The sequence below is a fragment of the Schistocerca nitens genome, chromosome 1 (assembly GCF_023898315.1).
Source record: "Schistocerca nitens isolate TAMUIC-IGC-003100 chromosome 1, iqSchNite1.1, whole genome shotgun sequence".
NCBI classification, from domain to species: Eukaryota; Metazoa; Arthropoda; class Insecta; order Orthoptera; family Acrididae; genus Schistocerca; species Schistocerca nitens.
This window is the reverse complement of record NC_064614.1, coordinates 584,287,678-584,359,766: the sequence shown is the minus strand read 5'-3', so window position 1 is coordinate 584,359,766 and position 72,089 is coordinate 584,287,678. Positions and strand designations below refer to the sequence as shown.

Below are 72,089 nucleotides of genomic sequence, written 5' to 3'. Positions count from 1 at the left end.
TAGCCACTGGGTTCCTACTTCTCCTGCTGCTCGTATCATATCCACTGTTACTTCGTCCCAACCCGGTGCCTTGCCCCCTTTCATCCTCTTTATGGCTTCTTCCACTTCATTCCAAGTTAGATCATCAATTTCCCCACTATTATAATCGTCTGCTGCCTTAGGCTCTCCATTGCTGTTAGTTACCCGCTTGGCGGCATTCAACAGATCTTCAAAGTACTCCTTCCAAATCTTTTTGAGCTCATGCATTTCCTTCACAACTCTTCCATTATTATCCATGATCCTCAGGCACTCGCTTCTGTCGTTCCTCTTATTTCTTACCATGGTGTAAAGTACTGGTAAGAAATAAGAGGAACGACAGAAGCGAGTGCCTGAGGATCATGGATAATAATGGAAGAGTTGTGGAGGAAATGCATGAGCTCAAAAAGATTTGGAAGGATTTTCATAAACTCAAAAACAGCTGTCAGCATTGCTCTCACCTTTTTGAAAGATTAGTGTCTTACCAACTTAGTTACCTACATTATATTTGTCGAGACAGCTGAGGTTGTTTTCCCTTACCGCTGAGGACGCTTAAAGGGAATTGTTGTTGTTGTTGTGGTCTTCAGTCCTGAGACTTGTTTGATGCAGCTCTCCATGCTACTCTATCCTGTGCAAGCTTCTTCATCTCCCAGTACCTACTGCAACCTACATCCTTCTGAATCTGTTTAGTGTATTCATCTCTTGGTCTCCTTCTACGATTTTTACCCTTCACGCTGCCCTCCAATACTAAATTGGTGATCCCTTGATGCCTCAGAACATGTCCTACCAACCGATCCCTTCTACTTGTCAAGTTGTGCCACAAACTTCTCTTCTCCCTAATCCTATACAATACCTCCTCATTAGTTATATAATCTACCCATCTAATCTTCAGCATTCTACCCATTCTTCTTCTACTGTATTTCTTTCCCCCATTCCTGTCAATTTTTCCCTTTTGCTCTCCCTGAAACTCTGTACAACCTCTTGTTTAGTCATGAGTTGTAAATTATGTTTGTAACTAGGCAGAGTCCATCATTTACCCTGAAATAAAAACGCTGAAATTACATAAATTAGGGTAACAGATACAAATAAAATTTATAATAAAATTGCAAATTTCACCGTAGAAATCTTTTCAAATGTTAAACTATGCAAACAGCACTTATATGGACGGTAACGAGTTTTCGCAAGTTTTCTGTGTATCATCTATGTTACTCGGGTCCTGTTGCTTGTAGCCGTTTAAAGCTCATGCTCCTCAGTACTTCACTGTTTCTTCTAGCGCCATGGAAGATGATGTTTCGGTAATTATGTAACAAGATAATCACGACTGTTTAAAATGTCCCAGCCTACAGGTTTCGATCGCGCCCTTCCGTCTACACACATGCGTCGCTATCTGTCTTCCTATAAGACCGAAGAACTCTTCTGCTGTCACTGAGGCAATCTATTTGTTACGGAGACTCTTAATCTGTCACGCGTCACACCACTACACAGAGCTGTAACAGTCAACAAAACAGCTACTGGAGGCGCCGGGTATCGATCCCGGTACCTCTTACATGCTAAGCGAGCGCTCTACCATCTGAGCTACGCCCCCAGACATGAGAGTTTGTGCTTCGACGTCTTACACCCGCTTCCAGGTCAGCGCCCTGGGTGCCAGCCCGACCACGCCCACCTCTCTCCCCACCCAGTCGGCCACTGCCTCCATGCGTGCCAGCGAAACCTCGGCCACGCACACAGACTTTGTGTTACCAGGAAATCTCAAGCAGCTGGGGGCGTAGCTCAGATGGTTGAGCGCTCGCTTAGCATGTGAGAGGTACCGGGATCGATACCCGGCGCCTCCAGATACGATTTTGGAAAAACGTGTTCCCGAAAGTTCATTACCTTTCATTAATTATTTTTTGCGTTGCGACTTTTTTCGTAACCGTATAAAAAACTGATCCTCTCTCTATTGATGTGTAATGGCATGAGGTTAGGCCCTCCATACCGCATCCAATGACGCCATTGCGGTCGGCCAGTACCGTTGTGCCTACAAGGACCTGTAGACGGAATTTACCTTTACATTATAAAGACGCTTTCCTAAGAGGTCAATGAACAGTAAAACTTTTAACAATGGAAATTCTGTTATTCAGAAAATGGCCGACAAACACTGTCTTAGGTGCACTGGGTTAAATTCTGGAGACGATGATACACACTGCGTAAAGAGGTAGGGCATCTGAGAATGAAGTCATTATATCTCTTCAAGCCAGGCACCTTATAAAAACTTGTGCCCTCGAAGTAATTCAACTGCATCTGCCCCAATGAAGATGCAGCAGTTGAAGTGAGGAATAAATAGGAAAGTTCTGCAGCGGACTGATAAGCAATGACCTTTGCAGAGGGATGGGGAGCCGCTATTCTAGTTGTCAGGGTGGTGTTCGCCTCTCGCATCTGTGCGTTGTGTGTTCGATGGATTGAGGATTACTACAAATGGTTCAAATGGCTCTGAGCACTATGGGACTCAACTGCTGAGGTCATTAGTCCCCTAGAACTTAGAACTAGTTAAACCTAACTAACCTAAGGACATCACAAACATCCATGCCCGAGGCGGGATTCGAACCTGCGACTGTAGCGGTCTTGCGGTTCCAGACTGCAGCGCCTTTAACCGCACGGCCACTTCGGCCGGCTGAGGATTACTACAGCAGACACTCGTAGAAGGTGGCTGCAGAAGACAGACACTTGATTGTTCCAACAAGCTGGAATACACTCATGCTCTTAAATTAAGGATAATGCTGATACATGGTAATACTATTATATTCTTGCGTTCAAGCAAGAGACGTCTCGCAAGCGAACGGTGTGCATGACTGAAATATATAGCAGGGGAAAAGTTTAACTTGCGCATCGAAACTAATAGTTTACCTTGGTGGCAGTTCCAGTTTTGGTGGTTACCGATATGGGTCTTCCTGGCGCTTATACAACCGTTCATCGCCAAGTGTATGTCGAATCGAGATTACGATAGCAAAAGACATTTTGTGTTCTCCATTCAGTTACAACTGTGCGACGTGTTTTCTGCCGGGAGTGCGGCGCTGCTACTGCCGCAGTTTCGACACACTCGTTGTTTACGTTAGTTTCGTTCATGAAGTAGAGCGTATACAACAGAATTTTCCACCTAGTCCACAGAATTCCACTCACCATGCCAGCCGAGAGTTAGGCACAGTTCATGTGTCTGGTGCGTTTCGTGGCGATGCTCGTATTTCGTACGAAACAAGCTAAAGTTGATGTAGTTTCTTCATCAGTTTAACAGCAAGGTGTGGTGTTAGGAAGATAATTTCATTTCACGTTAGTGTTCAGTGATGAGAATACGTTCCATTCAAATGGAAAAGAGAATCCACATAACGTAAGAAAATGGGGAACATGGCACCCACATACTATAGTTGACCGTGAGAATGAGTCTCCAAAATGTTCGTAGTATTTTGTGTCTTTTCCTGAGAGGAGATTTTCGAGAGAAGGATGGTTACAGTAACGACGCCCCTGGAACTGCTGGATATCATGCAATTGTGAGAACATGCAATTTCATTTTTCAATCGCACCACCGCAATGACAGCTGCAAGAAGGCGCGTTTGTTAGAATGAGATGTCTGAAGTAAGGATCTCGCGTTGCGGCATTGGCGTCCAAGGTCTCCTGAACTCACAATGTGTGATTGTTTTGTGAGGGTTTGTGAAAGATTCAGTATATGCCTCTCCTTCCAGGAACTTTGAGTGAACTGAGAATTTGCATATCAAAGCAGTGGATGCGTAACTACAGACACCATAGGACGAGTTTCACTATCGTCTACATGTTACTGAATATTTGTGAAACGTAAATACTAAACGTAATTGCAAAAAGTACGCCAATGTTGCACGTGTATGCATGTGAAAGTTAAACCCTTGTAAAATGTCGTGGTTGTGTTGAAAATAAAAAGTTTGTTGTCCTCTGTTCAAATGGTTCCACGCACTATTGGACTTAACATCAGAGGTCATCAATCCCCTAGACTTAGAACTACTTAAACCTAACTGACCTAAGGACATCACACACATCCATGCCCGAGGCAGGATTCGAACCTGCGACCGTAGCAGTTGCACGGTTCCGGACTGCGCGCCTAGAACCGCGAGACCACCGCGGCCGGCTCTAACTAAAGGGCCTAGAACCGCTTGTTGTCCTCTGTGCAAGTTAAAATTCGCTCCAGGTTTTCGTCTTCACCACTCATATTGAAAATTAGCTGTTACCGGCAGCTGTGCTCGCATATCAATAGTTTGCTTACGATAAGTGATGGTGAGTAAGCTGTTGTAGGTGCAATAATGTCAGCTACGCTCACATGTCTGCCTGTTCAGGTAAGCACAGGTCGGAATGTGCGCCGGCCTTCCCTCCCCTCACCTTCCCACCACTTCAATGTTCCAATACACGACACGACGCGGTGATATACGAGCGTCACTATGCCGAGCACCGTGCTACTGAAGTAACTATACAGCCTACAAAATGGACACTGTGCAAAAAATTTAATATTTTTTAAAATAATTTAGGTTCATAATGTTCCATGCCCTACTTCACACTCTTAGGGGTAGATTATCTTCTTCTTCTTCGTCTTCTTCTTCTTCTCTCTCTCTCTCACTCTCTCTCTCTCTCTCTCTCTCTCTCTCTCTCTCTCTCTCTCTCTCTTTATTTTAAGAAGCCTATGTTCTTCCGAAGGATTTAATCATCTCCATACCAAATTTCATCGAAATTGGTTCAGCAGTTCAGTCGTGAAAACGCAAGAGGCAGTTACTCTCGCTTTTTATAATATTAATACTGGAGCGTGGCTTAACCCTTTCGTGGGCAAAATTATTGAGCAGTTTTTTTAATGAATGGAGAGCAGATAGTAGTTAACAGATAGGTATATTTATCATACAGAATACCAGATTTGCTCCAACTGTGAAAGTGAGGTCACACAACAAGGTGGGAAGTATTCTTCCCACTGCCCTTCCTTGGAGTTAAATGACAAAAACAACTTTTTCAATATACACTCCTGGAAATTGAAATAAGAACACCGTGAATTCATTGTACCAGGAAGGGGAAACTTTATTGACACATTCCTGGGGTCAGATACATCACATGATCACACTGACAGAACCACAGGCACATAGACACAGGCAACAGAGCATGCACAATGTCGGCACTAGTACAGTGTATATCCACCTTTCGCAGCAATGCAGGCTGCTATTCTCCCATGGAGACGATCGTAGAGATGCTGGATGTAGTCCTGTGGAACGGCTTGCCATGCCATTCCCACCTGGCGCCTCAGTTGGACCAGCGTTCGTGCTGGACGTGCAGACCGCGTGAGACGACGCTTCATCCAGTCCCAAACATGCTCAATGGGGGACAGATCCAGAGATCTTGCTGGCCAGGGTAGTTGACTTACACCTTCTAGAGCACATTGGGTGGCACGGGATACATGCGGACGTGCATTGTCCTGTTGGAACAGCAAGTTCCCTTGCCGGTCTAGGAATGGTAGAACGATGGGTTCGATGACGGTTTGGATGTACCGTGCACTATTCAGTGTCCCCTCGACGATCACCAGTGGTGTACGGCCAGTGTAGGAGATCACTCCCCACACCATGATGCCGGGTGTTGGCCCTGTGTGCCTCGGTCGTATGCAGTCCTGATTGTGGCGCTCACCTGCACGGCGCCAAACACGCATACGACCATCATTGGCACCAAGGCAGAAGCGACTCTCATCGCTGAAGACGACACGTCTCCATTCGTCCCTCCATTCACGCCTGTCGCGACACCACTGGAGGCGGGCTGCACGATGTTGGGGCGTGAGCAGAAGACGGCCTAACGGTGTGCGGGACCGTAGCCCAGCTTCATGGAGACGGTTGCGAATGGTCCTCGCCGATACCCCAGGAGCAACAGTGTCCCTAATTTGCTGGGAAGTGGCGGTCCGGTCCCCTAAGGCACTGCGTAGGATCCTACGGTCTTGGCGTGCATCCGTGCGTCGCTGCGGTCCGGTCCCAGGTCGACGGGCACGTGCACCTTCCGCCGACCACTGGCGACAACATCGATGTACTGTGGAGACCTCACGCCCCACGTGTTGAGCAATTCGGCGGTACGTCCACCCGGCCTCCCGCATGCCCACTATACGCCCTCGCTCAAAGTCCGTCAACTGCACATACGGTTCACGTCCACGCTGTCGCGGCATGCTACCAGTGTTAAAGACTGCGATGGAGCTCCGTATGCCACGGCAAACTGGCTGACACTGACGGCGGCGGTGCACAAATGCTGCGCAGCTAGCGCCATTCGACGGCCAACACCGCGGTTCCTGGTGTGTCCGCTGTGCCGTGCGTGTGATCATTGCTTGTACAGCCCTCTCGCAGTGTCCGGAGCAAGTATGGTGGGTCTGACACACCGGTGTCAATGTGTTCTTTTTTCCATTTCCAGGAGTGTATGTCATATTTATTTGATAAATTTACTTCTCTTGTTACAATGATTGTTCACAATTGCTTGCCATGAAATTTTCTTAAACATGGGTCTATGCGAAGTGGTATTTCACAATATGTACAAACACAGCGAGTGCTCTTTTCCGCAGCATTGGTACTACAATGACGGCACGTCCAGTAGGTTTCTCCTAAAATGGGTTAATGCTCCCCTACAGCCACATGACGAAAATCTTCAGCTACTTTACACCTTTTTGCCAGAAAGACAGGTTTTTGTCCACGCCTTTTTTGGGATGAGAAGCCAGCGATCAATTTTCTGGCTAGATGGATCCTCTATGTGAGCTGATCATGCTGTCCACTTTCTCTTTTACTTATTTTCCACAGGATGAAACTGTTCACTGCAGCAGCTTCCACCAGGAAATAAAATATTCTGTGCCACCATTTTACAGAACGTCTGCCAATAGAATACCTTTCTCGTAATTGATCAAACTTATCGACACCACCCATTATTTTGTTGTATTCTGCCACAACTTCAGGACAAGAAATCTCTGTGCTAGTACCATCCTTGTTTTTCCTATTCACTGTTGCTGTTTCTCATGGGTCATGAATTGAGGACAGGAAAGTGACTGGACGGTTATCCATTCATTTTGCTGCAGAAATGGCTCCTTTTGTTTCAAACTGGAACTCTCCTCGTTCCAATTGTACGTTTTCCTTAATAAATTTGGGTAAATCAAAAGTATTTACCTTATACTATAGCTTTGAGGAAAAAAATCACAAAATGTCACGCAAACAGCACTGAAAGGTTCCTCTACAGAGCAACACTCAGCTATACAATGCCTCTGCGCGAAGGTACAGCAAAAACGGCGGGAACTTCCGACTGGAAGCAGTACCCTATACAGTTCACCAGGTGGTAGCATCGTACAGAGGTGGGAACTGTGAATCCCACGGGATTAGGAGCGAGTTCATTGTAGTGGGAAGCATGTTTCCCACGGCTCACGAAAGGGTTAAACACGTTGAGGATTGCATAAGCATTGTCTTCATTACGTTGAATCGTAATATGTAGAACATATCAGTCAATAAACGCATTTTCATAAATACGATACAGTTCAAACGTCAAAGAGTAAACAGCTTTTTCAAATTGTAAATATCCTTCCCTATGTCACGTTATAAGACTTGAAATCTACATTTGTATCATACTCCGCAATCCACCTAACGGTGAGTGGCGGGCGGTACTTCGAGAACTGCCACCTGATACCGATCCACTCGCGAATGGGGCGTGGGAGAATGATTGTCGGTAAGCTTCTGTATTAGCTTTGATTATTCAATTTCTCTCGCCGTGCTCATTACCGAGATGTATGTGGCAGGAAATAATACGGTGACCGACTCTTCTGCGAAAGTGCTCTCTCGAATTTCAATAGTAAACCTCTCCGTGATTCACTACGCTTCTATTGTAAAGTCTGCCACTGGAGTGTGTTGAACATCTCTGTAACGCTCTCGCGCCCACTAAACGAACCCTTGACGAAACGCGCCGCTCTTCGCTGGATCGTCTCTATCTCTTGTATCAGTTCTACTGGGCAAGGATTCCAGATAGATGAAAGATACTCAAGAATCTGTCCAATAAACCACTTGCTTCGTGGATGACTTACCTTTCCTTAAGATTCTTCCTATGTATCTGTCTGGCATCTATTAGTTATACGTGGTAATTTCACTTAAGGTCTGTCCGGGTAGTTACTCCTAGATTACACGGTGGATACTATTTGCAGCATTTTGCCATCCATATTGTAGTTATACGGCTGAGAATTTATTTTCCTGTGTATGCGCAATACGTTATATTTATTTACGATCAGGGTCAACTGCCAGAGCGTGCACCATTCATCAATCCCCGGGCGTTGCTACTTTCTTATAGACAACCACATCTTCGGCAAATAGTTTTAAACGGCTTCCAATGCTTTCTGCTAGATCATTAATATACGTTTTAAACAGTAGCGGTCTTATCACTCTTCCTTGGGGTACCCCGAAAATTACCTTTACATCTGTCGATTTTCTTCCGTTAAGAGCAGCGTGTTGAGTTCTATCTGCAAGGAAGTCTCCTAACCAGTCGCAAATCGGGTGCGATACTCGGTAAGCTCGTAAACTTTCAGTAATTTTATTTTTTCACTAAAATCACTATAAATTTTTTTCCGTTATCAGATTGTGATGAAATAAAGCCTACATATTGTCTCAAGCTCCACTCAAGTTATCTGTGGAAACCCCATGAAAATTCGTTCAGTACTTTTGGAGATTAGCGTGTTGAAATAGACACGTCGGTTTTACGGTTTTATTATTAGTACAGATATAAACACGTGAACGCAGATACATATTTTTGAAACACCATTTATGTTTAGCAAAACATTTGTTTAAGAGAAAAATAGGGCATATACAAAACCCTGAAAGCAATTTCTCCTCGGTTATCTAATAATGGAATTGGAGGACGTCTAATGAAACTGGTGCGGGAAGTCATATCCCACACAACGTCGGATAGCATGAGTCATGGAGACATTTCTAATGATAAGTCACGCTTCCACCACATTTGGCGCTTGCATATAAACATGTGAGTGGAATAATCCAATTATGCAGTCCGTGACTTACAAGGGAACATTCCAAAGGGCCTATAAACGATCTTGATGAGATTTGGCGGGTGTGTATAAGGGAAAAGTAGTGCAATACTTATTTTTTGTTTTTGCCCAATTTCACTTGTAAGAGGCAAAAAATAGCCCGAAATGTAATTTGGCAATTTAGGTTTAGAGGAAATATCTTCGATACGATGATGATATATAAAAATATTTTTCGTATAAAAGTTAATAAGTAATCAATGTTATTCAAAACTGTATAATTAGCTTTTGTAATTGATTTGAAATTTTACAAAATATCCCAGCACCATTAATTAATGTTGAAAAGTGAAACGTTCTGTTACAACATAAATTAAAGACGCTTTCAAGCCACGTACACTGCTATGTAATAAAGTCGGTTTCTGAAATACCATTTTTGGAAAATAAGCTGCACACAGTGTGCTGTCAGAGTATTTTTAACATGTTGTTGTGGTCTTCAGTCCTGAGACTGGTTTGATGCAGCTCTCCATGCTACTCTATCCTGTGCAAGCTTCATCTCCCAGTACCTACTGCAACCTACATCCTTCTGAATCTGTTTAGTGTATTCATCTCTTGGTCTCCCTCTACGGTTTTTACCCTCCACGCTGCCCTCCAATACTAAATTGGTGATCTCTTGATGCCTCAGAATATGCCCTACCAACCGATCCCTTCTTCTAGTCAAGCTGTGCCCCAAATTTCTCTTCTCCCTAGTTCTATTCAATGCCTCCTCATTAGTTATGTGATCTACGCATCTAATCTTCAGCATTCTTCTGTAGCACCACATTTCGAAAGCTTCTATTCTCTTCTTGTCCAAACTATTTATCGTCCATGTTTCGCTTCCATACATGGCTACACTCCATACAAATACTTTCAGAAACGACTTCCTGACACAAATGTCAGATTTTTATTTTACGTGTTACATTCATGGTTTTTTTTTTTTTTTTTTATATATATCGTTTCACGTATATACGAGGGGCGTTCAGAAAGTAAGCTCCGATCGGTCGCGAAATGGAAACGACTATGAAAATCCGATAAAGCTTTGCACAGATGTGTTGGGTAGTGTCTCTAGTATAACCCCAGTTAGCATCACGTCGCTCTTCTCATTTCTGAGCTCGCAGTGAGTGCGTAAAGATGTCTAGAAAATAGTGTCTGCCGCCAAGTACGTGGGCCTGGTGAGAAATTTCGCCTGAAGCTATGCAGCTAACATTACATAACTGTCGTGCTGTTTCTTCTTCAAGACAATTCTCAGCCGCATTCTGCAGGGGCAATGAAGATGCTCCTGCATCGTTTTCAAATGAAAATGTGAGATTACCCTCAATACAGTCCGCAATTGTCTCCCCCTGAGTTTCATCTCTGGTCACATGAACCGCTGTCTTTGAAAACAACATTTTGACACAGACAACGAGGTGTAGGCCAGCGTGGAGAATTGGCGGAAAGCACTGGCGGCTGCCTTCTATGATGAGGCTATTGAAAAGTTGGTACAACGCTATGACAAAAGTCTAAGTCAGAACGGCGACTACGTAGAGAAGTAGCTGAAAGGTGTAGCTAATTGTTACAAGTAAAACATTTCTGATGTTCACTGTGGTTTCAATTTGGCAATCAATCGGAGCTTACTTTCTGAACAGGCCTCGTATATTATGTTAATTGAAAACCATGAGGGTTGCCCATGAAAGTAATGCATCGCATTTTTTTCTCAGCCGAAAACAACGCTATGAATGCGGAATGTTAGGCATGTATTATTTTAAGTCTAATAAGTGAGCGCGCCAAGTTTCCATCACTTCCGACAGATAACGTAGTTGCAGGACAGTTTCAAAATGGCGTCTATAGGTGATGTACGTTAGAAGCAACGTGCCGTCATTGAATTTCTCAGCGCAGAGAAAGAAACTTTGGGGAATATTCAGAAACGCTCGAGCAAAGTCCATGGAGCATCTGCTGTCGAGAAAAGTACAGTTAATCGCTGGGCACGGAGGGTGAGATCATCAGAAGGCGGTTCGGCGGAGCTTCACGATTTGCAGCGGTCGGGGGAGAGCGTCCACGGCTGTCACACCTGACATGTTGCTGCGAGCTGATGAGGTCATTCGCGAGGACAGATGCATTACGACTCGGCAGTTGGCGCTGCATCTGTCAATGAGCAAGGGAAGTGTGGATGCAATTATCTGCACTCTTGGATATCCGAAAGTCTGTATACCGACCGACAGGGCATACACGTCCTTGTTTCGTGCTGAAGGAAGGCCGTAGAACGGGATGGAGATTACGTGGAAAAATAGGGTTTGTAGATAAAACACCATTCTTTGGTGTGTGTAATTCCCATTCTATTCAGTAAAGAATTGATGAAGAAAAAAATGCAGGACATTACTTTCTGGGCAACCCCTGTATAAGTAACTCATTTTATGATAGAAAATAATTACAATAATGACAATAATCTTTAAGGAAATGCTCAATACATAACGTTTCTTACAACATGCACATAAAAGGAAAGAAATTTCTTCAGGTAATACACACGACGGAGAAGACAATATAAAACAATATATGGGAGGATTTCAAATTGTCACGCCGCGCGGGATAGCCGCCTGGTCATGGGTACCTTTCCACGGTTCGTGCGGCTCTGCTTGTCGGGAGTTCGAGTCCTCCCTCGGTCACGGGTAGGTGTGTTGTCCTTAGCGTAAGTTAGATTAAGTAGTGTGTAAGTCTAGGGACCGATGACCTCAGCAGTATAGTCCCCTAGGAACTTACCACAAATTTTCAATTTGTCACGAGTGAACTTCTAAGAATCTCATTTGTATCAGGCATATTTCAGTACATAGGTAAGCCTTGTCGAAGAGAATTGTTTGTGTACTAGCGACTGTAGTTTGACTAGATTGTTTCTCAAGTGGAGACTGACATCATAATCGTTCAACAGAACTGTATCTGAAAACGTTCTCACGAAGTTCTTTCAACATCGACAACCGCATACATTCCGCGACTGTACGTGTGCGATCGACCCCTTTGGGATCACCAGCTGAAGAAGTTCCTTATCCTCGGGATCGATGCTTTAAACAGTTCTTTCAGACTGATCAGAAACAAAAGAATACTTGTTGGACTATTTTGTCCCCTCCATACATCAAGATCGTTTATTGACACTTGGTAATGCTCCCTTCTTAGTGAGAACGGATATAAATCGGCTGCTGTATCACATTTTGTAATGCCAAAGGACAGCCACAAAAAACAGATATGTACGCAGTGACAAAAAAAGAAGCATAACGTGACTAACGCACCGTCAGCCCAGACACAAAGCGAGATGTCAGCTGTACGTGAGGGAGGCCGCCAATTCGGAGAGAATTTTTCTGGAGGAAAACACATCAGAGGCAGGCAGTTTGGGGGAAGGCAGCGCCGCGCCGCCGGTATGCGGCCGACCTGTAAATAAAATTCAAAGCGTTCCTGGCGGGCCTTTGATGCCGGCCCGCATCCCCGGGCCGTCTTTTTGTAGCAGAGCCGTCCCGTCCTGTGCGGCGCGGAACGGTGCGCTTCTTCCGCGGAACAGAAGAGTAGCGCAGCGGCGAGTGCGCACGACAAACGGCCGCTTCTGCACGCGACGTGCGAGGGCACTCGTTTCGGAAGGCGGAGCTGCGGCGGCCGGCGGGCAGCGCGCGGTATGAGGGCAGCGCTGGCTAGCGGCGTTCAACCCATCGCCTTATACTGCCGGCTCACAGCCGGTCGCAAGTTTCAAGTCCGATGTTATGTTTCCGTCTGTGAGAGAGGCCGAGCGGTTGTAGCTTCTTCTTCCCTGTTAATAGATACCATTGGAAAGCTGTGAAATCGGTATGTGGCCGGCCGGTGTGGCCGTGCGGTTCTAGGCGCTTCAGTCTGGAACCGCGTGACTGCTACGGTCGCAGGTTCGAATCCTGCCTCGGGCATGGATGTGTGTGATGTCCTTAGGTTAGTTAGGTTTAAGTAGTTCTAAGTTCTAGGGGACTGATGACCACAGCAGTTAAGTCCCATAGTGCTCAGAGCCATTTGAACCATTTTTTCAAATCCATCTGTTTGGTGTTGTATAACACACTCGATTTCTCACAGTGTTTTGCGAACTATAAGCAATTGTTTTCAGGTTGAGTTAGGTTTATCCCCCCCTCCCCCCCCCCCCTCCCCTCCAAACCTCTCAAGAACACAGCTTCCAGACATTGTGTAGTGTGCATAACAAGGAAGAAGAAAACTATGAGTGTAAGAATAGTGTAGTGGCGTTGCATTTTTTCGAGTATGCCACACCAAAAAAAACTTTTAAAGCAGTATTATCTTCACTCTTTATCACTTCAATAAATATTAAAGATAGTTTAGTAAAGAATACCGATCAAAAAACTATGTCATTTTGAGAAAAGTGTGTAAGACACAATATGATGATTTTCATAAATTTAAACAGTGCATATACGGTCGACTGTAGCTTCCGGCACGGTAGCTCAGCGTGTTCGGTCAGAGGGTTTAGCTACCCTCCGTAATAAAAAAAACCTGAGTGAACGGATCAACGAACAACCTGAATGAGTGTCAACAGACGTCCGGCAGGAAAAAGTCAACGAACAATACAGAACAAAATGGGAATAAAAAACCTATGGGGAAAAATGTTAGTAACTCAATGAGTTATGGGAGGGAGGGGGGAGGGGAAATTGACCGAAAACATCAATTTTCAGTTTATTTTTTATCTATTAGGAGAACTCGTGGACAATAATTTCCCAGAGTTTCAGTGATGAAATCGCATCCGCAGCGCCTGAGAAGTAATTAAATACGTGACTCGAGATATATGACAAAGGGGAATGGCCCGATGACTTTCTTGCAACGGTAGTGATACCAACTGAGAAAAAGAGAAATACCTAAAAATGTGAAGAGCATAGGACTATCAGCCTAATTTCTCATGCTGCTAAAGTACTGCTGAGAGTGATGAACAGACTGTATCGCAAATAGGATAGATGGATTGGGGAGGCACAGTTTGGATTTAGAAGAGGAAAAGGAACAAGAGATGCTACTGGTCTGTTCAAAAATGTTCAAATATGTGTGAAATCTTATGGGACTTAACTGCTAAGGTCATCAGTCTCTAAGCTTACACACTACTTAACCTAAATTATCCTAAGGACAAACACACACACACCCATGCCCGAGGGAGGACTCGAACCTCCGCCGGGTCCAGCCGCACAGTCGATCACTGCAGCGCCTTAAACTGCTCGGCTAAACCCTCGCGGCTACTGGTCTGTTAAGAATAATAGGAGAAAGATACATGGAGAAAAGTAGCCATTTTTGCTGTGTTAATTAGTATAAGAAAAGCTTTCGACAGAGTACGACGGACCAAGCTGATGAATATTTTGAAGAGGCATGGAGTACACTGGAAGGAGAGACGACTGGTACAGAATGTTTATTTACGACAGAAAATAAGAATGACTGGAAATGAAATGTGTGAAGGAAGCAGCATTGGAAGCGATATTGCCTCTCTCCTTTATTGTTAAATTTATATCTGGAAGAGATTATTGTGAAAGGCTTGTATGGAAAAAGAGGAGTGTGGATTGGCGGAAGGACTTGCTGATGACGTGGTATTAGTGGCAGGAAGTGAACGAACTGTAAATAAAGTGCTAAAAAATCTGAATGATGCTTGTGTGGGATATGGGATAAGAATCAATACAGCAAAAACAGACGATGGTGATCGTCAAAGTAAGGAGTGCATGTATAAAGATCGGACAAGTTGTTAATAGCCAAGTAAGAGCATTTAACTACCTTGGAGGTACTATTACTGAGGACCTGAGATGCCACCAGGAGGTGAAAACTCGCACTGCTTCAGTCAACGAGACGTTCAATACAAAGAGGAGATTATGTGGCAAACTAGATAAAGTTTGAGGAAAAGACCTAGCAAGTGTTTGTCTCAACTGTGGCACTCTATGGGGCAGAAACATGGACACTGAGACGAGAGGATCAGAAAGGCTACAAGAGTTTGAGATGTGGATGTGGAGGAGAATGGAGAGGATAAGCTGCATGGAAAGAGTCAGTAACGAAAGAGTTTTGGAAATTGTTGGTGAGGGAAGAATGCAGCTGCAGATTATAAGAGAAAGGGAGAAGTACTGGACGAGACATGCAATGAGATGGGAGTGCCTGTTAACAGACGCTTTGGAAGATCTACTTCGTGCGAGGAGATTGAGAGGAAGAAGTAGAAATAAGACTATAGTCGACATAAAGGGAAGTGGAAATTACGCGAATCGGAAGAGGATGGCAGAACGCAAGAGACCATGGAGAGTTACCTAGTGAAGACCTACCTTTGGGCAGAACACTGGTGACAGAAGACGACGACGATGACGACGACGATGACGACGACGATGACGACGACGATGACGACGACGATGACGACGACGATGACGACGACGATGACGACGACGATGACGACGACGATGACGACGACGATGACGACGACGATGACGACGACGATGACGACGACGACGACGATGACGATGACGACGACGATGACGATGATGACGATGATGATGATGATGATGATGATGATGATGATGATGATGATGATGATGATGATGATGATGATGATGACGATGATGATGATGATAATAACTTTCCTGTTAAGCCCACTTTTTGAAGCAATACTTCAGTACCAGCTCGGTGAACAAAGGTTCCGTGAATTACTTTCAAGCAAACTTGCATGGGATATATCTAAGCGGCTGTGGTATGTACTCTTTTGTTTCATAGATCATCTGTGAATCGGATTCGTAGTGTTCACGGCAAAACACAGAATTCAGATGAGCCTCCCAATTCATTCATATGGAAACAGTGCCTCATTTTTATCTGCTGCAGTTGTCAGCACTGCAACTTATGATGCAGTTCTTATATTTAATGATGGGAGGACGAAGGTATTTGAAACAACGGGCTTTAAGATAAGAAATTTAGCTCTAGACACCTTGAGAAAGATAGATTTACAATGCCTCTGTGCAGCTGAAAGGTCAGTTGAAGACCTGGCAGAGTAAAAGTAGTCAGAAAACAAGAAACCAGAAGAGAAGTCTTAAAGGGAAACAGGATGCTGAGTACAAATCTAGGACCTTCAGAAGAGGTGACGTAAGAAAAACCATTAGGTTGAACTTGAAATTGCATTTCCTAAAGTTTATGTATCTTTTTCTCAGAATTTATGAAGACTAGAGTTATGAAATTTTTTACACTTATTTCTATAAATCCTATAAACGTAGTCTTAGGAGCAAATTTCTAAATTGCTGGGATATGGGACAAAATGCTTGGAATTCTGCATTTTTTACAATCGTATTGACTAACAGGATCACGTTAACAACTTCAGTTCCTCTTCTTCCTTTCTTGTTGTTTCCTATTTTTCCAGTATTCCCTCATTTTCTCCCCATGAAGTTCTTTCCTTTCCTCTGTCCATGTTGTTCCCCATATTTTATTTCTTCTGCTTTGAAAGCCTTCCAAATTTAGTATTTTACTTTTAAAACGGTTTCTTTCTGCTATTTCTGATTCTTTGATGTTGTTTCTGTCTAGATCTTTCCTTACTTCTGTAATCCATGCTGTTGTCGATTTCTTCTTCCAGAAATATAGGAGTATTTGTTTTGTTAGTCTATATCCGTCCATTCGGTAGATGTGTCCAAAAAGGTTAATCTTCGTTTGGCCATTACTTCAGATATTTTCTCTATATTTTTGTAGATCTCCTCATGACTTCTTATTTTCCAACCTACTGAAGTTTTTATTGCACCCATTATTTTTCCAATAATCCTTCTTTCCAGTACCTCTAATTTGTCCATCTTATAGTTCGTCGTTAGGAATTCAAATACAAACATTCTGGTCGTACCCCTGTGGTGTAGTGTTTTAGTTTTGTTTTTCTAGATATATATTTCTTATTGTAAATGTTTTTGGTTAAACCATATGCTCTTTCCATTTTGTTAATTCTTACATCTATTGCAGATTTTTCTAGTCCATTCTGTTATATAGTTTCTACAAGATATTTAACTTTATTTACTCGCTCTACTTTACCTATTTGAGTTTTTATGAATTTGGCGCATTTTTTATATTTGTCATGAATTTTGTTTTTTCAGCTGAAATTTTGAGACCAGTTCCGTTTGCTATTTTTTCCAGGTTTATTTGAGTAACTGCTTCTGTCAGGTTTTCTGGAAGTATTGCAAAACTATCCGAAAAAGCCAATCAGTTTACCTGAATTCCATTTGTTTTCCTTCCCAGAGTTATTGGTTCAATTTTTTAATTTTTTAGCTCTGAATTCCAGATCCTTACAATTTTTTCTAGAACACAAACAGTAAAGATAATAAGCCATCACCTTGTCTAACACCAGTTTTTATTTCAAATGGCTGAGATACTTCTCCCATAAATTTGACTTTACATATTGTACCTGTTAGTGTTTCATGAATTATATTTGGTAATTCTGATTTAACACCAAATTCCATAATTAACTTATCTATCGTTTCTCTGTCTATACAATCAAATGCTTTCTTGAAATCAATAAATGACACTATTATTGGTTTGCTGGTTAACATTCTGTGGCGAATTATTGACTTGAAATTAAAAATTTGTTCTGCACGGGATCTTCCTTTTCGAAAACCGCCCTCATATGCTCCCAGGTATTTGTCTAATGTATTTACCACTCTTTTCAGGAAAGTATTTTGTATGCCACTGGCAGAAGTACCACTCCTCTGTAATAATTGGCGTTTTATTTGTCTCCATTTTTATGTAGCAGGTGGATTAATGCTGTTTTCCATTCAACTGGAATCTTTTCAGTTTTCCAAATGTTCTCAAAAAGCAGCTGTAGATACTTTGATTTTTGGTTCTGACCACTTCAATACTTCTGCTGTTTTCACCACTTGCCTTATTGTTTTTGAGTGTTTTCATGGCTTCATGAATTTCTAACTCTGTTGGTGGGAAGTCTTCCTCTAGGTTTTGAGGTGTCACTGGAAATTCTAATTAATCTGTTGGAAATGGACAGTTTAACAAGCTTTTCAAAACATTTTGCTAAAATTTCACAGTTTTCTTTGTTATTTAATCCCATTTTGCCATTTTCGTCTTTGAAACAAATACTTGGTGCCTGGTGTCCATTAAGTATGTGCTTAAAGGTTTGGTAAAAATTTCTAGTATTATTTTTGGTGAAATTTTCTTCTATTTCAATAAGCTGGGAATTTTTAAAGTGTCTTGTGATTTTCCTGATTATTTTTGATGTTTCTTTTCTTTGTTGTCCGAATTGTTCAAAGTCTTCCTCGTTTTTCGAACATCTCCATTTTCTCCATTTTTGAGCTCTTTGTATCACTGCTTCTTCACACTCCTCATTCCACCATGTCTTCTTTTTATTCTTGGCCAATCCTCAAGTTTTCTCTGCTGCTTGAGTTATTTCATCTGAAGATCACCCTCTTTACTTGTCTCAATTTCTTCTCAAATTTTTTCTGTTTTCTATATTAGCTGTAGTGGTGTCGTATCTGATCACTTTCTTAGTCGCCTTTTTTGTTTTAGATGGGAAAATTTTTATTTTAATCTTAGAGAGATAATGATCTGAATCGAATTCCCCATTTCTAACTGTTTTAACATTGGTAATTTCCGTGATATACCTTTTAGGTATGGCTACGTGATCCAGTTGAAATTCTCCTAGGTTTGGATTTGCATGTCTCCAAGTTTTGGCTTTTCTTGGTAGTTTGCGGAAATGTGTGGGCATGAGTTTTAACTGGAATATTTTACACATATTGATCAGTCTTTCACCATCTCTGTTTGTTCTTGAGTGTGCTGGATTTTCACCTACAATAGTCCTAAATTTCTTTGCCCTCCCAATTTGCGCATTTTACCTTATATTTACAGAACTATTATTAAAAATTATTAAAATTATCCTGTTCGATATATTCAAAAAGATCATGGAGAAGCTTACTCTGCGAAGGAGATTAAATGAGGCTAATTTTGGAGAAATCTCTTGAATAGTTTTGAAGGAAAAGGTAGATATATTACTTTTTAAAAGTAAAAATTTTAATACCCTAAAAAAAGTTAAATATGTGTAATCCAAGGGACTTAACAGTGAAGGTGTTAATTTCCTCTAAAGCATGGTACAAAATTTCATTGTCATATCTTCAAAATTGTTGATATGGTGCATTTTTAAAATTGTGTGTTTCTCATGAACATCCCCCATTAAGCAGAACGCTCCTGACAAACAGTTCTGCCACCAGTATACGTTGTGGAAACTTCTAATTCCGGGGTGGGGAAACTTCTTATAGTACCGTGTACATCATTGCCAGAATCTCTACTTCTTATCTTCACCGCATCTTTCCATATTAATGTACTGCTGGGCATAGCAGGCAGGATAGCAAATTTTATTTATTGTGCATATAATACACTGCCTGACAAAAGTGATGCAGTGGTTGGATGTCACTTTAATTTCGTACATGTACACTCCATTGGCGGGTATGTAAATAATTAGAGCTGCAATTCTCTGTGACTGGTAGAACGGACACCAGGGTGCATTAGTGTCGTTTGTGTTTAGTGTAGTTGCCAGGTCTATTAGGGTATATAAGGGGCGTGAACACCGTCAGTATTTAGTGATCACTGTGAAGGATACGGGGCTGCCACGCACTGGTGTGAGACAGCATTATCAGCACCAGACAGACATTGAAAGGCGTGTCATTGTGCATCTGTGTTTGGCCAACTGGTCCAATCGTGCAATATCCAAATTTGTGGGACATTCGGAATTGACAGTGGACCCATGTTGGACTTCATGAAAAGCGCGCGAAGGCATTATCTTCGTTAAAGTTCCGGTCAACCACTTCCCACCACCACAATGGTGGATCGCCATGTGGTGTACCACGCACATCCTAAACCGTTCATAACTGTACCTGTCATCCGAAAACAATTAATGGACTACCTGCAACAAGCTACGTCTTACCACACTACTCGTGGACTGGCAGCAGCCGGAGTAGGGAATTAGCACTGCAGGCATAGGCTGCCATTAACATAACAACACAATCGATTGCGTCTGGAGTGACGCCATGCCTGGTAAACATGGACCACTGATGAAAAGCGTAGCATTCTGTTCAGTAAGGAATCATGGTCCTGCACTAACGTGATTTGAATGTATACAGGGTGCAATATTTAGACCCTTCTTTGCTACCACGAGATAGCTACTTTGTGTACTAATCGGGCTGAGCGAAGTGTCGAAATGAGCTTGCATATCAGGTACGGGTACGTCGTTCCGTACCGCTTCAGCTGTGTACAAGGGTTCATCAATCGTAGTGACTGGCGAGTGTTGGCGTTCCAGGTTCTCAGCCATGTATGACCATATGTTTCGAATTGGTCGAACACACACTGAATCGGAGTAGGTAAGGAGAGCACTGGGAACATTCGGTTTTTCTGTTAACTTGCTGAAAGATAGTGTCAGAGTCCGCAAAAATAGCGCACAGACTTCAGCTGGAAAACGTCAGAAATGTAACAACTGCTATCCAATTATCTGCTTTGCGAATCAGAGGTGGTATTGTACCCATAGCCTGACGCCAAGTCCTGCGCCTGTGTGTCGATGATGAATGCAGTCCGGCAGCGTTCGTTCTCTTCGGTGCCACCACATAGCGATACATCCATCATGATTCCTCTGAAAAGACGATGTCCTGCCACTCCTGCATCCTGCATGTTCTTGCGTGCAGCACTGCATGTTGCCACTTTATTGAAAGCAACACCGGTGGTATCTGTGCTGACAATTCATGGCTCTCCAGACGTTGTCGTACTGTCTGTGTGAAACTTAACGTGCTGCAAACAAGACCATTTCGCCGGCCACGGTGGCCGGGCGGTTCTAGGCGCTACAGTCTGGAACCGCGCGACCGCTACGGTTGCAGGTTCGAATCCTGCCTCGGGCATGGATGTGTGTGACGTCCTTAGGTTAGTTAGGTTTAAGTAGTTCTAAGTTCTAGGGGACTGATGACCTCAGAAGTTAAGTCCCATAGTGCTCAGAGCCATTTGAACCAAGACCAAGACCATTTCCTAACTTGAGGTGCGTTACATGGCCCTGATATCGTACACAGTTCAGTGAACGATACACCTGTCCTCTCCAGTGTTAGTTGCGTAGGGCCATAGAGATACTTCATGGTCTTAAGTGATCCTAGAAGAATTCTGTTCGTGAGTTAGGGAGAGTTTAAAGTAGACTTGGACGGCAGTGAGAATTTGGAACGAAGTGGTCAGGTTAATCCGTGCAGTTGTGTGAACCGCTGTGCAAAGGTGGCTTACTGGCTTACGCGCCTGCCTAGTAAGCGGGAGACCTGAGTTCCATTCCGGGCCTTGGTACAAATTTTCACTTGCTACTTCTGTCTTTATACACTCTGTGATCAAAAGTATCCCGACACTTGGCAGAAAAGGACTTACAAGTTCGTGTGGCGCCCTCCATCGATAATGTTGGAATTAAATATGGTGTTGGCCCACCCTTAGGCTTGATGACAGCTTCCACTCTCGCAGACATACGTTCAATCAGGTGCTGGAAGGTTTCTTGGGGAATGACAGCCATTATTCACGGAGTGCTGCACTGAGGAGAGGTATCGATGTCGGTCGGTGAGGCCTGGCACGAAGTCGGCGTTCCAAAACATCCCAAAGGTGTTCTGTAGGATTCAGGTCAGGACTCTGTGCAGGCCAGTCCATACCCACACCCTGCCATCGGATCGCCACATTGTGTACCGTGATTCGTCACTCCACACAACGTTTTTCCACTGTTCAATCGTCTAATGTTTACGCTCCTTATACCAATCGAGGCATCGTTTGGCATTTACCGGCGTTATGTGTGGCTTATGAGCAGCCGCTCGATTATGAAGTCCAAGTTTTTCTCACCTCCCACCTAACTGTCATAGTACTTGCAGTGGATCCTGACGCAGTTTGGGATTCCTGTGAGATGGCATGGATTTATGTCTGCCTATTACACATCACGACCCTGTTCAACTGTCGACGGTCTCTGTCAGTCAACAGACGAGATCGGCCTGTACGCTTTTGTGCTGTACGTGTACCTTCACTATCACATCGGAAACAGTAGGCCTAGGAATGTTTAGGAGTTTAGAAATCTCGCGTACAAACGTATGACACAAGTGACACCCAATCACCAGACCACGTAAGAAGCCCGTGAGTTGAGCGGAGCACCCCATTCTGCTCTCTCTCGCGATGTCTTATGACTACTGAGGTCGCTGATATGGAGTACCTAGTAGTAGGTGGCAGCACGATGCACCTAATATGAAAAATGTATGTTTTTGGGGGTGTCCGGATACTTTTGATCACATAGTGTGCGTGAAAAGATATGGAATGTAGTGATTCCACCTACGTATATCTTGCGTAAAGCCCATAAAGATAAAATGGGAGGGATTCGGGCTTATTGGAAATCGTTCTTCCCGCGAACCATTCGCGAGTGGAACAGGAAAGGGGGAAAGTGATAGTTTTACACAAAATACTCTCCACACCACACAGCATTGTGGCTTGCGGAGTATAGGTGTAGAATACTACGGAGGGGTATCTCAGTAGAATTTCTTTGTTCTTAGATAACGGTGATCCAAATGACACATTTACTGCACTTGTCACCAACAAGCGACATTCTCTGTTGTCCCAGCGCCGCCTGGAGTTCAGCTCCACCAAAGTTATACCGTTCCCTCAAAATGACTGAACGTCTGCCTCCCCTACCGCGTCCACCTGCCCTGACCCACCTGAATCCTGTATGTCTCTCTCGTCTCCTACGTTCAACTCAACAGATTTGCTACGCTTCACGTAAACTTGATACCAACAATACTTCCTTCATGACTACCAACTCTCGTAATCTTTTGGGCCTACATCATTACAGTCTCCTCTCCGATTCCTTCCCTAGACATTTCTCCATATCCCGTCCCAACGAAACTTTAACCACCTCGCCCTGTCTGACCAAGAAATCAGATCAGAGCTCTACCAACCTCCTAACTTTAAACGACATACTCCTTTTTCTCTACGTGGTACGGTTCCTTTACACCCTCCAGTTCCAACAGTTAGGTTCGAGGCCCTCAATCCCCTCTACCTATCCTACATTCTTGCAAAACAGTCTCCCGAAAAACATCATCACACACAATATTACTCAGTTCCTAATCATAAAAAATAGACTTTTATCTTTTTAAGAAATCCCCAAGAGAACCATCGCTATTTTAGATTACCCTTTGATTGGTCTTTATTCGTGATCGGTCACCTGTATTTCAAGTAGAGAAAACACGCTCTTACAAACTGGTCCTGAAGTGCGATTGACTTACTAAAGTCATAAGTTTTGTAATGCACAGAAGCAAGTGTTCACAAAAATATAAGCTGGAGGCGCCGGGTATCGATCCCGGTACCTCTCACATGCTAAGCGAGCGCTCTACCATCTGAGCTACGCCCCCAGATACATAAGAACGACCTCACATTTAGCTGAACTTGTACGTGCCAGACTTTCTCCGCTGCGTGTTGGCCGTGTCGGTGGGGAGGCGGAGCAACTGGAAGGCAGAACGCAGGACGGGACAGCAGCAGAAGCCGTCCACTCACGTCGCTCTGTAGATTACGTCAGGGCCGCAGTGGTTTCTGTTCCACACATCCGTAGTGATGACGTCTTCAAGTATGTGGATCGTGTCATAAAAGGAGAATACATACTACTTGTAAGGGTACAGATATCGGTACAGTACTTGACTGAACGAATCTAATCTCAAGCTACTTTGCTAGAGCACAGCCCCATAGTTCTAGGAGGGCAGATTGGTGCCTAGAGATGGTTTGGCGCGAAGGACTGAGTCAGTCGCACCAGAGCCATCACGCTAGTAGGACGCGTACATGAGTGAGAGAAGCGATCGTGGTCAAAGTAATAATTTTGAAGCAAAGGATTAATATGTAATTAAAAAGCGATCGTACAGTGAGAAATCGGCTATGGTAACGTGCTAGATGAGTGGCAGTAATTGTAGTGCGCTATCAGACGAAGTAGGGACGCAATTTTTGAATTTAAAATGAAGTAAATTGTGTCGTACAAAAGTGTTCACTTCCTTATTATTGTTAGAGTTTTTTTTTGAACGGAATGAGTCATAGAACGGTGTGGTAGAGTAGATAGAGCAAGTGTCGTAGGCTCACGGTCAGAATTTAATTATTGGCACATGTACCTTGGGAGTAAGTTCACACTGCAAAGGTGGCTACATATGAATGTTCGACGCCTAATTTTCCAAACCAGTCAGACTGCAGCAAATAATACTGAAGTGCCGGCCGCTGTGGCCGAGAGGTTCTCGGCGCTTCAGTCTGGAACCGCGCGACCGCTACGGTCGCAGGTTCTAATCCTGCCTAGGGCATGGATATGTGTGCTGTCCTTAGGTTAGTTAAGTTCAAGTAGTTCTACGTTCTCGCGGACTGATGACCTCAGATGCAAGGTCCCATAGTGCTCAGAGCCATTTGAACCATTTGAATACTGAAGTGTAAGTCAAAAAATAGTATCGACTGGCGGCTTACAAACTAACAAAATTAAAAAATAAAAAGCAGTTGGGTAATGATCTTCATTGTTGTAGAATAAATTGAAAACCTTAATCATATTTTCGTTTAGGAGGTAATAACAAACCCGACACAAAAAACCTAAATGTATCATGCACTCAGGTTGCGGCGGGGCGGGGTCGTTTGGTGGTTCTTCTTGTCTCCATTACTCTCTCTCTGTCACTTTCATCGAACAGTTCACCTACCTCTATATTTCTTCCTTCCGACGTATCTTCACTCTGCAGTAATAGATACACGCTAGACAGTGGAAAGCAGCGTTGATGAAACCACTACCTAATACCTACCACACAGAGGCCGCGTAACTCAAGTTGCAAATCAGTTACTGTAAGTTCATTTTCACAAATTTCGAGCTGTAGGAGAATGCAGTTTAATTGCAGTAAGCATTTGAAAATTCTATTTACGTATTTTTATTCATAAGGAAGCACATGAAATGGCTATCAAGTCCGTATTTAATAAGGCAAATACTCTGTTGTTCCAAGTTCACTGTCTATACAACATATTTCACACGGAAAAGCAGCCAGAATTCCTGCGAGTCCGACCCGATTCATTTTGCGATCTAACAGTCACTGATCCACCACTATTGGCGAGTTGGCCGGCCGTAGTGGCCGTGCGGTTAAAGGCGCTGCAGTCTGGAACCGCGAGACCGCTACGGACGCAGGTTCGAATCCTGCCTCGGGCATGGATGTTTGTGATGTCCTTAGGTTAGTTAGGTTTAACTAGTTCTAAGTTCTAGGGGACTAATGACCTCAGCAGTTGAGTCCCATTGTGCTCAGAGCCATTTATTGGCGAGTTGAACATTCGGTCGTTTCAGTGGTCTTCTATGTCAGAAGTGCTCGCCAAAGTATTCATCTACATCTACATCTACATTTATACTCCGCAAGCCACCCAACGGTGTGTGGCGGAGGGCACTTTACGTGCCACTGTCATTACCTCCCTTTCCTGTTCCAGTCGCGTATGGTTCGCGGGAAGAACGACTGTCTGAAAGCCTCCGTGCGCGCTCTAATCTCTCTAATTTTACATTCGTGATCTCCTCAGGAGGTATAAGTAGGGGGAAGCAATATATTCGATACCTCATCCAGAAACGCACCCTCTCGAAACCTGGCGAGCAAGCTACACCACCATGCAGAGCACCTCTCTTGCAGAGACTGCCACTTAAGTTTATTAAACATCTCCGTAACGCTATCACGGTTACCAAATAACCCTGTGACGAAACGCGCAGCTCTTCTTTGGATCTTCTCTATCTCCTCCGTCAACCCGATCTGGTACGGATCCCACACTGATGAGCAATACTCAAGTATAGGTCGAACGAGTGTTTTGTAAGCCACCTCCTTTGTTGATGGACTACATTTTCTAAGCACTCTCCCAATGAATCTCAACCTGGTACCCGCCTTACCAACAATTAATTTTATATGATCATTCCACTTCAAATCGTTCCGCACGCATACTCCCAGATATTTTACAGAAGTAACTGCTACCAGTGTTTGTTCCGCTATCATATAATCATGCAATAAAGGATCCTTCTTTGTATGTATTCGCAATACATTACATTTGAGCCGGCCGGAGTGGCCGTGCGGTTCTAGGCGCTACAGTCTGGAACCGAGCGACCGCTACGGTCGCAGGTTCGAATCCTGCCTCGGGTATGGATGTGTGTGATGTCCTTAGGTTAGTTAGGTTTAATTAGTTCTAAGTTCTAGGCGACTGATGACCTCAGAAGTTAAGTCGCATAGTGCTCAGAGCCATTTGAACCATTACATTTGTCTATGTTACGGGACAGTTGCCACTCCCTGCACCAAGTGCCTATCCGCTGCAGATCTTCCTGCATTTCGCTACAATTTTCTAACGCTGCAACTTCTCTGTATACTACAGCATCATCCGCGAAAAGCCGCATGGAACTTCCGACACTATCTACTACGTCATTTATATATATTGTGAAAAGCAATGGTCCCATAACACTCCCCTGTGGCACGCCAGAGGTTACTTTAACGTCTGTAGACGTCTCTCCTTTGATAACAACGTGCTGTGTTCTGTTTGCTAAAAACTCTTCAATCCAGCCACACAGCTGGTCTGATATTCCGTAGGCTCTTACTTTGTTTATCAGGCGACAGTGCGGAACTGTATCGAACGCCTTCCGGAAGTCAAGAAAAATAGCATCTACATGGGAGCCTGTATCTAATATTTTCTGGTTCTCATGAACAAATAAAGCGAGTTGGGTCTCACACGATCGCTGTTTCCGGAATCCATGTTGATTCCTACATAGTAGATTCTGGGTTTCCAAAAACGACATGATACTCGAGCAAAAAACATGTTCTAAAATTCTACAACAGATCGACGTCAGAGATATAGGTCTATAGTTTTGCGCATCTGCTCGACGACCCTTCTTGAAGACTGGGACTACCTGTGCTCTTTTCCAATCATTTGGACTATGCCATGCGGAATTGTCACTATGATCGAAAATTTCACACAGTCATAAAACTTCAACTAATTAATTCAGAAATATCACCCTTTCATCAAAATGTTCGTAACTTAATCCGTTTAAGTCACGACACCTTCTAAACGCAATGCACTCACTAGTTCTTCATTTTACATGTTATTTTCACGGAGACATCTAACATGGTGTTATTCGGAAGCAGGTCAGCAAGCGACTCTCTCGATGATCCTCTCCTCTCTGCCTATCTATCTATCTTTACGTGGGAACCACTTAATTATGATTGGGTATTGATCTGAATGACCAATCAGAACGATTCTTCCAGATCATTCTCGCGGCAAAACTTGCCTTAGCCAACCACTAATCAGATAGTCATTGATGTCATTAGAATTTCAGTTTTTAATGTATTGTTTAATAAAATAGAACGAAATGTAAAATATTATTTAAATTAATTTAGAAACTTATTCTGGCTGCTCTCTTACAAAAGCAAGCACACATCGACATACGTCATCATCGTGGTTACAACAAAATTATCCCATGGTTCAATTTTATAAGGTTTTACATAAAATGACATTAAGTTTTAACGTATGTTTCCATGTATTCACACAACAAAATAATAAGCAAATAATAATTTTTAATGATTTTTATACTACATAACGTAGAGTAATTAAAGTTTTGAAAAGAAAGTTCCAGTTAAGTGATTTTATACACTGTGGCTTTGTTATGACTTCAGATGATAATAAAAGACATTTTGTTATTCTTGCTAACTGAGTTTTTAAACATAAGTGTCGGTTTTAGGACAAAACAAAAATGGTTCAAATGGCTCTGAGCACTATGGGACTTAACATCTGAGGTTTTCAGTCCCCTAGAACTTAGAACTACTTAAACCTAAGTAACGTAAGGACATCATACACATCCATGCCCGAGGCAGAATTCGAACCTGCGACCGTAGCGGTCGCGCGGATCTAGACTGAAGCGCCTAGAACCGCTCGGCAACTCCGGCCGGCAGGTTTTAGGACATTTAAGTAATTTTCTCAATCTCCGTTACTATAACAGTAACGACGTTCAAAACCAAATCTGAAGTGCTCCTTGGTATTTTTCCAAAGTTTTACACCACCAGTCGGTAAGTTGCTGTTTTTTATCGAAAGTGAGTCGTTTAACTATTAGTGTAAAATGTCTTGGATTTTAGCAACGCCATTGCCCAGTGTCTTTCGAATAGATTCATAAGTTGTCTGCTGGTCGTCTTAAAGCGTTGCTCGAGCGGTACTCTTTTCATCAATAACAGCGGCTTACGGGTCACTAACAAGAGAACCTCCCCATCGCACCGCCCTCAGATTTAGTTATAAGTTGGCGCAGTGGATAGGTTTTGAAAAACTGAATATAGATCAATCGAGAAAACAGGAAGAAGTTGTGTGGAACTATGAAAAAAATAAGCAAAATATACAAACTGAGTAGTCCATGCGCAAGATAAGCAACATCAAGGAGAGTGTGAGCTCAGGAGCGCCGTGGTCCCGTGGTTCAAGTCTTCCCGCGAGTGAAAAAGGCTAATTTTTTATTTTTAGACAATTATTATCTGTCCGTCCGTCCGGCCGATGCGATCACTTTTTTGGGAGTGATTATCACATCCACAAGAAAACCTAAATCGGGCAAGGTAGAAGAATCTTTTTAACCATTCGCCAAGTGTACAAGTTAGGTTGGTCGACAACATATTCCTGTCATGTGACGCACATGCCGTCACCAGTGTCGTATAGAATATATCAGACGTGTTTTCCTGTGAAGGAATCGGTTGACCTATGACCTTGTGTCAAATGTTTTCGGTTCCCATTGGAGAGGCACGTCCTTTCGTCTACTAATCGCACGTTTTTGCGGTGCGGTCGCAAAACATAGACACTAAACTTATTACAGTGAACAGAGACGTCAATGAACGAACGGTCAGATCATAACTTTGCGAAAATAAAAAAAAAAGTAAACATCTCACTCGAGGGAAGACTTGAACCAAGGACCTCTCGTTCCGCAACTGCTCACGCTAACCACGGGACCACGGCGCTCCTGAGCTCCACTATCCTGATGTTGCATATCTTGCGCATCGACTACTCAGTTTGCATATTTTGCTTTTTTTTCATAGTTCCACACAATTTCTTCCTGTTTTCTCGATTGATCTGTGTTCAGTATTTCAAGGCCTATCCACTGTGCCAACTTATAACTAAATCTGAGGGGGGTGCGATGGGGAGGTTCCCTTGTGAGTACTATGGGACTTAACATCTGAAGTCATCAGTCCCCTAGAACTTAGAACTACTTAAACCTAGCTAACCTAAGGACATCACATACAACCATGCCCGAGGCGGGATTCGAACCTGCGACCGTGGCGGTCGCGCGGTTCCGGACTGAGGCGCGTAGAACCGCTCGGCCACGGCGGCCTGCCACGATAAGTAGAGCCACTGTTTGCAGGACGTCTCCCAGGTGGCATGCGGCTGTCATGAAGCCCATTAGGGACACTGACGGTGAACGGGTACCATAGAATGTCGCTTCCCACAGCTTCAAACCAGGCTGGCAGACGTGTGACGGAAGACTACAAACGGCTCTTTGTGGCGCTCTGCACTGCGTCTCCAGACGTCGTCCCTGAGGTAAAAACGGAATTCGTACTACAGATGACCCGCTGACAGTCTGCAGGGGCCCATGCCCGTTGTTCCCGACATCAAGCGAGTCGGGCGCGACGCTACGGGGTGTGAGTGGCAGGCCTCGCAATGGTCGGCGTGCAGTGAGCCCCGAATCATCCCACCGCCTATCAGTGGTACCAGCACTTACAGGATGTGGCTCAGAAGGCAGGACAACCGTTGGATCTGCTCACGAGTGGCAGACAGTCCGTCAGACCTCCCGCCTTTTCGTGCGAGTGAGACGTCCAAACCCAAAAGTTGTGCATGCCTGCCTTCCTGTATCCACTTCCGCCAACAACAGACAATGGTGGCTGTGCAACCTGCTGTCATACGTATCGCCTAGGAATTGTGCACTTTCACGTCATGCTGGCCAGCACGGTCGTTTGCGGCCCTCTTAAATCAACCAATCGGCGACGTCATGGCACCTCTCACGCTCCCTGGGTGCGTGGCCGACAGTGCAAATGTAATCATTCGCATAGCTGATGGTGTGCAACATAACAACCAAGTTTCCAGCGGATCGGTTGGATCCTTCTGGATGCAGCTCTTTTTATGACGATCATTGTATTAATAATAAACAAGTTGTTTTGTATTACAGGCTTTGAGGGTAGTAGAAGGGACTTTGTACATAGTTTTAATAAGAAACCCATCTGCGGAAGTGTTCCGTTGGGATGTAAAGTACATATGAACATCGGATCACCTTCAAATCTTCCGCTTCGCGGTACGCTCTCAGTGTAGACAATGAGCTCTGACTTGTGTGTCTACAAGACTGCTCCTTGTAGCGACTCGGCTGTTCGTTGCACAAGGTGCATCCGCGACGCATGCTTTCATAATACACGCGTAATACAAATCCTGATTCCCGTCCGTGGAGCACCACAGACGACCATCATAGTCGCGAACGTTCCACTTTATCGCAAGCAATGTGACAGTCGGACTGAGGCGATCCGGGAAACGCTCCCGTACGTGCAGTGCGGCGCTTTACCATTACGTATTGTATTGTGGAACGAAAGATTTTAAAGTTATCCGATCTTCAAACTTATTTCTATATCCAAACAGTACGTTTCGCAACATACGATATGAAATTTTGATAAAGTCGCCTCTACAGACCGTACAACCCTGTAATAGGAGTTGTGAAGCACCCTGTGTGCTTTAACTGACTGTGCAGAGTATTTCATTAGTGGAATAGGACAAGTAATTGACTTTGTGTTTGCCAATCAGAAACAGTTTGAAGAGTTGCAGGAAGACTGTGCTGAGAAATAACTGCTAAGAATAAAATTCGCTACGTTATGCCGTTTCTGAGTTAATTAGCAGTGAAGATTGCATGGGGGCTTAATTATAATAGAATACAAATAATTTTAATTTTTTGTTTTAGTAGCTGTCTGTTCGATTACGAAGTCTCGTAAACGGTTGGCCCTGACTAGTTTTTGTACGCAATCTGACTGCATGGAACAACAACAAAGAATGAAATGGAAATTTTCATTAACACAATTAATTAATTAAGTCCCCAGCAACTATAAAACCTACGAAACCAAAGCACAAGTATAACTGTTCTGTGTACGGAAGTATGACTCAACGTACGCATCTGGCACGGTTCTTCTTCAACAACACAAGAAATTTTAAATATCATTTATACTGAATTAATTAAAGGAAATAGAAATACCATAATTACTCAAGAAAACCAGAATTACACTCTAATCCCAGAACACAAGCCAGATGCTTTGTTGACTGAACCTGTAATGAAGCATTATTTACGACATTAAATAATGAAAAATAAATCAAGTTTCGTTACCTTCATATATTGACCAAAATCACTCTAATCATTACAGTATATCTCCACACCGACTCGCTATTACCACATCTCAACAAGAACTTTTCAGTATCACATCTCAGCAAGCACTCCCTACTAGCACATCTCAAAAAACACTCTCTGCTACGAGTTCTTAACAAGCACTGACTACTACGAGTTCTCAACAACCACTGCCAGTGGAGGCGGCGGAACAATACTCTCTAGCGCGATCTCTGGCGCTGTGGCTCAGTGTAGCCACCTTTCATATGCTCTTCCTCCACGGGCTAGAATTTGATGGTATTTTTGCCAGCATTGGTGGTGAAAATACCACTAAATTCGTCAAAAAAATACAGACAAAAATAAAAGATAATATTAATGCGTAAATATCATATAACTAGATAAAATTTTGGCTTTGCACTGACCTTTCAATATATAAAATACAGTAAGCAATACAAATTCTTTCATACATGTGACTTTACATAATAGTTTACACAAGTATTATGTGGTTAAACAGTTCAATCAATATCGTCATCAATGACGAATATGTGCAGGTAAGAGTCTCATAACTTTTCACAAACAGTAATACACAAAAAAATCAGTTTATACAAATATTCACATAAACTCTTTCCATAGCTCAAGAATAAGCAGTTGACAGTTCCAGCAGTAGCACCCAGCAATGGTCAACAGGTGCAAAAACCAACAAGTGACATTTTTTTAGTAGAAACAGTCCATCAGTGGCACCCAGTAATGTTGAATAGGTGCAGACACCAACAAGTAACACCATTTCAGTATAAGCAGTTCCATTAGTTGCACCAGCAATGTTGAGCAGGTGCCGACACCAACAAGTAACACCATTTCAGTATAAGCAGTTCCATCAGTGGCACCAGCAATGTTGAACAGGTGCAGATATCAACAGGTGACATCTTTTCAGTAGAAGCAGTCCATCAGTGGCACCCAGCAATGTTAAATAGGTGCAGACACCAACAAGTAACACCATTTCAGTATAAGCAGTTCCATTAGTGGCACCCAGCAATGTTGAGCAGGTGCAGACATCAACAGGTGACATCTTTTCAGTAGAAGCAGTCCATCAGTGGCACCCAGCAATGTTGAGCAGGTGCAGACATCAACAAGTAACACCATTTCAGTATAAGCAGTTCCATTAGTGGCACCAGCAATGTTGAGCAGGTGCACACAGCAACAGGTGACATCTTTTCAGTAGAAGCAGTCCATCAGTGGCACCCAGCAATGTTGAGCAGGTGCAGACATCAACAAGTAACACCATTTCGGTAGAAGCAGTCCATCAGTGGCACCCAGTAATGTTGACCAGGTGCTGACCACAGTCCATAAAATTCACTATCACTAATCACACTGTTCATCAGCAGAAATTAAACATGTCCTAGTGGCACCAATCATGTAGAAAAAGTGCAAATAACAGTTCGTATTATTCCCTATCACTAATCACACAGTTCATCAGCAGAAATTAAACATGTCCAGGTGGCATCCACCATGTTGAAAAGTGCTGCACCATCACTAATCAGACAGTTCAGGCATGAACAATAGTTTGAATACACATACAATGCTTTTACACTAAACATACAAATCATAACAAACACACAAATGATATCAGATAATTGTCCTATTAACTATTACAATACACAAATACCAGTAAACCTATAATATTTATGGGTGTCAGTGCAAGCCACAACAACAAGTAAAATAATATTTAGGAGATAGGTTGGGATCACTTCTCTGGGATTATAAAAGGAAAACACACAAAACACACTCACTCATCTTTCATCCACATTTAGTGCTACTGTGTAGTTGAATAGTGTTAACTGTGTAAATGCAATTCTGTCAAAATTTTATGTTCATCATGTGTATCAAGTAGTAGTGGCAGCAATGTATAACAGTCAATAATAGTTAGTCAACGTCATAGTCATCATGTCAAGACCAATGTTTGCCAAGCCAGATCAAAATGTACGGTTGCTGAACAACTGTCAGTGAGCCAAGATATGCAAATACTTCCTCTCTTCAAAAAAAGTATATACTGCTTAGTGATTTAACAAAGTGTGTGTGTAGACAATCTTCCTTCTACTTGAGTGTTCTAGTCTGCCATCTTTATCCTCCTTGTTCCATATAGACCAACAAAAAAATATGCTCCTCACTTACTTCACCTCTTATCCACCAAAACTCCAATAATCATCAGCATCACATAATCTCAATACCTCAATCATACCTCTTCAGTACGTCGATATATATAACCTCATTGCCAATATCATTTCACTTCCATAACAACTCTTTCCTCTAGTCAGTCTCCTCGAACAAGTGCAGACAAAATCCTAATGCAAACCTCAATTCATCATCTCATACAATCCGAAGACACAATGTCAACACACAACCTCTCGTGTAATCCATCTGATCCAAATCTGCTACTCATTATAAATTATAAGATACATTTTGTTTACCTTGTCCATCATTAAATAAAAGAAATGCGTACATGACCTCTAACAGACTTAGTTCGAATAACTCTCAGTAATTAATTACGATTACGGAGTGTGAATGATCATAATATTTCACAGTGTGTACACCACTTCAAGAATCATGGCAGAAGCAAACATGTGGAGTATTTCTTGTGTCAAGTGTCACTTCCTATTTCAATTACTCACGAAAAATGCAGTGTAATAACTGTCGATGGTCTAAACCCAGTGTTGGTATGTCATGTCCTTATCTTCCTTCCTATTAGCATAAATTTATACAGCTTCCATAAAACCTCCAGCTCATGTGACTTCTATGCAGTTTCTTGTACCAATGTCGTTCGTAGAGTTATAGCAGTTCATTTTCTTATCTTAAAAATATAAGGCACTGAGCGTAAGCAAAACATGCAATAGCGAGTAAATATACCAGTAGAGAACAGAATGTCAACAAGTGGATGCAGCACAATCCTTACGAGGCTCTGCCAAGCGAACAATCTACAATTAATACAATAGTGTAACCTAATCTTCATGTTTGTACACTGTACATCAGCATTGCTATATTCTAAATTGAAGAGTAGTTATGACAACAAAACAGAAGTGTGTAAATATGCAATCCATACGCACAGCAGCAAACATATATCTTACGTAATAAACAAGTCATTAGCATCATTCAGCATAAGCAAATAGATGTTCATATGTAATCTTAATAAGTAAACATGAAGGCGCAAGCAGATAAATCACAAAGTGTAACCTACATACCTAACTACAGTCAGCACAATTAATCAGGTGAGAATTATAATTTAAATAAATAAGCACAGCAGGCACATAATAGAAAAATATGACATCAGTGAAAAAGCAGTGCAGCCAAGCGATGCATAATATATACAAATAACAAGCCTGTTCATTAATCAATCATCGTCAAAATCAGTAAATGTACACAAGCACGTCGCTTCACAAGTAAATTCATAGAACATGAAATTTAGCACAAGGTATGAGTCACGTAATCGCAAGCAGCAAATTACATCTAAAGTACGTACCTAAGTGGAAATATGTTACCTGAAAAATAAACTCAATTAATAGTTACCCTTTTTAGTTTATTACTTTTTTTTTCTTCGAAATTACATTCTTCCTGAAATTTTCTCCATAGCAAGTCATCTTAACGTCGGACACGCACAGAATTTACCTGAAGGTCTTAAATATTTTACACAACCGTATCCTGAAAAGTACTGAACGTTAATAACATAATTTATAGTCACCATAGCTTTATACAGAATTTAGTCGGAGAAATTAGACTGTGTATTTGTTTACGTCTGTCAGTGCATTCGCACTGAGCGCTCGATGAGCTGTAGGCGCGTGACGTAGAAAGTGATTGTTTGCTGTCAACGACTGCCTTGTGCGGCGCGCAGACTTCACTGTTGCTTTGAGTACGCGCCGCCGCCAGAACACGGCGCGGTATCCTTGTATTCTCTGCATGTTTACATGTAGCTGTTAGTTTCTCTAAAGTATGTCATTCCACAAAAATTTTTACGTTCGATATATGATGTATTCCCTTAGAGCGCCGAGATTTAAGAGTTTCTACTTCAACAGTGTTATCATGAATAATTTTGCGAATCCTATATGGACCGTTATAAAGTAGAAAAAATTTGCGACATAAGCCTTTTCCTTTATGAGACAAACAGTGAGACTTAATTAACACCTTTTGAACAACTGACAAAATTTTTAAACGACCAGGACGTTTCGCTGATTTCTCTCTTCTAGCAGCCGCAGATGCAATATTTTGTAGAGCCAGGTTGACAACTTCAGAATGCCGCAGTTTTCGTAAAGGCGGAAAAGGAACGATTTCAGAAATGCGATTTGTTGGTACTTTATTTTTTAATATCAATAAAGGCGGTAAAGAAGTTGAGTCATTAGGGAGTTCATTCAGAATGTTTTGAAAAATATGAAGATCCTGATCCCACGTTCTGTGATTCTGATGACAATAAAGTCGGCACAATTTATTGATTTCCTTCATCCATCTCTCTGAAGCATTAGATTGAGGGTGAAAAAGTGAAATAAAAATTGGTTTAATCTTACGACGCCGTAGAGTACGAAGCCAAATTTTAGAGCGAAACTGTGATCCATTATCTGATATAACCTTATCAACATGACCCACTTCTTTAAGAAAATGTTTGATGAAAGCGTTAGATACTGAACGAGCTGTTGCTTTGCGTAAAGGTGTAAAACACACATATCTTGATGTTAATTCCACTGCTACGAAAATACACGCAAAACCATTAGTAGAACGAACCACTGGACCGAACAAATCGACTGGAGCCATGTCCTTTAATTTCGCTGGAATGATAGTAAACAACGGTGCTCTGTGAGAAATAATTGGCGGCTTAGCCTTTTAACATAATTTGCATTTGGCAAGAACAGAACGATTACGTTTTTCCATATTACTGAAGTAACAATTTTCTCGTAATTTATGAAAGCATTTTCTGGGACCAAAGTGTGCATAACTGAAATGTGTAAACGAGGTGTGGCCAAATCATCCAATCTAACAAAGCGTCTAAGAAAATTACAGACACCAAGGAAACTACGAACATCACGTTTTGTGGTAGGAACAGCGTAATTACGAATAGCGTCTAATTTTTCTGGATCAAGAAGAATACCGTCTGTAGAAATAATGTGACCGAAAAATTTCACCTGAGAACGACCAAATTCAGATTTTTCAAGTTCACTGTAATGCCAACTCGTGCAAAATACGTAATAATGAATCCAAAATTTTGTTGTACTCACTCCAAGAAATCTCAACAAACACTCCTCACTACGACATCTCAGCACTGACTACCACGAGTTCTCCCAAAGCACTGCCCACTACGACATCTCAATAATCACTGCCAGTGGAGGCGGCGGAACAATACTCTCTAGCGCGATCTCTGGCGCTGTGGCTCAGTGTAGCCACCTTTCAAGATAATCAATCAAGCCATTGCGCGCGCAAATTCAAGTGGCCCGTCAGATACAATTAGTCAGTCGTTCTCATAGCACAGATGGTAGCGCACGAGACTGCTCACGATTTCGCTCGCGTTCGATCCTTACTACCGTCCCACGTCCAATTTTTGTTTCGCATTCTTGTTCACTTTTAGGAAACCACAAGAGTAACACGTTTGGCAACACAGTTTCTGGTGCGCCCCTTGGATTTGGGCGCGCAACGGCCTGACTGGCTAACTTCAGTCGGAAACGGCACAACGGACCGAATTTTTTTCTGAACTATTATTTCTCAGCACAACCTACCCTGCAAGATCGTTACAAGCTGTTCCGACTGTTTCTGACCGCTCTATATATTTGCATTGCCTTCTCTATTTTTAAGCTGAGAGCATGTTTCTTCCACAAAAAAACATGCTACTTTTTCGACGTAGTCCACTATTAGGTCAACACATCTTGTTGAGAGCTCAGTGGCACTCTGGGAGTTCTTCAAAGAAACAATCTGGGGCTACCATTACTCTTCATTTAACTCAAATCGCTTTCCAGCACATTTATTTGTGTGGGAATGTGCGGAAATCTGGTGAATAAGTTGATGCTCCAACAAATCATGTTTGAAATTCCTCGGTCTTCCTATTGCCTAAACACATTTCATATCCCGTAACTTCAGTAAATGGTATTTCCTGATGACATATCAGCCTGCAACCCGGACAACCACTCGTCGCTCACTGCTACCCAACCGAGGATGGTGAACTACCGTCTCCAGAAGCCACCACTCAGCTCCGCCACCCATCGCAGTGAGTATTTATCCCCGGCCATTACAGAAAGTGTAAATCACTACGCACAGTGTTCGCACTACCGAACAAGTGTCCGAACGTTACAGGACTTTGGAGTACGGTCTGTTCAAAAATGGTGCAAATGGCTCTGAGCACTATGGGACTCAACATCTTAGGTCATAAGTCCCCTAGAACTTAGAACTACTTAAACCTAACTAACCTAAGGACATCACACACACCCATGCCCGAGGCAGGATTCGAACCTGCGACCGTAGCAGTCCCGCGGTTCCGGACTGCAGCGCCAGAACCGCTAGACCACCGCGGCCGGCTGGTCTGTTAATGAGGACATGTACTCCTGTACCTGTGTTCGCTTAGACAGCGCGAATCTGAAAGTGTAAGCTTCTTCCACTGCCTGTATTTTGAAACATACGAGGTGCGACAATAAAGTAATGAGACTGATGTGAAAAAAAAATGTTGCTTACCGTTTTAGTCAAGTTTAGTGTTGTCTCCTTCAAAGTACGAGTTTCCTTCTGATTGCACACACTTTTTCCAACCCTTCTGCCATTAATGGTAACATTTCTGGAACTCATCTTTTGTAATATCCTCCAAGACCCTCGTCACAGCTTTTGGGGCAACTTGTGTTGTTTGAAAATGGTGTCCCTTGACCGCCGTTTTGACTGTTGGAAAAAGAAAAAAGTCGCACAGAGCGATATCTGGTGAATAAGGTGGCTGAGGTAGTATTGAAATTTGTTTTCAGGTTAAAAATTGCTATACTGACAGAGCAGTATGGGATGGCGCATTATCGTGATGCAGAATCCAATTATCAGCAATGTTGGCACAGACACGAAGAACTCTTTTATGAAGTCTTTCTAAAATTTCTTTGCAGTAATATTGGTTAACTGTTTGTCTAGGAGGCACTCACTCTTTACGCACAATTCCCTTGGAATCAAAGAAGCACACAAGCTTGCATTTCACTTTTGACTTTGACATGTGAGCTTTTTTTGGTCTGGGTGATCCCTTTGAGCACCATTGCGAACTTTGGCGTTTTGCCTCTGGATCGTACTGAAAAAAACCAACTTTCATCACCAGTGATAACGCGGCTCAACAATTCTGGATTGATTTCCGTTTGCTCTGACAGATCGTTTACTACATTATTCCGTGTTTCTCGCTGTTGTGGTGTGAGATTTTTGGGGACCATTTTTGCACAAATCTTTCTCATACTAAGATCTTCAGTTATTATTACACGAATCGTTTCTCGATTGATGTTCAGTTCTTCTGCAATCATTTTCACTGATAATCTTCGATCAGATCGTACAAGTTCACGCACTCTGGCGAAGTAGATATCCATCAGTGAGGTTTATGAACGTCCACTGCGGTCTTTATCTTCAACATTCGTTCTGCCTTCACTAAACATTTTATGCCAACGAAAACTTGAGCTCTTGACATAACCTCCTCTCCAAAAGCCTTCTGAAGCTTACCGTAAGTTGTCGTAGCATTTTCACCCAATTTAACGCAAAAAGAAATGGCATACCATTGCGCAATATTATGCAGTTCCATTTCCATGACGAGAGACACAAACACGTGTTAACTTATTACAGCACAACTCACGACTGAGCAGTGTGCCGCTTGGACTAGAAGCGACTTATAGACCAAGGTCAAAGATATTGTGCCTACGCAAGCATGCAGGGTTGCCACATCTTGCAAAGAAAACCAGTCTCATTACTTTATTGTCGCACCTCGTATACCATCGCATGATGTTGTTTGACCATTGTTAAACAAAAGGTTGATTTTCATGTTCGAAAGTTGCTTCATACAGTATTCTGATGTAAAGCTAAACACAGACAACAGTTCATCAAGCCGTATCATGAAATATGGCGAGTCTGACCTTCAAGGTGCTGGTGTTTATCAACGACGTTACCTTCAGCCGGACACTGTAGCTGAGGGGTTCTAGGCGCTTCAGTCTGGAACCGCACGACCGCTACGGTCGCAGGTTCGAATCCTGCCTCGGGAATGGATGTGTGTGATGTCCTTAGGTTAGTTAGGTTTAAATAGTTCTAAGTTCTAGGGGACTCATGACCTCCGATGTTAAGTCCCATAGCGCTCAGAGCCATTTTTTTGTTTTGTTTTTTTGTTACCTTCAGTCCCTAATGCGCCGATACATTTAGACCCAACTTTATGTGCCTGACGCTGTTGGAGGTTATCTGAAATTCTTTGTGTGCGGTGCGAGGTGACAAATTCTTACCACTAAATAGAAAAAATAGCTAGTGAATCAGGAACGTTCTCTATACAGCAGCAGCACAGAACGTCGTAGCGTCGTTGCATTGGCACTCACTTCCTTGTTCCTGGATGGAAATTCCACGTATTTTTTTACTTATTTATTAGCTTATGTACTTATTTATTTTGAAGATGATGTACGAGTACATGACAGATACCCCGTAGAGTAGGTTGATTTGCGTCAAGCTGTGAAACTCATAGTTGAACTAAACACCCCAACACAATTATCCGTTTGAATCTGTGTTCGTCTGACGTATTAAACCAATTTTCAAAAGTTAAGTAACGGATGGAAGTATCCAAACGTGCCGTGCCCTTTTTGAGGTAATCGACGTGAAGTACGTTCCTAACCTGCAAACACAGTGACGGTACAGCTAAGCTGCCTGACAGTTTCTCGAACAGGAACCCAAGGAAAGACACTGTTTGATGAACCCTCGAAAGCACCGTATTCCACTTCGCCCACACACGTGAATTGAGTTAAAGGTTAATCTTGTGGATGTAACTGAACAGCAAAGGATATACCACAATCGCAACACTGAGAAGAATCAAATTCAGGCGATAATCTGAATTTATTGTGCTCCAAATGTTTACATTTGCTTTAGCAGACATACAGTTCCACTGACACTAGCCGAGAAAAGAATTCAAAATGAATATTTTTACACACTGCGTATGGGGTTGAGAGGAATGGCAAAAAAGAAGTGCGAGCAGTGATTGTGTCAGCGGAATATAATGGGGTCTCACCTAGCCTTCACTACGTAGGCGGTAAAATCTGCAGGTGTAGCTGCAGACTGCCGGTCGGTGTTTTATCTTCCGATCACGTATATCGCGAAGGTAATTCACGCTTGCCGAACGATAAACGTCACAGTCTATATGAGAGGTTGTTACCACTCCTCTGTGTGCTTGCTTGAATCACTACAAGATTTTCGCCAGCATAGTATCAATCGCAATGGACATCCTACTAAGTAACGACTACACGACGCGAACGTTTCGTGTGCTCCAGAAAACTGTCAGAAGCGAGCGTGAGTGATCTTGCAGGGACTTTTTTAAATAACGGATCCCAGCAAGGAATAGAATACCATCGTGATTTGCACTTTTTTGTTGCCATCGTAAATGGAAGAACCTTAGAAAACTGGACAACTTGAACACTCGGATTCCGAGGAAACTCTGCAGATCTTCTGGGCTGCCATTGTATAGCAGGTTTTGACCACCAACTACCTCCTAGCACAGATATCCTTGAGTACAATGCCTCAACCTCCATACAAAAGAACCTAGTTAACGGTCAAGGCTATCTTGTTGAAAATTAATAATTATAAATAGAAAGATATTACATCTTACTAAAAACATCCAAAAACATTCCGTACCATACTAATAACAAGATCTAATGCACGTGTCACTCTCGTCTCGATAACACACAGAACATCGTCGCATGTATTCAGCATTTAGGTATTGTCTATAAGAACGTACTTGCGAAACTAAAATTACTGTTCATTTCAGTTAAGTGTCCTCGTATTTTGTTCATAAAATTACACTGAAATCAGCACACTGTTTGAGTGTCACGCTACTCACTATTAAAATCATTAGAGTATGGTACACGCAGACGACAATGAAAGGTGTCAGAAATAACTGACGGCATAGCCATGTAAGAAGGAGTAGACGGAACAGTGTATTAAACACTGATGATTGGAAAGCCTTGTGCAGGAAGAGTCCTTTACTGAACTCTGAACGTACGAAAATGCGAAACAAATTTCTCAGTAAATTTCTAAAATTAATGCATGTGACTGTGTGCGTCGACTTGATTCTGTGGAAGACACATTTGGCATGATTTCACGCCAGACGTCACATCAGAATGAAGTCGGTGTCCTTGCACCATGATAGGCGAGGCGATTTAACGTTCCAGAAAGATTATTTTCCAGAGTTCTATTTGGGATGCTGAAGGGGTGTTTCTTCTTGACCATTAAATAGCAAAGAGTAAAATGCTACTCATACGTTTTGTAGCAACTGAATGAAAAAAATACGTGAGAAGTGAACTGTATGAAATTAAAATAAAAAGTAAAAAACACATTTCATTAGGGCAGCGCACAAGCTACTCATATGTTTTGCACAAGCTGAATGAAAAACATAAGTGAGGAGTGAACTGTAAGAAATTAAAATAAAAAAACCACCTTTCATTAGGGCAGCGCACGAGCCCCAAAGTGTGCTTTGCCAAGGAGAAAACTGGAGAACTTCATATACTGAATGGTGTGCTTCGTTTGTTAGGTGTCCGTCATTCTCATGATATGCCGAGAAATTTCACTCGATGTTTCTGCATATCATGTACTATGTCAGATACGAGTTTGGTCTCTTATCTACTTTCCAGTCTCCTTATGGGCCTTAGGGATTCTTCTCTGCCGGCCGTAGCGCCCGAACAGTTCTAGGCGCTTCAGTCTGCAACGGCGCGACCGCTACGGTCGCAGGTTCGAATCCTGCCTCGGGCATGGATGTTGTGATGTCCTTAGGTTAGTTAGGTTTAAGTAGTTCTAAGTTCTAGGGGACTGATGAACTCAGATGTTAAGTCCCATAGTGCTCAGAGCCATTTGAACCATATTTTGATTCTTCTCTGCAGTTTCCAGATATTTTCTATTGCTCCTTCCCGATTCGTAACCAACGTGTCTGATGCGTATAATAATAATAAAATAATGATATAATATATTATTAGTATTATTTAAAAACTTCATTTTCAATGCAGTGCAAATGAAAGTTTTGTAATATTGTTTTTCGATGCCAGTCATAGATTTTACAGTACAGTTATTCATCTCACCCATGGAACTACACGTGTTCTAATTTCCAGCATTTTTGTTTAGGGAAAAGCCATCTAGCAGTGCCCTATGATAAAATACTGATCATAAAAACACAATATGAATGTAATCATTACGCTCTAAGACACCGATCAAACATCCTGTTGAATAGCCACTTCTTTTTATGCACATATTGATTCATCTTTGTTCGTGATCCATCACTTACATTACAAATGTGGAACACGTGTTCTTACAGTCTGGTCCTGACGAGCGATTGTCATATTAATGTCACGGGTTGTGTAGTGCGTGGTACCATGTACTCACAAAAATTAAGGCCTGGAGGCGCCGGGTATCGATCCCGGTACCTCTCACATGCTAAGCGAGCGCTCTACCATCTGAGCTACGCCCCCAGATACAGCCTGAGCGGCCTGTCTTCACATTTTGGTGAAACGCTGCGTGCCGGATTTTCTCCGTTGCGCCTAGAGCCAGTCGTACTGGTGGGGAGGTGGAGTAAAAGCCAGAACGCTGGGCAGGAGAGCGGCAGTAGCCGTCCAGTCACGACGCCCTGCAGACGGCTCTGGCTCCGCTACACTTTCCGTTCTGAAGATCCGTACTGTAGGGATGGATGTTATCGCTCAAAAAACCGGTTTACGGTTGTATGAGTTATTTCCACGCCATTTTAAGTGACATTAAAACCACTCAAAATAACGATTTCTGAAGTAACCGATTCCTGAAATAACCGATTTTCGGTTTTTTGTTGTTATTTCCTGTAGTAAATGTAGAAATTGAACAAAGATTAAAAAATTTTTACGCTCTCAGTTTCAAGATACATGGACTTAAAATATTAAATTAAAAAGGCAAATTAAAGAAAACTAGTACGTCCACAGTTCACTGCTTTTCCCGAAAAGTGATAAATGGTTGAATACTACAAAAAATAACGACTCTCCTACTCATTGTAGTTTTTTTGGAAATCTGCTCAAAAATCATGCTGTAATCGGGGACCATGCCACTCTTTGGACACAACGAAAAGTTAGTACAAAAGGATGAAAAACTGAGTTTGAACACAGTTTTTTCGCGTATTTTTGCCCGTTTCAAGGTCTACAAGCAGATAAAGGCTTATTATATAGCCATAGGCAGAAGGTCAGTTAGTTTCTATTTTTATTGCGTGCTATGAATGAATTGTTAAGTTTCTGATTTATTGCTGTTGCCATAATTTCCTTCTTCCTTTATTTCGTAGAAATGGGAGACAAATCTTTAATCTTTTAAAGACAATGAAGCATTGTACTTTATAGCTATGTCACTTCATAGAAATATTTCCAGACTAGGATTGGTGCCACTCTCCGATACGAAGGATATCCGGCGACGACAGCGAGAAACTGTCATAGCGACGATGTCGCAGCAAGTCTTGTTACTCCGCACGTACACGCGTATCTTAAGCCACAACACAGACGGTAACTGGGCCATTATTGTCCCAGCAATGCTGTACCAGTTTTTATGGTGTGTGTATGTTGCTCGTTTCCGTCAGCATTGTTAATAAGATAGTACTGACCGCTTTTCCTATTTTGTATAATAACATATTTAAAACGAATGCAAATTTTACGAATAAAAATTACTCCTTTTTTAAGAGAAGGTTTATTTAAAAACGAAAAAATTTTAGAATTACTGCTATAGCTAACTGATATTTCGGTTGTTTTTCCCGGTTATTAACAAAAAATTTAAAAACTCTTACAACCGAGGCAAAAAAATACCGTAAAATAGCTGTTATTGAGAACTAAAGTACCGGTATCGGTTTCAGCCGTTCGGTTTCTCCCAATCTTGACTCGGGGTAGACAATGGTCTCTGACCTGTGTACTCTACAGGAGTTGCTCCATTTGTCGAAGCTGCTGTTCGTTGCGCATTGTGCATATGCTAGCTCACGCTTTCATACACACGATCCACAAACCCTGGCCCGCATCCGTGGAGCACGACAGTCGACGTTACTAGTTGCAAACATAACTGTTTCTTTCAGATGTTGTTGCAGTCGGAGAAAAACGGTATGTAATGGACTGAGGCAATCTGAAAAACGTTGTCTAAAAATGTGTTGAGGAGTTATACCATTACGTATCGTATCGTAAAGTGGGAGGCTGAGAAAGTGACTGCACATTTCTGGACATGGGTTCTCTATAGAAATTTTATCTTCTAAGTCTCCTCTATAGTCCCTCAAACCCTGTAACAGTAGCCGGCCGCGGTGGTCTAGCGGTTCAAGCCGGCACGGTAGCTAAGCATGTTCGGCCAGAGGGTTACGTGCCCTCTGTAATAAAAAAAACTGAGTTAATCGATCCACAACGATCTTCAATGGATGTCTTATGACGTCCGCCCCGAGCAGATGCAACCTACAAAAGCGAACAAAATGAGATTAAAAAAAAAAGAAAAAGCGGTTCTAGGCGCGCAGTCCGGAACCGCGCGACTGCTACGGTCGCAGGTTCGAATCCTGCCTCGGGCATGGATGTGTGTGATGTCCTTAGGTTAGTTAGGTTTAAGTAGTTCTAAGTTCTAGGGGACTGATTACCACAGATGTTAAGTCCCATAGTGCTCAGAACCATTTGAACCATTTTTTTGTAACAGTAATTGTGAAACACACTGTGTACACTACTTGAATGTACTGAGTAATTAATCAGTAGGTTAGGAGGAATAAGTGATTTTAGATAGTTATCTTGCCTTTTCTTTTTTACTCTGGAACATTGTTCTTTTTGTAAAAAATACGTCACCTTTTTCGACGCTCTGTTTTTTCTAGTACATATATTCCGCCTGTAAAATGAGACTTTGGAAATCGAAGTGTCCACCTACAGCTGCCATCTCCTCTTCATTTGGCTCAAATCGCTATAGAGCTACAAATTTCGTTACATGTGGGAATCGGCATTAATCTGGTGACTCTTGTGGATGGATGCTCCAACTTATCGTGTTTTAAATTTCTCAGTTGTTTCACTGCCCAACCACTTTCAGATCAAAAGCATTGTCTTGAAGTAAGATGATTTTTTTCAATCATTTCATTTATATTTTTTTACCTTTTTGGTCCAGATGACTTATGTAAAATTATTACCATCGCAATGTGAATGTGAAGTAATTACCTATCTTCATTGACGGTACTCGCATTAGCTGACTACGTGTGCTGTATATGTTTACATAACTTTTGTTAAATAAGTGCGCTCACTGGTGGTTTGGCAGCACTTTTCAGCCTCTAGTCTTTCAAGTGCGAATTGATGTGATTGTGACCCGTTGGAGATATAACAGCAGAGCCTCTGAGTTCTTGCTCTACCTTTTTTGAAGTTCGTTTTTGTCACAAGATCGTAAAAATCTTTAATCGAATTTGTGTCTAATGTCACTCACACATTTCTATGGCATTTAATTGTCAACGGTGAAGATCCTATTGGATAGACACGATCACGTGCGCATATGTCCTCAGCAGTAAGTAGATGTGCTTGAAACTGCGTATAGCAGGCTGTTACATATGGCTTGTATTCTAGGTTCTCATTTTTCTAAGACTTACGTTTAACTAATGTTTAAGCATGTGTAAATTGCTAACTACAGCATCTGAAACGTGCTCAATCTGAAGGCAGCAGCGTCTTCAGGCAACTGAATTCCATTCTGTGGTTGCATTTGTCCTCTTTTCACACTGGTCTTTGTGATTCACTAACTTAAGTTCTCTTTGTAACGCCTTTTCAGGCGTTTGAAATGAAATCTGGTCTTTGGATTTCAGAATCATTGTAATTTATTAATGTAATCCACTGATCGACAGGATTAACAGTATTCATGAATCGAGCAAAAAAGAAGAAAAGCATTCTTTCATTCGTGCTGTCTTAAGTTAATTACACAGGAAAGTATCACACATTAAGTAAACACTACCTTATTTGTTCTAAACAAGTGAACTCTGTGATCGTAGAGCGAAGAAATGCGTAAGGTTTTCTGTGTACAATACATTCCATATTGGCAAATTCGCTATGAAAACATGACATTCTAATAAGAGATTTTGAATTCATTATTGCAATGTGATGCAGAAATATCCTCATGTTGTCGGGCTGAGGAACATCCAACGTGTCAACAATGAGCCAGGTGGGTATCTGTTATCGCACGGATAATTGTAATTAAAACTTACTGTTCTGTGCTAGTGATGTTACGGTTGAACGAGGAGCGAAATGAAGGATGGTGGTGGGACATAATTCTAGCGTGTAGTGTACACTAGGGCCGGTGAAATTTTCAAAAAATTGGGAAACCGATATAGCGATATTCAAAATGTCATTATCGTCCCTCGATACATCGACGATAAAATATCGACGTACCGGCCTATAAAGATTATGGCTGCACATTGTAAATATACTGCCGGTTTTAGATCTGCATATTTAAGTATTGATTTATTGATGGTTCAAATGGCTCTAAGCAATCTGAGGTCTCAGTCCCCTAGACTTAGAACTACTTAAACCTAACTAACCTAAGGACATCACACACATCCATGTCCGAGGCAGGATTAGAACCTGCGACTGTAGCAGCTTCGCGGTTCCGGACTGAAGCGCCTAGAACCGCTCGGCCACCACGGCCGGCTATTGATTTATTGTTAGCTATTCTGTATACCAACAAGCTAACTGGCTGCTTCTCCCCCTTAGGGCAAGAATTGAAAGGAAAACGATGCACGTTCACGCTTGGCGATAACCACTTCCGTAACAATGGTAATTGCAGGTAATGACACAATAAAAGATGGCCCATGGTTCTGTCGTTTGGTTTCGTCACATAGCGGTTTTGTTTGGAACACTTTATGCAGACTTCCCTGGTTTTTCATTTCTGCAAACGCTAGCGACCTAGTAGTTGTGTCAAAATTGCGTGGTGCAGTTAAACGTTGCAGTTTCTGTTGGTAGCGCCGAGCGTCAGCATGTCACCACACAAGTCTTTACCCGTCGCAAAAACAAATCTTGTAATTTAGATTACGGTCACCGTTTTCAGCAACTATTTCTGAAGAATGCCGATGTGATGAAATAGAGCACTAGTTCCGTTTAGCCGGCCGCGGTGGTCTAGCGGTTCTGGCGCTGCAGTCCGGAACCGCGGGACTGCTACGGTCGCAGGTTCGAATCCTGCCTCGGGCATGGGTGTGTGTGTGATGTCCTTAGGCTAGTTAGGTTTAAGTAGTTCTAAGTTCTAGGGGACTTATGACCTAAGATGTTGAGTCCCATAGTGCTCAGAACCATTTGAACCATTTTTTTGTAACAGTAATTGTGAAACACACTGTGTACACTACTTGAATGTACTGAGTAATTAATCAGTAGGTTAGGAGGAATAAGTGATTTTAGATAGTTATCTTGCCTTTTCTTTTTTACTCTGGAACATTGTTCTTTTTGTAAAAAATACGTCACCTTTTTCGACGCTCTGTTTTTTCTAGTACATATATTCCGCCTGTAAAATGAGACTTTGGAAATCGAAGTGTCCACCTACAGCTGCCATCTCCTCTTCATTTGGCTCAAATCGCTATAGAGCTACAAATTTCGTTACATGTGGGAATCGGCATTAATCTGGTGACTCTTGTGGATGGATGCTCCAACTTATCGTGTTTTAAATTTCTCAGTTGTTTCACTGCCCAACCACTTTCAGATCAAAAGCATTGTCTTGAAGTAAGATGATTTTTTTCAATCATTTCATTTATATTTTTTTACCTTTTTGGTCCAGATGACTTATGTAAAATTATTACCATCGCAATGTGAATGTGAAGTAATTACCTATCTTCATTGACGGTACTCGCATTAGCTGACTACGTGTGCTGTATATGTTTACATAACTTTTGTTAAATAAGTGCGCTCACTGGTGGTTTGGCAGCACTTTTCAGCCTCTAGTCTTTCAAGTGCGAATTGATGTGATTGTGACCCGTTGGAGATATAACAGCAGAGCCTCTGAGTTCTTGCTCTACCTTTTTTGAAGTTCGTTTTTGTCACAAGATCGTAAAAATCTTTAATCGAATTTGTGTCTAATGTCACTCACACATTTCTATGGCATTTAATTGTCAACGGTGAAGATCCTATTGGATAGACACGATCACGTGCGCATATGTCCTCAGCAGTAAGTAGATGTGCTTGAAACTGCGTATAGCAGGCTGTTACATATGGCTTGTATTCTAGGTTCTCATTTTTCTAAGACTTACGTTTAACTAATGTTTAAGCATGTGTAAATTGCTAACTACAGCATCTGAAACGTGCTCAATCTGAAGGCAGCAGCGTCTTCAGGCAACTGAATTCCATTCTGTGGTTGCATTTGTCCTCTTTTCACACTGGTCTTTGTGATTCACTAACTTAAGTTCTCTTTGTAACGCCTTTTCAGGCGTTTGAAATGAAATCTGGTCTTTGGATTTCAGAATCATTGTAATTTATTAATGTAATCCACTGATCGACAGGATTAACAGTATTCATGAATCGAGCAAAAAAGAAGAAAAGCATTCTTTCATTCGTGCTGTCTTAAGTTAATTACACAGGAAAGTATCACACATTAAGTAAACACTACCTTATTTGTTCTAAACAAGTGAACTCTGTGATCGTAGAGCGAAGAAATGCGTAAGGTTTTCTGTGTACAATACATTCCATATTGGCAAATTCGCTATGAAAACATGACATTCTAATAAGAGATTTTGAATTCATTATTGCAATGTGATGCAGAAATATCCTCATGTTGTCGGGCTGAGGAACATCCAACGTGTCAACAATGAGCCAGGTGGGTATCTGTTATCGCACGGATAATTGTAATTAAAACTTACTGTTCTGTGCTAGTGATGTTACGGTTGAACGAGGAGCGAAATGAAGGATGGTGGTGGGACATAATTCTAGCGTGTAGTGTACACTAGGGCCGGTGAAATTTTCAAAAAATTGGGAAACCGATATAGCGATATTCAAAATGTCATTATCGTCCCTCGATACATCGACGATAAAATATCGACGTACCGGCCTATAAAGATTATGGCTGCACATTGTAAATATACTGCCGGTTTTAGATCTGCATATTTAAGTATTGATTTATTGATGGTTCAAATGGCTCTAAGCAATCTGAGGTCTCAGTCCCCTAGACTTAGAACTACTTAAACCTAACTAACCTAAGGACATCACACACATCCATGTCCGAGGCAGGATTAGAACCTGCGACTGTAGCAGCTTCGCGGTTCCGGACTGAAGCGCCTAGAACCGCTCGGCCACCACGGCCGGCTATTGATTTATTGTTAGCTATTCTGTATACCAACAAGCTAACTGGCTGCTTCTCCCCCTTAGGGCAAGAATTGAAAGGAAAACGATGCACGTTCACGCTTGGCGATAACCACTTCCGTAACAATGGTAATTGCAGGTAATGACACAATAAAAGATGGCCCATGGTTCTGTCGTTTGGTTTCGTCACATAGCGGTTTTGTTTGGAACACTTTATGCAGACTTCCCTGGTTTTTCATTTCTGCAAACGCTAGCGACCTAGTAGTTGTGTCAAAATTGCGTGGTGCAGTTAAACGTTGCAGTTTCTGTTGGTAGCGCCGAGCGTCAGCATGTCACCACACAAGTCTTTACCCGTCGCAAAAACAAATCTTGTAATTTAGATTACGGTCACCGTTTTCAGCAACTATTTCTGAAGAATGCCGATGTGATGAAATAGAGCACTAGTTCCGTTTAGCCGGCCGCGGTGGTCTAGCGGTTCTGGCGCTGCAGTCCGGAACCGCGGGACTGCTACGGTCGCAGGTTCGAATCCTGCCTCGGGCATGGGTGTGTGTGTGATGTCCTTAGGCTAGTTAGGTTTAAGTAGTTCTAAGTTCTAGGGGACTTATGACCTAAGATGTTGAGTCCCATAGTGCTCAGAACCATTTGAACCATTTTTTTGTAACAGTAATTGTGAAACACACTGTGTACACTACTTGAATGTACTGAGTAATTAATCAGTAGGTTAGGAGGAATAAGTGATTTTAGATAGTTATCTTGCCTTTTCTTTTTTACTCTGGAACATTGTTCTTTTTGTAAAAAATACGTCACCTTTTTCGACGCTCTGTTTTTTCTAGTACATATATTCCGCCTGTAAAATGAGACTTTGGAAATCGAAGTGTCCACCTACAGCTGCCATCTCCTCTTCATTTGGCTCAAATCGCTATAGAGCTACAAATTTCGTTACATGTGGGAATCGGCATTAATCTGGTGACTCTTGTGGATGGATGCTCCAACTTATCGTGTTTTAAATTTCTCAGTTGTTTCACTGCCCAACCACTTTCAGATCAAAAGCATTGTCTTGAAGTAAGATGATTTTTTTCAATCATTTCATTTATATTTTTTTACCTTTTTGGTCCAGATGACTTATGTAAAATTATTACCATCGCAATGTGAATGTGAAGTAATTACCTATCTTCATTGACGGTACTCGCATTAGCTGACTACGTGTGCTGTATATGTTTACATAACTTTTGTTAAATAAGTGCGCTCACTGGTGGTTTGGCAGCACTTTTCAGCCTCTAGTCTTTCAAGTGCGAATTGATGTGATTGTGACCCGTTGGAGATATAACAGCAGAGCCTCTGAGTTCTTGCTCTACCTTTTTTGAAGTTCGTTTTTGTCACAAGATCGTAAAAATCTTTAATCGAATTTGTGTCTAATGTCACTCACACATTTCTATGGCATTTAATTGTCAACGGTGAAGATCCTATTGGATAGACACGATCACGTGCGCATATGTCCTCAGCAGTAAGTAGATGTGCTTGAAACTGCGTATAGCAGGCTGTTACATATGGCTTGTATTCTAGGTTCTCATTTTTCTAAGACTTACGTTTAACTAATGTTTAAGCATGTGTAAATTGCTAACTACAGCATCTGAAACGTGCTCAATCTGAAGGCAGCAGCGTCTTCAGGCAACTGAATTCCATTCTGTGGTTGCATTTGTCCTCTTTTCACACTGGTCTTTGTGATTCACTAACTTAAGTTCTCTTTGTAACGCCTTTTCAGGCGTTTGAAATGAAATCTGGTCTTTGGATTTCAGAATCATTGTAATTTATTAATGTAATCCACTGATCGACAGGATTAACAGTATTCATGAATCGAGCAAAAAAGAAGAAAAGCATTCTTTCATTCGTGCTGTCTTAAGTTAATTACACAGGAAAGTATCACACATTAAGTAAACACTACCTTATTTGTTCTAAACAAGTGAACTCTGTGATCGTAGAGCGAAGAAATGCGTAAGGTTTTCTGTGTACAATACATTCCATATTGGCAAATTCGCTATGAAAACATGACATTCTAATAAGAGATTTTGAATTCATTATTGCAATGTGATGCAGAAATATCCTCATGTTGTCGGGCTGAGGAACATCCAACGTGTCAACAATGAGCCAGGTGGGTATCTGTTATCGCACGGATAATTGTAATTAAAACTTACTGTTCTGTGCTAGTGATGTTACGGTTGAACGAGGAGCGAAATGAAGGATGGTGGTGGGACATAATTCTAGCGTGTAGTGTACACTAGGGCCGGTGAAATTTTCAAAAAATTGGGAAACCGATATAGCGATATTCAAAATGTCATTATCGTCCCTCGATACATCGACGATAAAATATCGACGTACCGGCCTATAAAGATTATGGCTGCACATTGTAAATATACTGCCGGTTTTAGATCTGCATATTTAAGTATTGATTTATTGATGGTTCAAATGGCTCTAAGCAATCTGAGGTCTCAGTCCCCTAGACTTAGAACTACTTAAACCTAACTAACCTAAGGACATCACACACATCCATGTCCGAGGCAGGATTAGAACCTGCGACTGTAGCAGCTTCGCGGTTCCGGACTGAAGCGCCTAGAACCGCTCGGCCACCACGGCCGGCTATTGATTTATTGTTAGCTATTCTGTATACCAACAAGCTAACTGGCTGCTTCTCCCCCTTAGGGCAAGAATTGAAAGGAAAACGATGCACGTTCACGCTTGGCGATAACCACTTCCGTAACAATGGTAATTGCAGGTAATGACACAATAAAAGATGGCCCATGGTTCTGTCGTTTGGTTTCGTCACATAGCGGTTTTGTTTGGAACACTTTATGCAGACTTCCCTGGTTTTTCATTTCTGCAAACGCTAGCGACCTAGTAGTTGTGTCAAAATTGCGTGGTGCAGTTAAACGTTGCAGTTTCTGTTGGTAGCGCCGAGCGTCAGCATGTCACCACACAAGTCTTTACCCGTCGCAAAAACAAATCTTGTAATTTAGATTACGGTCACCGTTTTCAGCAACTATTTCTGAAGAATGCCGATGTGATGAAATAGAGCACTAGTTCCGTTTAGCCGGCCGCGGTGGTCTAGCGGTTCTGGCGCTGCAGTCCGGAACCGCGGGACTGCTACGGTCGCAGGTTCGAATCCTGCCTCGGGCATGGGTGTGTGTGTGATGTCCTTAGGCTAGTTAGGTTTAAGTAGTTCTAAGTTCTAGGGGACTTATGACCTAAGATGTTGAGTCCCATAGTGCTCAGAGCCATTTGAACCATTTTTTAGTTCCGTTAAAAATTATTTTTTAACGCAACTGGCTTGCTATTTCTCCACATCGGAAATCTTGTTATTCCATTCACACGGCCACCCCCCAGTGCAATCGGACTACTTCTTTGTGCAGCCTATACTTGCTTCACATAGTCAGAGAGATACTGGACGTGACGGGAGCTCAAAAAGTAATCAGACACCTTCACCCAGTGGCAGTATGTTCTTCTACAGTTCCAAAAGAACTATTTCATATATTTACCGAAAATTGCGAAAAAAATATAAAATAAAAATATCGGCACGCGATATTGCTGTTTCGATATCGCTATATCGATATATATATGGGAAAAAATATTGCCGATATATATCGATATCTTTTGGAAAAAGTGTAAATATTTTATCAGCAGCGCTAGTGTATACCTCACTACATAGGCTCCACAGCTTCGGCTCATCGAACGTGTGTATCACGACAGACAGAGTTCTCATTACTGAAAAAGTGTCCAGACTTTAACACAGGACCTGGGAACGTGGTCTGTTCGTGGGGATATGTACTCCTCTACCTCTTTTCACTCGGATAGCGCGAATTTGAAAGTATAAGTTTCTTCCACTGACTGTATTTTGAAACGTATACCTCCTGGAGGCGATATTTGAACATCGTTACAGTGCGTCGATATATTTACACCCCAAATTTGTGAGCTTGACGGTACCCCTTTGTTTTGGATGACGTTGCGTACGATGAAAGACGACCGTAATTTTCATAACTATACTGAAGAAAAGCACTAGAGGATCAGAAAAGGTTGCGGGACAGCAGCAGTACAGATCATAGCGCCGTTGCGTTGGGACTTCCATCCTTACAGTAGATGCAATTTCCATATCTCTTTTTACTTATTTTACGTACTTGATTATTTATTTTGAAGATGATATATTTGACATATCACCCGAAGAGTAGGTTGATCTGCGCCATACGTGAAGTCCCATAGTTCAACTAAACACCCCAAACACAATTAGCCCATTTGCATCCACGTATTAAACTGATTTTCAACTGGTAGGTAACCGATGGCTACAATTAAACGTGGCGTGCTTCTCCATCGACGTGCAGCAACACAAGTGACGTTACAACGAAGCTGCCTGACAATGTCTCGTATTTGACCCTCACCGACAAGCACGATTCGAGCAGTGAACTGTCCCATTTGTTAATCAAGGTATATCATGGGGGTGTAGGTGAACAGAAAGGTAATACCACAAACGAAACACTAAGAAAAGCCAAACTTGACTCCATAATTTGAATTTGTTGTGCTTCAGAAAATATACATTTACATGAGCAAACATACATTCTCCACTGGAATTCCGGGGTCTGGAGAACGTGAACTAGTAGCCATATCATGCTTCAGTTATTAAGGACGGCATCAGCCGAAAAAAGAGTTCACAGATTAACGGAGACACTATAGGGTTGAGAAGAGTGGTATAAAGCACTGCAGATAATGAAGGTGACAGTGAAACATGGCAGCTTGTCACCTAGCCGGTAGGCGGTAAAATCTGCACTTTAGGCTACAGACTGCAGTGCGGCGTTTCATCTTACGATCGCGTTAATCACGAAGATAATTCACGCCCAGAGAGTGATAAATGTTACGATCAATCTTAGATGCTCTCACTAGTCCTCTGAGTGCGTGAATCCTCAATGCAAGTCTTCCGCCAACATACTGTCCACTATAACCGACTTCCTGCTAAGCACTGACTACCCGACGCGGACGTTTCGTGTTGGCTGCTTCGAAAACTGTCGAAAGCGAGAGACTGTGTCCTTGCTAGAACTTTTTCAAATAATCCCTCCCAGCAAGGAACTGCGCAGCATCGTGGTGTACTCTTTTCTATTGTTATGGTAAATGGAAGATCCTTAGAAAATCGGAGCACTTTTACACGAGAGTTCTGAGGGAACTCTGCAGATCTTCTAGGCTGCCGTTATACAATTGGCTGTAACCGCGAACTATCACTTAGCAGAGATATCCTTGAGCACAATGCGGCCTCCTTCATAAAATGAACCTACCTAACCGCCAAAGCCATCTTGTTGAAAATTAATAATTATATAAACTGAAAGGTACTACATCTTATTAAAATCATCCATAAAAACTCCGTACCAAACTACTAACAATACATATGACTCTCTCTCGTCATCGTTGTATACATGGCGAGGCATTTAAGTTTTTGGAAATATTTAAAAACTACAAACCGGATTAAAAAAGATTGTTATTCGATCCCGCCTGCCCCACTCCACGCGGACGGGAGCGGCGTCAACTTCGAAATCTTAAATAGGAACCCTCATATTTTATTGTGCATTCGGTTTCTCTGGGGAAAAATACGTAACTTGAGCATTTAACTTTTTTTTCTTTAGGTTATAGATGGCACTGTAATCGACAAAAATAGGAATGGGTTAAAAACCACTGAAAAATGGTAACATCTCAAAAAATACACATCAGACAAAGCCCAGGAGGTGAGAAAGGCTGGCCGGCCGGGGTGGCCGAGCGGTTCTAGTTGCTACAGTTTGGAACCGCGCGACCGCTACGGTCGCAGGTTCGAATCCTGCCTCGGGCATGGATGTGTGTGATGCCCTTAGGTTAGTTAGGTTTAAGTAGTTCTAAGTTCTCGGGGACTGATGACCTCAGCAGTTAAGTCCCAAAGTGCTCAGAACCATTTTTGAGAAAGGCTCTTATTCAAAAATCATAATGACAAACCAGTTCCATAGCAAAAATGCTTGATTACTTATACATATAAGGCGTCCACAATTAATGTTCGAGGATCAAAACGCTGTAGAAAGAGACCCACTGCTCAGTTGACGTCAAATGTGAACAGCATGTTTATGACGCAGGAGGAAACGTCGTGAATCCGAAAAAGATTTAACAAAAATTTTACCAATTGGTGACGCCCTAAGCGTCTCACGACGGCTTACGACGAATATGATTTCAGTTGCACATTCTACCATCCGTACTTTTCTATGTGCCTGACTGGACAAGTTCGGCAGTCAACAGTTGTGGCACTGTTAGTTAGGTAAGCCAGCCCATCCACCACGACAAGTTCGTACCATATCAGATGGGAGAAATTAGTTTTTAATTGTCCTGGGGCTAAAACCCCCATAAAAATCAAAATGACACCTGTTTTTGATTGTTCTGGTGCCGAAAACGGCATAAAACCCAAACGACATCGGTTTCTACTTTCTGCGACTTTGGTGCAAGACATGTTCAGTATGCTGTCCACCGTTTTCTTCTACAAGTTGAAATCGACAAACAGCATGTTTCACATCAGATCGGAGTGTCTCGGGGGTCACGTTCAGAATGCGTCGCGCAATGCGTGCCTTCAATTCAGTTACTGTACATTCGTAATTGGAACACTGAACAAATCTACTTTCAGATAACCCACAGTCAGAAGTCACACGGAAAAGACCAGGGGATCAGGATGGCCAGGCTGTAGGAAAATAACGGCTGGTAATTCTGACATTTTCAAAATGAAACTTCCTGGCAGATTAAAACTGTGTGCTGGACCAAGTCTCGAACTCGGGACCTTTGCCTTTCGCGGGCAAGTGCTCTACCGGTAGAACACTTGCCCGCGAAAGGCAAAGGTCCCGAGTTCGAGTCTCGGTCCGGCACACAGTTTTAATCTGCCAGGAACTTTCGTATCAGCGCACACTCTGCTGAAGAGTGAAAATTTCATTCCGGATTTCCAAAATGCCTCTGCAGCAGCCGCTTCACTGGCTGTGCAGTCCGCGGAGGAGTGCCATCTTGCATAAAAATGATCCTACCCACATATCCACGTTGTTGAGAAGTTGGTATGACATTGGTGCGCAGAAGACTCCCGTAGCGAACAGGTAACAGGAGCCGCAGGACTCATCTCCTAAAAAAAAAAAAAAAAAAAAAAAAAAAAAAAAAAAACGGCCCTACGACGAACGACGCTGTCAAACCCTACCACGCAGTCACCTTCGGTGAATGATGTGATGCAGGTTGGTGTGCGGGTGGACTTTCCGTTAACCACATTCTGCAATTCTGCGTGTTGACATGTCCTTGGAGATGGAAATGGGTTTCGTCTGTCGACGGAATGTTCCACGGCTAATCATTATCCACTTACATGAGAGCAAGGAATTCCAGAGGGAACGTTTGTATTGCTGACAGAGCAGCAGGAAGCAAATCTTGAACGTGGGTGATTTTATATGGATAGCAATGCAGGATGTTTCGTAGGATTTTATGCACCGTGCTCGCAGGCGTGTCCCAACGTTCGGGCAACTCCCCGTGTACATAATGTTTGTTTGCACACCAACGCCCGGTCCCTCCTGCAGTGCTGCGGCCATATCTTCGTCAGATGACGGATCAATTGATTCGCTTCCTCTGCGACACTGCATGTCAAAAGAACCTGTCGTTTCGAATTGATTGATTGTTTCTCCAAACCCTTAGCAGACATAGGACTAATGCCTTTTTTCATACGTTTGACTGTGCGGAACTTCAGCAGGTCTCCTGGCGCTCAGTCGCCATTCGTGTAAAAGAGCTTAACGCGCGGTAAGTAGTCCTTTATAGTCAGTCATGTCAGACATTTCGGACGCAAACTGGGGAACGGCCGTGTGCAGCGCGTCTGTTTGTGTGCATATTATGAGGCTTACAACGCCATCTGTTGATGAAATTTGCGTAATTTTTTTGTCGGTGACGTTTACCCTTGCTTCAGTAATATGCTGTTCAAATTTGGCGTCATTCTGAGCAGTGGTTCTCTTTCTACAGCATTTTGAAACTGTAACTATAATTACAGATGCCCTGAATTTAAGATTCCAAATCTGATCCCCTCCTGCACCTTGGGTTGTGACGGATGTGTCGAGGTTGGTGCCATTTGATGTTCCCCTTTGAGATGAACCATTTTTATTACGACGTTTTTGTAACTCGATTTATAGTTTTCCAGATGTTTCCAAAAACAGATTTATATGCCTCACCCTGTACATTCAGTATTTAGAGGTTGTCAATTAAGAATTTGCTTATCAAGCTAAAATCAGAATTCATTGCAGTTCAGTGTCCCTATGTTTTGGTCATACTATTATATTGAAATCAGAAATATTTTGGGTGCCACGCTACTCACTGTTAAAATCATTACTATGTGTTAGATACTGATCAACGATCCAAGGCGTAAGAAATGACTGATACCATAGGCAATAAGAAGAAAGTGTACATGAAATGGCGCATGAAACATTGACGATTGGAAAGCTTTGTCATGGATGAGTCAGTTGTTGGATTTTGGCCGTCACAAATGTCTCAATAACATTTCGGATGTTCTAAAAATAATAGATCCGCCTTTGTGCCGACTTTATTCTGTGGAAGATACATTTTACATGATTTGACGCTAGACTTCACATCAGGATAAGGTCGGTGTCCCTGCATCACAAAATGCGAGATCTATTTAAAATGTCAGAAAGATTATTATATCGTGTTTTTTTTTACGATTCAGAAGGGGTGTTTCGTTTTGACTATTACATTGCAGGCCGCGCGGGATTAGCCGAACGGTCTGAAGCGCTGCAGTCATGGATTGTGCGGCTGGTCCCGGCGGAGATTCGAGTCCTCCCTCGGATATGGGTGTGTGTGTTTGTCCTTAGGATACCTTAGGTTAAGTAGTGTCTAAGCTTAGGGATTGATGACCTTAGCAGTTAAGTCCCATAAGATTTCACCCACATTTGAACATTTATTACATTGCAAAGAGCAAAATAGTACGCTAGTGTTTTGTATCAACTGGATAAACAATACGTGAGAAATGACATGTATTGAAATTGAAATAAAAAGAAAGAAAAACACCTGTCACTAGGGCAGCGCGCAAGCGCCAAAACGTGCTTTCCCAGTGGAAAAACTGTGGAATTTGATGTTCGAATTGTTGGAACATTCATCGCATTCATTAAATTAGGCACTATCTGATTTGCACCTGTTCTTTCTTTTGTGACTGTAAAATGTTTTCAGTCGAATGAATGTCTTGTTGCAGCCATAGATGGGCTCGTTTTTAAATTATTGAGGGTATTTCATTATCGTGTTCGCGGCCGCAGGAAAATGCGAGTTTTTGTCATCAAACGAGTTCATTTTATTGAAATATATCATCGTCATTGGTAGTATTTCACACCTGGCTTTCCGTTCGCGTCAAGAAACGTAGTCTACTTGTACGCTTTGGGTTATTTCTTTGTTTGACACTGTTGAGTCTGGTCTAATCCCATACTGCTTTGCAGAACTATACAGTTTTGATGTTAAGCACAACGCGATGTAGTACTACCACTGTTGATTAAGATGCAAGTAAATGATACAAATAAACATTGCCAGTACTTCACTGTGACGTGTTCAACATAAAGAAATGTGTAGTTCTGCAAAGCAGTGTGGGATTAGGCCAGAATCAAGTGACAAACGAAAATATAACCCAAAAAAACGTGCAAGCAGTCTTTCCTGATGCGAAAGAAAAACCAAGCATGTAATACCACCACTGCTGATGTTATAGTTAAATGAAACGAAATGCGTTTGGTGCCATGAACAATCTTTTTCTTATAGGTGCAAAAACAGAATTAAAATACGCTCAATAATTGTAAAGCAAATACGGAAAATTTGTAAAATATCCAGAATCACTTTTCGCTTATGAAACATAGTTTCCGAATAGGAGGAACCACAGTCCTCATGGGGAGGCACCCTGAGAATAAAGGGCAAAACCTGCAGCTGGGCTGTGAGAATGGACGGCTCGTCCTGCTATCCGGGTCAGCGCTCTGCCTTGGAACCTCTCCAGTTACTCCGCCTCCCACTGGCTCCACACGCAACGGAGAAAGTCCGGCACGCAGTTTGAACTGTAGTCCAAGACGTTTTCTGTTGTACCTGGGGGCGTAGCTCAGATGGTAGAGCGCTCGCTTAGCATGTGAGAGGTACCGGGATCGATACCCGGCGCCTCCAGCTTATATTTTTGTGAGCTCGTGCTTGTCACCATTACACAACCTGTAGGTTATAAATTTAGTGATCGGCAGCACCATTTAATACCTCTGACGCCAATTATGTTTGTAGTCATTTTTATAATACTAATACAGTAAACAATGAAGTGTTGCTAAGGAAAAAATCTTCTGAAAAGGTGAGTGCAGCTGTAGTGCCGGTTTGCTTTCGCCACGCGAGGCGTGGCGGGGGCGAGCTGTATCTTCCCGACACACGGGGTGTGGTGCGGCTTACGCGTACGCCCACAGTGGCTCAGCAGGCTCAGGAATTTCAATTCCGTATATATTATTTTTAGAACCGTAGGTATACAAATACTTGTATTGTATTTAATATTTTTCTTTTGTTGGAGAGGGAGTGTATTTATTCGAAATATGGTTAAGATTACCAACAACAACGTACTTTTATTCAATAAGTGAGGATATACACAAAATACACATTGGTATTTTTTTACAAAACTAAGCTATGTGTAATGGTTCAAATGGCTCTGAGCACTATGGGACTTAACATCTGTGGTCATCAGTCCCCTAGAACTTAGAACTACTTAAACCTAACTAACCTAAGGACATCACACACATCCATGCCCGAGGCAGGATTCGAACCTGCGACCGTAGCGATCACGCGGTTCCAGACTGAAGCGCCTAGAACCGGACGGCTACACAGGCCGGCTAAGCTATGTAAGCTACTACTATGTCTAAACTAATCGTAGGTTTTGTTTTATTAAATTATTAATGAATACAAAATAGTGTAAATATTTATGACACTAAGTAGGATGTTTCAGCAAATTGAATATATCTTTATTCTTGTAAACTTTATTACAGTTAAGTTTTACAAATGTTATGGGTCAATGATATGAAAGGTTCGGAAGCCTGGGACAACAAACAGTCTTGGTTCTTTTGGACAAAGTGAGCAATGAAATAACGCGGATACTCTGACTTTTTCTTCGTTCCAGCAGAGTTTACACCGCCGTGGTATTGTTTCCCCGTTCGAGTCTTTGGGACAGGGCTCTGGAAACTGAACTTTGTTCAGAGATTTTGCGATTGGTATAGGTTTTGTGCCTCTGACCAATCCGTCGATTACGGACAGGCAGAAGTCCAACAGATTCATTGGCTTGGCATTTCCTCTCTACTTGTCACACAGGGTGGCCCATTTAAGTGCTTCAGCGCAGGAATTTCTGGAGTAACAACAGATATTGAAAAGCGGTTTTCGCAGGTATAGATGTAAGGCAGGAGCCCATGAAAGTAAATACTATGAGGCATTCTAAAACGTAAGCAAAAATTATTTTGAACGCAAACTTACGGTTTTTTAAATGGATAGCCTGTATTCTTTCTTACAGAATCAATAACGTGAAAAATCACAAAAAGAGTGGCATTGATTGTGTAACAACACGTCAATTACATCCCAAGAAATCGCAATCCGAAGTTAACGCTTGAAGTAAACGGAACACGCCGCTATTGCACATCCCGAGACGCAAGCGTGAACTCCACGTTGCCCGTAATCGGGATGTGATTGACGTAACACGATGCTGCTAACGCTGTACTTATTATTATTTACTGGAAACAATAGAAATGTACAGTCACGCGCAATGAGAAATAAGGAAAGGGTTTCCTCAAAAATGGCTCAAATGGCTCTGAGCACTATGGGACTCAACTGCTGAGGTCATTAGTCCCCTAGAACTTAGAACTAGTTAAACCTAACTAACCTAAGGACATCACACACATCCATGCCCGAGGCAGGATTCGAACCTGCGACCGTAGCGGTCTCGCGGTTCCAGACTGCAGCGCCAGAACCGCGCGGCCACTTCGGCCGGCAGGGTTTCCTCGTTTGTGCTTTATTGATCTTTACTACAGTACTAGAATGGACATATTGATAACTAAACATCGAATATCACCTGCCAGAGTAAACAGAATTAATGGCTGACCAAGGATGTAACAGGGGTAAATTCTAGTTCTGCTTAATTGTACATCAATTCCATAATCGTACATGATTGGTACAGGACGTGTCACTGAACATTTTTTGATGATTACGTTATAATTTAAGTTTTGTAAATAGTGAAGCGATTACACAGATGCACAATTGTGCCTGCAAAACAGACATACGTCTCGTCAGAAACGCACAAAATGTACGCCGGCATGCAATCACATTTCCCACAGGAGAAAACCTACAACGTATGTTCTAAGAGATCGCCATTTACATGGCAACTCCGCTGTGCACGCTCCAACATTGATTGACCCACTGCTGTGAGTGTTTCTGGCGTTACTGCAGAACATGCAGTGGTTATTTGGGATTTCATGTTGTACATTGCTGTTCGAAGCTTCTGATACACCGCATTTTTCACATGTCCCCAGACAAAAAGTTCATGGATATGAGATCCGGCTACCGCGCTGGAAATCTATGAACTGGACTGCCCCGTCCTGTCCATCGATTTAGGAAATGTTGGTTTAGCACACTGGCTGGTACTGATCCGTAGTGTGTACGTAGGTGAATAACAAACGCAAGAGTGTAACCGTTTGTAAATATCAGTATTTGTGACAGGAAACCCTATAAGTAGTTTTGGTCCTCGTGGTAACAGTGAAAATAAGATTACGTGCGTCAACGACATCGCTATTACGACCAACGTACTGTTCATGATTGCATTTACGGATATGCTACAGCGGCGTGTTTCGTTAGTTCGAGCGTGAACTTCGCTTTACGGTTTCTTGGGATGCAGTTGATGTTTTGTTATGCAACCACCACCATTATTTTTGTGATATTTCACGTCATTGATTGCGTAAGAAATAATACAGGGTATCTATTTCAAAAAACATAAGTTTTTGTTGAAGGTAATATTTGCTTACTTTTTAGAATGTCTCATAGTATTTACTTTCGTAAGCTCCTACCTTACATTCATTACCACGATAGTAATTTTTGAGTATCTGTTGTCGTTCCAGAGATATTTGCACTGAAACGTGTAAGTGGTTCAACCTGTATAGTAATTGCGAATTGATGAGCATTACTTGCAAAACATGTAATCCCAATTTCTCGTACCACCTGAGAGTTTTTCGGCACGTCGGTTGATATGAAGGCAGTTGGTCCTGTGGGTATGCTCCTTTCACATACTTATTGTGTTCAACAATAACTTGCGGTTTCCTCGTGACAACACCTCTCTTTTTCCATGTCTCCACTAAATCTCCCGTGGATTCCAAGATATTCACAGGACATCTCCCTTATCTTGCCATTTTGCAATGCAGATTCCTTCCTTTGTATACACTAAGATTGATTGTCCCCTCTTTAACTTCCTTTTTCTCACTTCTCTGGGGGTTACCGTGCCTGTTTGGTTGGTGTGTACCAGTAAAGTAGGTTGTGGTACGCAAGAGCGACTGTGCCAAAGCTACAGTACTGTGGTATCTGTCCGCTTACGGGCTATGACCAATATTTCCTTTTCCTGCTGTTAGACTGTCTACCACTTTTTCAGAGAGTCTCTTCCTCCCTGTTTCTTTGTCGTCAACAGGGGCCCGTAAATTAATAGCTCTTGCTAAAAACCAAGTTCTATCAGGACGTGTAATTTGAAACCATATTTATGTTTCTTATTTTTTTTATGTACTGCCTGATCGTAATCAGCCCTTCCATAGGAAGAGAGGTCCTTTCCCGTGGAATGTACGAGTACTTCCTCCGCCCTGTCATTAAAATATTGTAAAATTGGTCGAATTTTATGTATTTTATCAGATCCGACGTCATTGATGGTATCACAAAAGTGTAAAGCTCTGAGCAGTAAAAAATACCTGTTACGTGACATTGCGATCCGAAAAAATTCTCTCTCATAGCGATAGTCAATTTTCCAATAGTCACTAATTCTACTGAGGCGAATGAAGCCAGTATGAAAAAAGATGGCCAGAAATACTTTTAGTTCTCCAATTTCGGTATCCTTTCATCGCATGATTCTGGGGCGTGGGCTCTCAGAGTCGGTAAAAAAACAACCGAAAAGAACCTATGGCGTCAATTGACTCTGGCTCCATTTTGAGAGCTTGCACCTCAGTAAGGGTAGCGACTGCCTCTCTGATCGTTGGTTTTACCACTTCGAACGCTCAGCTGGAACGGGTATGACTTATACAATTTACTCGTGTGGCTCAGGTTTAGAAGTCTCTACTCAGTCATGCTCTGGCGTCTCTCCTGGTTCTAACATTTCTTCTGCCTCCTATTCAGAATCAGCATCAATTGAGGAGCTGTGCTCCATGTCGTCGACTGAAGGAGAGAAGGTAGTTCTGTGTGTGTCGTATCTATCTCCTTTGTCTTTTAGCCGCCTGGTCTGCAAAAAAGCAACGGGTAACTATCAAATTAAAAATATACTTCCATATTAATAAAGTAGAATTATTATTTTCTTTTCACCTCAGTGTATAATATCTAGCAAAAAGTAGCCAAAGTTTCATATTTTGCATTCATTTCCGGTCGAGCTGGTAGAATGAGAAGGTCTAGGTAAATCACAGGAAAAAAATTCATCCTCGCAATCAATTAAAAAAAAAAGTTAATTGTCAGAGATGAAGTGGAGAACAAGGAATGCTGAGAACATTGCGTACATTCCTCGTCAGATAATCTCAGAATATTTCATTGAGAAAAATAAAAATTATTGAACATGAAGTGAAAATTCTACAATGAAATTATGATATGGAATATTAGATATGTATTGAAAGCTCGCAGTGACTAAGATAATAAAAGACAAAAAATAACACGATGGGTACACATTTTAAATTATACTTATTACAGATCTACCTTCAACAGGAAATAATTTCCTCTTATGTCCAAGCCTGTTTTGAGACATGTTTAGAAAAATAAAATTTGTATGTAATTGCGCTGAAAATAATTTCATAGATAAAGAACTATAAACTGAAAACAAATGCACTTACCTGCAGATGTTTCACTACAGAATGGTAGAAAGATAAACCAGTAGCTAAATCGCAACCGACGTTCACTGCAGAGTGCCCGGGACGGGGGCACGGAACGTCTTAGAAGCTCCCTTGAATACGACTCCGAACTGAAAGAGATGAGCCCCAACAGCTTTTCATTACCAGTTGTTCTACACCGGCGAGTTTAGTGAGCTGAATGAATACTTCATCCCCTTTGCGACGTGCTAAATGAAACGATTTCGTAAGATGCATGTTACGTCTCTCACTTGAGCAGGTAAGTGGTTGTGGTGGAACGCTGTCAAGAGACGATTATCCTTCCAAAGCGTGAGGAACGCTTTGAGAAACATAATCCTTCCCTGTTTCCTTTTATTTTTAATGTTAATTTGTGAGGCACAAATGAATTATACGTAGTCAGTAATAGAGAAATGCATCCTATCAATCTTCTGAAGTTTCTTTATCTCTTAGAGTGTAACAGCGACAGTGAGTTCATTAGGAGCATGTATTGCTGAGGCCATTTTCATAAGTGAAGCATCTGCTTTGTCAACCCCTGTTGATAACGATGTGTAACTCAGGCGGCCAAGCCTCAGCGTGCCCTCTGACTCACGTTTGCAAATTGAATTCCATTCTCTCTGAGAACGAGTCGTTGAAAAGCATCCACATTTGCATGCTCCTCAGCTTTTCAGTGCTAATAGATAGTCACATTTTGCGATTTTCGTAAGAATACTTTCGAAGATCCCATCATAAATTATAGATTTCACACAAGTGTACTGTTTCACACTGGCTCAGTATTTCTGTGCCCTGTTGATGCATAACGAATGTTGATGCATAACGAATGTTGATGCATAACGAATGTTGATGCATAACGAATGTTGATGCATAACGAATGTTGATGCATAACGAATGTTGATGCATAACGAATGTTGATGCATAACGAATGTTGATGCATAACGAATGTTGATGCATATTGAATATAGGTCTCAAGAGATTTCTTTTGTGACGACATCGTGTTATTGAGTGACAAGTTACGTACCAGTAATGTATGACGTCACACTGGCGGTATATTTTTACATCCGTGTTACCTTAATATTCCGTCGGTACTTGGTAGAACAAGATTATAATAAAAACTAGCGCTTTTCATTTATTATTTTACATCCAATATTATCTTCCTTCCTCTGGCAATATATTCTAAAATTACATTTTCTGCATGGTTATGAAATTGTACTGTCGTTGCGCTGCATGCATCGTTAAGTGTAGAAACGCATGCAGAATTTATGTTAGGAAAAAGGAATTATCCCCTGGAGAGTTTGAGATGCGGGAAGTCGGATGTGGAAAGGTTTGTGAGATTTAACGTACCTGTCAGGTTTGTTCAGCCTTGGTCACATTATTTCACTACAATTACATTCAATTGTTAGACACATTCTAGTTCACGTATTATTTTAATTGATGTTCGGATATTTACGTTACATTATGTACCTACATCATTTATTTTCAGCTTAAATTAATATCACTGCCCCCCCCCCCCCCCGTTCAATAGCTGGACGAAATTTTCAAGCATATGGAACATCAATGTAAAAGAATTTGCCCTTGTGCCCAGTGTAATTCCATAAAATAGTTCTTGTAGGTATTTCCTTCAGTAACAAACTGAGAGACTCAGATGAGGTGATCTGATAGCTCAAGGAATAGGACCACCTCCATTCTCCAGGCAGTGCAGTACCATCGTTTATGTGAACCTTCAAACAACATGAGGCGCCTGTACAAGCAACGTTTCTTGAGATACACAGATACACAGAAGGTAGTGTCTAGCCACAGCCCCCCACCCCCCCCCCCCCTCAATGTAAATTTAATGGAACATCACTCCATTTCCGGATAGCGCCGACACTAATGCACCCCACTCCATTGTCGCGAGGGCGTTTATCCGATTTCATCACTATTTTTCGACGCTGTTCGTTGCTTGGACAATCGTACTACATCGGTCATTCTTTTTGCCGAACATTCTGGTTGGTATTATTATGGGGCATGGCTTGAATTTCTTTCTTGTTTTATGAACATAATTTCTCGATTCTCGTTATTTTGATACCTTTAGAAAGTCCTGTCGTGTCAATCGTTACACGGTCCGCCTCCGTAGCGTTACCGCCTACCACGCAGGGGGCCCGGGTCCGATTCCCGGCAGGGGTCTGGGTGTTGTGTGTTTCTTTTCTTCATCACTGACTCCCAAGTCGCCGATGTGGCGTCACGTAAAAAGGACTTGCAATACGGCGGCCGAACACCCCGAATGGGGCCTCCCGGCCAACAATGCCAAACGATCATTTCCATTTCCAATCGTTACACGCATTTTTATTCGCAAGGGAAACCAGCAAAATTTTTCTTCGCCGAGTGGTTACAACTAATCTGAATTAAAATTCGTGTTTGTCCAGACAGCAAACCGAAAAAGAGTGAGTTCACACTGCGTGGATCAATACTTTCGGTAAGTCACGATTACCAGATAAAGCATCACAGAGGGCACTCAGTGCCTGTCATACCCCGAAAACGAACTCGGGCCGCAAACTATTGCGGACGCGAAACAGGACACCTCGCCATGAGCGCTCCTTTCCCTGGATCTGAGTCTGAAGTAATTCACTATGCTGCATCATTTTGCTGTAAATCTTTATGAACAAGTTAAACCCCGTATGTTGAGGCGAGCTTCACAATTATTTGTAAAAAGAGTTCGAGTCACATACTAGCTTTTATTTGCAGTGTAAAACCAACAGTCCTCTAGCGGCCACTTCTATCACTTTTATCATTTTCTCGACTGATAAAATAATGACACACATGCTTGAAAGTTGAAGAACAACGACGTTTTACAACTTGTCAATATTTCCAAAATTTACGTTAGGTTATGCGTACTCTTGCTAACTGAATATGGCCGGACCCCTTACAGCCACGTCACAACACGTTCTCAAACAAGTTCCACTCTGTTGTCTCATGTGCGAGACACTAAATTACAAACGACAGGTCAAAATAAAAGGTGGATGCAGAGCGTAACACGTCAAAGTCTTCAGACTGAGCACACGGTTAATGTCTCTCAAGAAACACATGAACTATGTGATCAGACGCATCTAGCCTAATCTCTGCTGGGGACATTTTTAGTGAGATATATGAATGTCTCTGGAGGAATGGCAGCTCATTATTCCTCAAAAGCCGAAACCGGAGAAGGTAATGATCTTTGAAGCTAGTCTGTAAAGAAGTCGACGCTCTCGGGACTGCGCGGAGGCCAGTCCATTTCAGGACTGTTGTCCACAAACCATTGCCCCAAAGACGCTCCTTGACAGCGTGCATTGTATCTTGATACAATCATCGACTCCGAACTGATCCTCCGTTGCATGCCGTACAAGGTGCTGTAACATGTGTTCGTATCGTTCCCCATTTATTGTTTTCTTAAGCGCAATAAGGGAACCACATTCTAACCGCGAAAAAAAAAGCTGTATTATCAGACAACCTCTTCCTTACTTCACTGTTGGCACTACGCGTGATGACAGGTAACATTCTCTAAGCATTCGCAAAACTCAAGTCCTTTCCTTGGATTGCCAAGGCGTTCATCCGGCCAAATCATTCGTTTCCAGTCGTCCACTGTCCGGTAGTGTAGTTCCCTGCACCACCTGAAGCGTCGCTTAGCCATCACTGCAGAAGTGTGTGGCTTATGTGGAACTGCCCGATCACTGTACCACATCCCTGTTATCTCCATACGCACGGTCAATACCGTCACTGCGCGATAGCGATGGAAATGTTACCGATGATGGTGCCACTAAAGCGGAGTTACTAAATACAGTTTTCCGTAATGCCTTCACGAAAGAAGAGGAAGTAAATATTCCAGAATTCGAAACCAGTAACAGCTGTTAGCATTAGTGACATAAAAGTAGATATCTTATGTGTTGCGAAACAACTCAAATCATTTCAGAAACGCAAGTATTCCGGTCCAGATGATATACCAATTCCTTTCAGAGTATGCAGACACAATAGCGCCTTTCTTACCAATCATATATAACCGCTCACTTGACGAAAGGTCTGCTCCTAAAGACTGGTAAGTAGCACAGGTCACACCAACATTCAAGAAAGGAAATAGCAGTAACCCATTGAATTACAGACCCATATCACTGACCTCGATTTGCATTAGGATTTTGGAGCATATACTGTACTCTAACATTATGAATCACCTTGAAGAAAATGACTTATTGATACATAACCAACACGGATCCAGAAAATACCGTTCTTGTACAACACAGCTAGCTCTTTATTCCCGTGAAGTAATGAGTGCTGTCGACAAGGGATCTCAGATGGATTCCATATTCCTAGATTTCCAGAAGGCTTTTGATACCGTTCCTCACAAGCGACTGTTAATCAAACTACGTGCATATGGAGTATCCTCTCAGTTGTGTGACTGGATTCGTGATTTCGTCTCAGAGAGGTCACAGTTCGTAGTGATAAACGGTAGATCATCGAGTAGAACAAAAGTGATATCTGGCGTTCCGCAAGGTAGTGTCGTAGGCCCTCTGCTGTTCCTAATTTATATAAATGATCTAGGTGATAATCTGAGCAGCCCCCTTACACTGTTTGCAGATGATGCTGTAATTTACCGTCTAGTTCGAAAACGGTTCAAATGGCTCTGAGCACTATGGGACTTAACATCTATGGTCATCAGTCCCCTAGAACTTAGAACTACTTAAACCTAACTAACCTAAGGACATCACACAACACCCAGTCATCACGAGGCAGAGAAAATCCCTGACCCCGCCGGGAATCGAACCCGGGAACCCGGGCGCGGGAAGCGAGAACTCTACCGCACGACCACTACCGTCTAGTAAAATCATGAAACGATCAATTCCAATTACAAAATGATCTAGAGAGAATTTCTGTATGGTGGCAATTAGCAATAAACAAAGAAAAGTACGACGTCACCCACATGGGTACTAAAAGAAATCCGATAAATTTTGGGTATATGATAAATCGCACAAATATAAGGGCTGTCGATTCGGCTAAGTACCTAGGAATTACAATTACGAGCAACTTAAATTGGAAAGACAACATATAATGTTGTGGGGAAGACTGCGCCACCAAAGAGACAGCCTACATTACACTTGTCCGCCCTCTGCTGCAATATTACTGCGCGGTATGGGATCCTTACCAGGTAGGATTGACGGAGGACATCGAAAAAGTGCAAAGAAGGGCAGCTCGTTTCGTGTTATCGCGTAATAGGGGCTAGAGTGTCACTGATACGATACGCGAGTTGGGTTGGCAGTCACTGAAACAAAGGCAGTTTTCTTTGCGACGCGATCTATTTACGAAATTTCTATCACCAACTTTCTCTTCCGAATGCTAGAATATTTTGTTGGCACCCACCTACGTAGGGAGAAATGATCATCACAATAAAATAAGAGAAATCAGAGCTCGAACGGAAAGATTTAGGTGTTCCTTTTTCCCCCGCGCCATTCGACTGTGGAATGGTAGAGAAGTAGTATGAAAATGGTTCGATGAACCCTCTGCCAGGCACTTCAGTGTGAATTCCAGAGTGACGAGGTAGATGTAGATATAGACTGCTGGTAGCACTTCGGAAGTCACGAGTGATTCCTTCAGCTGATTTTTTTAGTCATCCTCTGCAACGTTCGACGGTCCCTGTCCATCGGTACACCACGCCTGCCTGGTCTTTGTTTAGCTGTTCTTCTTGCTTTGCGTTTCCGTTCCACCATCACATCAGCAAGAGTAGACTTGCTCAGGTTTAGAATCCATCCCTATTGGATTTGTTAATTACGTGACATCCAGTGACTACGCCACGTTCGAAGTCACTGAGGTCTCCTGGCTGACCCCTTCTTCTGTTTGCGCCTCTCTAATGATAACACAATAGCCCCGCCTTCTTTTGTACTGGCGAGTCCGCCCCTCGTGACGTCTAGTGGTCAGTTTCACATTACGTAATGGTTTCGAAATACGTTTGATCAGATAGCGTATTTCAGAATCGTCAAAGGCTAGTGACGAACTAAATATTTACTAACTGCCGTTTTCTGTCATAAAGTTATATAATGCAGGCTGTATAACAACGTTCCTAATGAGACGTCAAAGAAAATAAAAACCATCGTGCGATACAGCCGTCAGTAGTAAAACGTCATAGCTCCAAAGTAAATAGTAAAAGGCAATAACCTGCTACAGTTAACTGACCTTCGTATACTGACATAGATCTGTCTATTTGTGTGGAGTGCACCTTTTTTTTCAGAATGTTGCAGGACTCTTTTCAAAATGCTGCGAACTGTGAGATACCACATGCACAAAAAGTTAATCACTGCTTCACAGACTTGTAAGGTGGCAGATTTTAGCACCTTACATGATATTTATTCAGAAAATAATATGTGACAAATACCATGCGGACAGAGATAGCCTCCGCGCGTGATTAGCCGAGCGGTCTGAGGCGCTGCAGTCATGGACTGTACGGCTGGTCCCTGCGGAGGTTCGAGTCCTCCCTCGGGCATGGGTGTGTGTGTTTGTCCTTAGGAAAATTTAGGTTAAGTAGTGTGTAAGCTTAGGGACTGATGATCTTAGCAGTTAAGTCCCACAAGATTTCACACACATTTTTTTACCGGGTGAGCTATCCGGGCAAGACTCATGATGAAAATAGCACACACAGAGAGATTCAGTCTGCTGACTTATTTATAATTGTATGATGTTTAGTTAAAAAAATATTTAATCTAACGGATGTCCCTGAATTGCGAGGAAAGACAGGTATTCCAAACACAGTCTCTTGCGTTGCATGGCGGTAGAGTCGTAGAGAGATAAAAATGCATAAATCCTTTCACTGTAATTAAAATAATATGATTCATGACTTAAAGTTTTCTTACTCATATTTGTTAGCACACGTCATTTAATTAAGCCAACTAAATAATTTCTTTGAACTCTTAGTCTCTCTCTCTCTTCCTCTCTCTCTCTGCTTCCCTAATTAGAATCCTATAAACAGTTAATTTCGTCCATGACAGATCCGGAAAGAAAAAGCTTACTTTTAGACCAGTACAATTCACAAGACTGAATACAGTTTGATATTATCTTTGATTTATTTTGTCTCTTTTCTCACACCCATTCACCGATAGGAGAAATTGAATAATAATTTCTCCACCATATTTGTA

General features: G+C 42.2%; 5 non-coding genes across 5 annotated transcripts; 2 read left to right on the top strand and 3 right to left on the bottom strand.

Annotated features, from left to right (window-relative positions):
• Window positions 1–1,527: 1,527 nt before the first annotated feature.
• On the bottom strand, window positions 1,528–1,600 carry Trnaa-agc (transfer RNA alanine (anticodon AGC)). The gene has a single exon. It is a non-coding gene; the product is annotated as a tRNA-Ala (tRNA).
• Window positions 1,601–1,774: 174 nt separating this feature from the next.
• Window positions 1,775–1,847, top strand: Trnaa-agc (transfer RNA alanine (anticodon AGC)). Its single transcript has one exon. It is a non-coding gene; the product is annotated as a tRNA-Ala (tRNA).
• A 21,483-nt stretch (window positions 1,848–23,330) lies between these two features.
• Trnaa-agc (transfer RNA alanine (anticodon AGC)) lies at window positions 23,331–23,403 on the bottom strand. Its single transcript has one exon. It is a non-coding gene; the product is annotated as a tRNA-Ala (tRNA).
• A 19,575-nt stretch (window positions 23,404–42,978) lies between these two features.
• Window positions 42,979–43,051, bottom strand: Trnaa-agc (transfer RNA alanine (anticodon AGC)). The gene has a single exon. It is a non-coding gene; the product is annotated as a tRNA-Ala (tRNA).
• Window positions 43,052–59,967: 16,916 nt separating this feature from the next.
• Window positions 59,968–60,040, top strand: Trnaa-agc (transfer RNA alanine (anticodon AGC)). Its single transcript has one exon. It is a non-coding gene; the product is annotated as a tRNA-Ala (tRNA).
• Window positions 60,041–72,089: the final 12,049 nt, after the last annotated feature.